Here is a 72,089-nt window from a genome sequence, read left to right as displayed (position 1 = left end):
GCTGAAGCTGGGTATCATCTGGTGTAATCGCACCTGCGGAGCCCCTATCGCATTAGCGAGCTCGCAGAAGCGAGCAATGAGGCGCAGGTGCGGTCTGGAAGGAAAAGTCCAGAGATCGCAGGTGCGGTTTTCACGACCCAAAATCCCACCGAGAAGTCGTGATGGCACCTAATCTCTAAGACTAGGTAAGCCGATTTCCATTGCATTATTGAAGCCATTTTTTTTGAATTGAATAAGTAACCAAAACTAACAGCGGAAATAATTACAATATACAACCTCCCAAGACTGGTAGTACTGAGTCACGAACTCTAACTGAATACATAGAATGATCACGATGACCGAATATACAATACTATTTGATTACAAGTTAACAGTACAATGAAATGAAAGGGCTCCACGGAACTGCGACAACCAAGTAGCTCTACCTTGAATCCTTACGATCCCGCTTTAACTCTGCTCAAGTCTGTTATCTTCAATACCTTGCTCTGCACAAAAATGTGCAGAAGTGTAGAGTGAGCACACCACAGCGGTGCCTAGTAAGTATCAAGACTAACCTCAATGGAGTAGAAACGAGGTACAGTCAAGACACTCACTAGTCAAATAACTTGTGCAATATAATATATAAAATAACATGGAACAAATAATAATAAGGGAAGGATAAAACAACTAGTGATATGCACAACAGACAACAAGAATACCATTAATATCACTCAACAATTAATAAACACAATTACACCCAATTAAATCAAGCCCTTCAAATAAATGTATTTCACATAGTTCTTCGAGATAACTCTCTTTCAAATATAATTTTCTCAAATAATTATTTTTCAAGTATAATTCTTTCAATAAATCTTTTCAAATACAATTTGCTCAAATAAATATCTTTCAATATACAATTCTTTTATATAATACTTTCTAAGTAAAAATCCTTCCAAATAATTATTTTAAATATAATTCTTTCAATTAAAAAGTCACCATGTGACACCTCGTTTCAAAATCATCAAAAATACGGGTCTCAGCCCATTTTTATATTTTTCGTAAATACGGGTCTCGGTCCATTTTTATATTTTTACGACATCTCGTGCCCATAATTAAATCATCATATTTGCCCGGCACCTCGTACCCTCATTTCATATCACAACTGCACGGACAATTCACGTGCCAAATATCATTATCATTTCATCACAGCACCTCATGCCCACATTTTTATATCACAACTGCACGGACAATTTACGTGTCAATATCCCCATCTCATATCATAATTGACGGCACTTCGTGCCCACATTTCATTTTATAAACCGCCTGACAATAGCCACAGGCTCCCAATTTCAACATAAATCAGATTATTATCAATTTACTAACAACTAGACAAGTTGCACAAGGTATAAAAATAAACACAAGAAAATCACATCACATGAAAATTGTCAACACCACAACCCTACATCATCACATATCGTTCCTGACAATAGCCACCCTTATCGCTCCTATTACCACCCTTATCACTTCAATAGCCACCCTTATCGCTCCGCCCAGACATTATCAATAGCCACCCTTATCACTCATTTAGCCACCCTTATCGCTCCGCCCAGACAATATCAATAGCCAACAAACACAACAGTGAAATGCCACCCTTATAACCATATAATATCAACGTTGAAATGCCACCCTTATCTCCCTAAAATAACAACTCACACAACACAATATTTTACATGGAAAATTATCACAACAACATAAAAAAATCAATTCATATCATAATTTTTCCAATGGCCGCAACCAAATTTTAAAGCTACAACCAAGTCAATTAATTTCACAGCAAATAGCCAAATGCTCCACACAATGTGTACAACACCCATAAACAATCAATAGAGATAGAAATTACTCAACATAAAGCAAAGTCTTCATAAAATATCAAATTTTCAATAATTATATAAACACCTCTTTTTAAGCTCATTTAATTAATTATTTACAGAGGGAAAAATCCAAAATGAAATTAAATTCCAATACTTATCAAACTAGCAAATTCACGAAATTTCATAAATAATCAAATAACAATCACATCACATTGTCATATAACAACAGAGTCAACAACAAGGGTTTAGGCACGACAAGTAGATGATTAAATACATGCCAACAATTATCCAATTACTACACAATATGCTCAAGACTTTTAACTCAATAAAATTTGCACATATAAACCAATTACATACTTGTCACCTCGCGTACATAGTTTCAATTACCCAAGTTGCACATAAGACTCAATGCCTAAGGGGAATTTCCCCCACTCGAGGTTAAGCAAGACACTTACCTCTTTGAAGTTATGCCGATATTCCAAAATCGCCTTCTTGCTTGAATTGACCTCCTGACAGCTCAAATCTATCCAAATTAATTGTATAACTTCATTAAAATTCATTGAAAACAATTCCGGATAATAATACGTCGACTTAAAAATTTATTCCAAAAGTCAAGAAAAGTCAACGTGAGACCCGCCTCTCAGAACCCGACATAATTTTCATGAAATTCGAACACTCATTCCGATACGAATTCAACCATACCAATTTATCGAATTCCAATAACAACTCGACTTCCAAATCTTAAATTTTCGTTTTTGGAAGATTTTAAAAAAATCTTGATTTTTCCTCCATTAAATCCGAATTAAACAATGGATTCAAAGACATAATCATGGAAATTAATCAAAACTGGATAAGAATCACTTACCCCAAACTCCCACGCAAGAATCTCTCCAAATATCGCCTTCTACCGAGCTCCAACTTTGATTTTGAGTTATGAACTCAAACCCCCATTTTTGGGACTTTTAATTCTGCTCAGATAGGCCTTCTTCGCATTCGCGACCATTGCCTCGCGTTCGCGACCATTGCCTCGTGTTCGCAAAGGCCAAAACCCAACTGCCTCAAATCCTTCATCGCGTTCGCAAAGGCCAATTGTTTCTGCCCCATCATTTCCTCTTCACGTTCGTGAACCCCTCGTCGCATTCGCGATGACCAGCTGACCAAATCCTTCGCGTTCACGAAGGCCAAATGACCCCAAGCCCCTATCTTCCTTTCTTCTTTGTATTCGTGTTGCCTGGGCCGCGTTCGAGAAGGCTTGCCATGCTCCTTCTTCGCGTTCGCGTTCACAGCTTCGCATTCGCGAAAGACAAATCATCAGCCCCTCAAATTCCTCTTCGGGAACGCGGGACTCCCTTCGCGTTCGCGAAGAAGGAAAGCAAACTTCAGCAACATCAGTCCAAACAGCTCCAATTTGGTCTGAAACTACCCCGAAACACACCCGAGCCCCTCGGGACCCCGTCAAATCATGTTAACCAGTCCCATAACATATCACGGACTTGCTCGAGGTTTCAAATCACATCAAATTATGCCAAAAATACAAATCGCACTACAAATCGAACTTATGAACTTCTAAAACTCGTGTCGAAACCAATCAAACCAACCCGGAATGATATCAGATTTTGCAGGCAAGTCCCAAATAACATAACGGAGTTGTTCCAACTCTCAGAATCGCATTCCGACCCCGATATCAAAAATTTAACTCCCCGGTCAAACTTTCCAAAATTTTGAGTTTCGCCATTTCAAGCTTAATTCCACTACGGATCTCCAAATAATTTTTCCGACACGCTCCTAAGTCCAAAATCATCATACGGAGCTAACGGAACCGACGGAACTCCATTCCGAAGTCGTCTTCATACAGTTCCGACTACGGTCAAAATCTTAAGACTTAAGCTCCCTCTTTAGGAACTAAGTGTCCCAGATCACTCCGAATCATCCGTAATTCAAACTCGACCACACACGCGGGGTCATAATACATATTGCGAGGCTGCTCGAAACCTTAAGTCACTGAACGGGGCGTAAATTCTTAAAGCGACAAGTCGGGTCGTTACATTCTCCACCTCTTAAACAAACGTTTGTCCTCGAACGTGCTAAGAATCTTTCTGAGGACTTTAAATTAGTGAGTATATTCTTGCACACATACTTGTGAGTGACTTTACAGTCCCGCAATTTAATACGGGTCCGACAACACCATCTCAATTGAGATTATTTCTTTTCTCCATTCTTATAAGCTTTAAAGCAAAATCCCTAACTCTCCAATCATTTCCAAAAATGCCTGAATTCTCACAACAACGCACAGCATTAGTCTCAACTGGCTATAGCAACTCGTGCCTATGCACATATAAATTTCTTCAATAGTGTTGAAGTAACTCAAAACTTTATCTGGGGTGCTATATTATTTCCCGCTTAGGATCATTTGCCCTCAAACACATAACATATTTATCTCTTCTTTTGCAAATTCTCAATCATCCAAATTTTACTAACTCCCAAATTTTTCAGAACTTTTCAGCAGTCTCCCCTGTAATTGGGCCTATCCACCTGCCAGAGTAACACCCAAACAACTCCTAACAATATATCCACAATCCAACAAAATACCACATGGTAAATATCAATAACATTAATCTCATCATTGCCTGATCATAATGATATCAGGACATGAAGCACATCATATGTATGCTCATCACCACATCTCTGGTCTTAAAAGTTGTTCATAATTAATTCCAACATCGTCAATTAATCTCATATTAATCATCACATCGTTTTGAATTTTCACAATATTGACAACAGAACGTGAGGCATGAAGACCTCATGATTACTTACTCGGATTAATGAGTCACATTTAACGTCACCTGGGCTCTCACCTCATAGGCTAAAACTCAATATTTACAGCACAAAAATAGATCAATATGAACAGAAAATATACAAGCATTATCAAATAAGCCTAACAGGCATGACTCCTTATTAATATTATTGCACAAATTAAATTTCACAAGGGAGAATTTTAAACTCATAAACATTTCACCACAAGGACCTCGTCCTTATATAACTTCCATCGCGGCTTGCAGCCCAATTTAAATATTTTACATCATGTAAAAATGCGAGGATCTCGTCCTCAAATCCGAGTCACAATTATGTTGCACATTGTGCCAACTGAAATTTTCAATTTCCTTTATTTCTTCTTTTCAATACATTTCATAAATAATTTTCACAACATATAATGAACTCTCATACCGGTAGGGCGTATAATTCATAAAAATTGGAATCAATTATTTTGAAACACATTAAACCCATTGTAATGAATAATAAAAAATACTTTTGGACTTATAGCCCTCAATGGTGTACAGAAATAAAATAACAGACACGGGCTCACATCTTTAAATCTCCCAACAGGGATACACATTTATAAGTGGGTCAAAAATTTACGAAGCTCACCCATGAGTTGAGCATAATAGGATGATTCACCTCAATATTCAGAACCGAATCAAATAAAGGAAAATACGCTTTTATAATAAAAATCAGGATCGTACCTGTAACGATACCATCTGGTGTATTGGCCTTAGCCAAATCATAGTGATTAAATCAACGGGTCGGGCCTCTACCTCTTAGGCGCCCACTACCCGCCTGTCCTTCACCTCTAACTGACTGTGCACGTGGAGTATTAACTGGAATAAAGCTTGTAGCTGGAGTGTTCTGATGATTTCCACCCCTCCCAATTCTGGGACAATCTCTCATGATATGCCTAGTATCACCACACTCATAACAACCCCTCTGAGGTCGCGGCTGCTCGTACTGAGTCTGTGCCGGATAACTGGAATAACCACTGTAAGAATCTCGTGTTGGTGGTGCACTGTAAACTGGAGCACTCCGAGTATTCTGATGTGCGGACTGAGATGACTGGCTGCTCGAGCCTCCGCTATAATGGGTTCTAGATGAAGAGTAAAATCTACTGAACCCTCCAAATCTTCGAGACCTTTTGGCCTCCTTAGACTCCCTTTCCTTGCCTAAAACGCCCTCAATCTTCCTTGCAATCTCCACTACTTGTTGAAATGGAGCATCAGTTTGCAATTCTTGAGCCATGCATATTTTAATATCATAATCGAGCCCCTCAATGAATCTACGGACCCGTTCTCTGATTGTAGGAACTAAGATAGGTGCATGACAGGCTAACTCACTGAACCTAATAGCATATTCTGACACTGTCGCCGGTTAACCCATTTTTTATCTGTATCAAATATGGGTCGAGTCGGATAATTTATCTATTTTTTTATTATCCATTTTCGGCTCGTCCCATATCCGACCCGCCCGTTTTTCACCCCTACTCACACTAAATTTGATTTTTCTTTTGCCTGTAATTGCCAGCTGGTTTAAATTGGTTCCCTATGTTGTTAGACACCTTGTTACTATAGAGAGCAGTGCTTTCAAAAACCTTAGTGACTTGCACTACTTGAGTGAAATTGGCTAGACTCTTTTGACTTTCGTGATCAACAGGCATTGAGTATGCTTTATTGATGCTAGGGATATGAGTCATCATCATGATCTAACTTCTAGCATGTGAGTATGACTCATTTAGGCCCATAAGAAACTGCAGAAGTCTATGATATTCAAAGTGTTGTGCATACTTCTTAGACTCTGGGCAGAGGCAACCAGGAAAGGGCAAAAGTGCATCAAATTAATCTCACAAATCCTTCAGCTTAGTGAAGTAACCAGTCATAGCATCTTGTGTGAGGGTGTAAATTTATCTATATAGGTATAATACTATGGATCCATTAACTTTGTGGAACCGTTACTTCAAATCTTTCCACACTTTGTGTGCATCAGATGCATACAACTTACTGCTCAGAAGACCAGGCCTAACAGAGTTCATAATCCATGATAATACCATATCATTCACCTTTTCCCAGAGGTCACGAAGAGCAGGTTCAAACCTAGACTTAGAAAAGCGACCATCAACAAAACCTAGTTTGCTTTTCCCTAGTAAACCAACTCTCATAGCACGACTCCAGAGTGCATAGTTATCTGATCTATTTAATTGAAGAGAAATCAAGAAGCTATGTGGAGTATCTGTTGGTTGAAGGTACAGTGCATGGTTGTGGTCAATGACAGAAAAGCTTGTGGTTCTAACAGCGAAGGTGCTTGTACCAGTAGCTTAAAATATTGCCGGAAAAGCAGCACGGGTGTGTTGAGCTTCAGATGGTGAAGAATCATCCTCAATCGCCATTACGGCAGCAAAGTAGCAGCAACTTTATCACTCAAAATTCACTCAAATCTCAAACCCTAGCTTCGATTTAGAGCACTTTCAGACACTTTAATACTGTGAGATGGAAGTGTAGTGACTAATCGAAGGCTGGTGAGCTCACGAGTGATCTAGATAGAGAGAATAGGCTTTGATACCATGTTAACAACCATGGCAATGGCTGTTACAACTCAGTTACAGTCGAGCAGCTATGATCATGAAGGAGGGAGAGGGGAAGAGAATGAAGCCACCGACTTTGTAAAACTGAGAGAATGAAAATCTCATATCATTTCAATGAGAATACAGAGTATATATGCACAGCTATAGTACTAACTACCTTCTTAACTAACATTTAACAACCCAACTAACTTCTTAACAACTAACTCTATTCCTTTAACTTAACTCTAGTATAATCAGCTTGCTTAACCATAGTCAGCACATTATCACAAAGTGAATATACTACGAAAGAATTAAGAAAGTTTGAATCAAATTAGAGGCGGATCAAGAATTTTTGAGTTAGTGTTTTCGTGGATCGTTACGTACACCCCTACTTTTGTAGTAATGCATGTGAATTTAGTAACTAGTAAATGCAATTATGTTTACGACAGACGATACATTTTAAAAAATTTAGAATTTCTATCACAGACTACTAGGAATGGAAGTTTATGATGATATTCGAGCTAAGTATTACACATTTCGACTATTTTATTGAATACACGTTATCTCCTATCAACATATGTATTATGTAACTATACCTATGAACTTACATACTAAAAGAAATTTATGCAACTTTTAGATACATACATAATCAATAATTTAATTCGAAATATTAAAGTTGAAAATAAGTAAATTCTAGTCTAGCCTACACTACTAGAAATTCAGCAAAAACCGATCGCGGATGATCGACCGACTTCAGTCGGTCAAAAAACCAGCCGAAGTTGGTTGGTTTTTTAAAATATTTTATGGTTGTTGTTTTTTTGTGCAAAAATGCAAGAAACTATTTTTACGTCCCGCAAAATTTATTTTTCAAGAAACCAACCAACTTTGACCAGTTTTTCATTTAAAATAACTTAATATTAATATTAAAGAAACCGTCCGATTTTTGGCTTGTTATTTTAAAAAACCAACCGATTTCGGTCGATAATTTTATTTTTTTAATAAAATCAACTAACATCGGTCGGTTATTTTTGCGCGAAAATATAATTAAAGAGTATAAATAAAATACAATAAAGTCTTGTACTAGTATGCGAATTAAAATACGTTTAACACAGAGCTCGAGCAAATACTATTAAATTGTACATAATTAAACATAAGTTAGGGAATAATGTAGGGGTAGAAGGAAAGCAAGAAAGAGGAAAGTCAAAAGTAAATGTCAGGAATTGTACCTGATGAATCAGACTTTGTACCATAAAGAAAAGACCCAATCAGCTTCTCTTCTTTTTGTAGTTGTTTCGTATATTTATCGATTTAATAAATAAAGCACTTTAGTCACTTTTAAGTTTCAACCCTTCCTGGTCAGTAGTCACAACTTTCCAAAAGCTAATTTAACCAAAGATTTAGACCAATCAAAAAGAAAAAAAAACAAGTAAAACAATGCTTTGCAAGAATAAGGACCACACTTCAAAACACAACAAAACTTACTAGTGGAGTAGTACTTCTCAAGTCTCATCTCTCAACAGACTCGGGGGCGGACTGAGTAATTAAGTGGGCGTTTGGACTTAAGAATTGTAAAAATCCAAAAAAAAATAATTTTTTTTCAATTAAAATATTATTTGAAAATTAGAGTTGTGTTTAGACGTGAATATAATTTTGGGTTGTTTTTAAATTTTTGGAAGTGATCTGAGAAAAAATTTTAAAAAATAATTTTTTTGAGTTTTTCAAATTTTTGAAAAATTCCAAAATTCATACTTATGTATTTGATAGCAAATACATAATTTAAAAAGTTCAAATTCCGATTCCTCCTTCCTCAAGTGTAGATTCATCCTATATCAAAAGTTTATTGTGTTGACTAATAATCACATTCAATAAGCTTATTAAAATAAATTGTTTTGGGTAATTTGTTATACAACAACTAGGAGTTTTCATAAAAATCCGAAAAATCGAACCAAATCGAAAACTAAACCAAATCGAATAAAAAAATCGATACTTTTTCGGTTTGGTTTGATTTTGGTTTTGAATTTAAAAAACCGACCAAATTTGGTTTGGTTTTGGTTTTGAATTTTAAAAACCGACCAAATATGGATTGGTTTTGGTTTTAATAAAAAAATAATCAAAAAAACCGAACCAAAGCGAATATAAAAATAGTTATTTAAAATTTATTATTATACATATATATATGTATATTTTTATACAAAGTTTCTAAAATTTTATGTTACATTTTAATAGTTTGCACTTTTAGTCTAGTTCTTTGCTATTATAATAATCTAGTTCTTTTGCCTTTACATTCTAATTTGATTGATAATTTTCTTTTGCTAAGTACAAGAATTTATTTCATGTTAAAAATAATCTATTTTTAATTGAGTTCTAAAATTATTCATTACTATTTGGTTCAATTATCATCAATATATCTTGGTAAATAATAAATTTCTCAAAGAGCAATTGGTTTGATAGTGTATGTTGAAATGTAATCAGAGGAATACGTGTTTGGTGGTACATATCGCATATTTAAGAAATAAACGATAAATAACCGAAACAATTGAATAACTAACAAAAACTGAATCATTAAAAACCCGACTTAATTGGTTTGGTTTCAAAATTTGAAAAACTAATTTACTTGGTTTGGTTCTATTTTAAAGAAAAATCGATTCAAAGCGAACCATGAACACCCCTAACAACAATAATAACATATCCAGTATAAGTAGGGTTTGGGAAAAGTAGTGTGTATGAAAACCTTATCCTTACCTGGCGAGATAGAGAGACTGTTTCCGATAGACGCTCGGTTTTTTTTGGTAACTTACTGTACTATGTATAATTGTTTAATGAAGACAGGGATTTAAAGTCTCTCTCTGCATTATAAGTTGTAAGAGAGTTGTTGGAGACTTGAAGTATAATAATGTTAAAAAACTTATTTTTATTTTTTAATTATTGAGTTGGAAACATAACCGTTGTCGAAGAGATGTATAGTGGAGTAGGAACTAGGAAGAATTATCACGAGAATTTTCGAAGAAAGGCAGGGGAATAATGGGACACCACCCCCCACATAACGATGCTTTCCAGTGAAGACATATTTTGGGGTAAAAAATAAATTATTGTTTTTAATCAATCATCACATTATGGTTTAAAATCTGTTAATTTTGGAGTAGTTGGGAAGTCTAAATATGACGCCAAAAGATATGATAGTCTAATAATCCCTATGCACCGGCGATTGTTGACCTCGTGGTTAGACAAACTCATTATGCCAAATTTTATTATTTTATTATTTAATGACTAAGGATGTCTTCTCTCGAATCCGGAACCAAATTATTATTTATTTATTGGATTCAAAATACAAAAATAAGTAAAAAAAAATAACGAATGATCAATTTATATATATCGCATGGATTGCATGCGTTGTACTTTAACGACACGTTTGTCCGTTAAGGTAAGACATGCGCTATATTTGAATTTTAAAATGACTGTCAAAATATAAACAACGCATATACCGAATACGCTATACCTGAAGTTGAAAAGACGGGTAGGTATAGTACATCCCATATATGCGTTATATCTATATAAAATATCGGTTCAGTCTTCTTCCTCGCCACAGAACCAAAAATTATCCCCTCTCCCCCTATTTTTTAACCAAAAAATCTCCATTGGAGCTCACACGTCCCCCAAAAATCGTGTCTCCTCCGTATTTTAGCGAGCTAACACCAGATCCAAGGCGTTGTCGTGTAGTGGATCTCGTCTATTGCTCGTTTCGGTTCTCAAACCATCAATTTTTTACAATTCAAAAAATTATAAATCGAGGTATTCCGATTTACTTTTTGGTAAAACTCATGTATATAAAGTGTTTATTAGTTGTTTTTACCATGTTGTATGTTTTTTGTGATCGTTTTGTGATTTTTTTTATTTTTTTTATCCGGATTAGTTTATTTACTTGCTAAAAAATTATTAAAAATATATATTATTATTTTATTAAATAATTAATGTTATATGTGATTTTAGTGTTGTACGTATATTAATATGTGACTTTATTGTTGTTTAGTGCCCTTTAGTATTATGTTGTGCCTTTAATTGTTATGTAGTACCCTTTAGCGTAGTAAAACTGATAATAAATTTTAGCTTATGGTAATTGAATTTGTTTATGAGTAGTGTGACTTTAGTGCTCTTTAAGATTCCGTAGTCTAGAATAAAAACTGCGTACTCTTCTTAACAAACTCGGTTAGAGTACTCAATTATGGATTTAATATATTAGTACATAATTATCAAATATTAGATATGGATCATAAAATAATCAGTTGACATTACAAAAGAGATGTTGTCAGAAATTTTGGGCAAAATATGACAGTAGACACAAATCGTTACGAATGAAATAGACTGAATATTATTTAATATTAAGTTTGTAGTCTTTTTTTATATGAATAATTATTGAATATATCTTGATTAATTATAAAAATTTAATATTTAATTCCGTTATAACCCATAAAAAAAACTGAAAAAGATGATAGTTCAAACAAAACCCTGCAGAATTTTAGTAAAATAATGTAGGAAACTAACATATGAAATATTAATATAGAAAATTTATCAGCCTAAGTATTTGTTATATGAATAATTACTAAAATATCTTATTGGTTAATAAAATTAAATATTTAATTCTCTGTTAACCCCAAAAATATCTAAAAAAAGATGATAGTTCAAACAAAAACCCTCCCGAATTTTAGTCAAACAATGTAAGAAAATAACACATAAAACCATAATATAGAAAATTTGTCAACCTAAGTATTTTTATATGAATACTTATTAAATTTATCATGATTAGTTATAAAAATTAATTATTTAATTCTCTTATAACCTAAAAATAGATGAAAAAGATGATAGTTCAAACAAAACTGTGCCGAATTTTAGTCAAAAATGTAAGAACTAACATATAAAATGATAATATATAAAATGTATCAACCTAAGTAATAATATAAAAAACTTATCGATTAAATATTAATATAAAAAATATTGCGACGTATTTAAACATGTTAAACGATTAAACAGAAAAATACTTTAATTAATATTGTTCAATTTACAGACATCGTCATGGACGGTGGTAGGCATACAGTTTCTGTCATGCACGCAAATTCTGTACAGAACTTAAAATACCCAATCAGATATTAGTCAAATACCTGAACGTTGTTTGACAACGTGCTCCTTCAAGTGGTTCAAAAATAATGTCCAAGTCTCATGGCTTTTATTGGCACAAATAGCAAATGCGAGGGAAAATATGCTTCTATTAGCATCTACTGCAACGACGATCAACAACTTAATATCATACTTTCCATAGATATGAGTGTCGTCTATGGATATTACCGGCCGAAAATGCACAAAACTATCAATGGCTGGTTTAAATGCCCAAAGTACATATCTGAATACGAATTCTTGTATTCCCGAACTCCGCTCAAGCTTCCATTCAACAACAGTCCCGGGGTTAAAGTGTTGCAATACAGCCATATACCTAGGTAGAGCGACAAAAGACTTATCCCAGTTACCATTGTTAGTGAGTATCTATTACTATAAATAATGAAACAGTAAACTTTTTGAAACATGAAAAACAGAAACAGAAAGTTAGCAATAACAGAATGTCAAATTAATTTGTGAAAAACTAATTTCGGAATAAATCGAGCCCACTGAATGCACAGTATGTCCTTAAGGAAATTATTCCCCTCAAGTACCCGAGGTGCTGGAATATTATCCTCCCAGGATAGAATGATTTAACTCACCGGAGTGTTGATACCAAAAATACCGATGTAACAGCGAACCACTCGAAGGCTGTAAAATATACTGAATATTTTTGTGCAGAAGAAGGAGAAGAAAAGCAGGAAATTTCGTAAGGAAATATTCTAGGATTCAAAGCATATTTATAGATTTTTTGGCACTGTTTCTGAAAAGGTTTGCAACCTTTCAGAAACAGCCATGGTTGTTGGAACAGGTGGGAATATTTTTGTTTGAAATATTGCAGGAAAATAAATTTAAAATAATTCGGGAAAGAAAACGGACCGGACCGGGTCGCGTCGCGGGTCATGGGTTATTCCGATTGAATTTTCGTTAATTAATTAAATAATTGAAAGAAATTTTGTTCAAAAAGATTAATCAATCAATCGATCTTTGACCAAATTTGAATCCGAAGCCGAAGCCGAGCCGAGCGAGCGACGACGTCGACGGCGCGGGGCTTACTTTCTTTCCAACCCATTTAACACCAAGCGAAGTGCTTTCTCAATATAAGCACATTGATTTTTTTTCCACCACCAATGAGGGACACTTTGCTCTTTCCAAAGCAAAAGAGAGCTCACTTTTCCTCCACTTTCTTCCCTCTATTTCTCATTCACCAATCTTTAATCCCAACAATCCCCCACATAAATGGGGAATGGCTATAAGATAAAGGAATGCACGGACGAGTGTGTTTTACAGGCAAGGATTAATTGCATCTAGATAAGTAGGTTTTCCTTTGAACTTTCCGTAGTGAACTTATATCGGATATATTCGGTCAATCGGTAGATTTGATATCTTTGAACCGTCGAACTTTGTTGTATACCTAGACAACATAAGTCACACAATCAACCCTTAACCATCTATGGTTCTCACGGTTGTGTTCGTTTCAGCCATGAACACCGCCTAGTTTCATGAGTGCTTAGAGAATGGGCATTTACTTTCATTCCCCTTGAAGCGGCTTACACTTCATACTCACATAGGTGATTTCTAAACGTGTAATCCTATAGACACTATCTGGTCATATCCTGCGAGACTTAGCAAATCATTAAAAAGCTTTAAACTTTATTGACTTATCAAAAAGTCTTAATGCTTTACCTCGATTTCTGAACATTGTCTTCATCACGAGAATGGATTGAGTTATTTGACAATGTTGAACCGTCATTCATAACTTTGTTTGATCTTTTTGAACCTAGCTCTTGGGATCTCCAGTCTGCTAGGTAGAGTTACCACCATGATGACTTGTCCTAGACCTTAACCTCATTCCCTTTGATGATCTTTTAACTGCCTCTCTAGATAGGCCTTTTGTAAGTGGATCCGATACATTATCTCTTGACTTTACGTAGTAAATCGTAATAACACCACTAGAGAGTAGTTGTCTAACTGTATTGTGTCTCCATCATATATGACGAGATTTTTCGTTAAACATAACACTCCCTGCCCTGCCTATTGCCGCTTGACTATCACAATGTATACATATTGGTGCCAAAGGTTTAGGCCAAAATGGAATATCTTCCAAAACATTTCGGATCTATTCAGCTTCTTCACCGGTTTTATATTCATATTCCATTGTAGAACGGGCGATGCACGTTTGTTTGGATGATTTCCAAGACACTGCTCCACCCCCAATTGTGAAAACATATCCACTCGTGGATTTAACTTCAGATGATCCAGTGATCCAATTTGCATCACTATATCCCTCGATCACGGAGGGATATTTGTTATAATACAAAGCGTAATTTTGGGTATGTTTCAGATACCCCAAAACTCATTTCATTGCCATCCAATATAGTTGATTGGGATTACTTGTAAACCGACTCAGTTTACTAATAGCACATGCTATATCTGGTCGCGTATAATTTATGATATACATCAAACTTCCCAATACTCTTGCATAGTCCAGTTATGAGTCACTTTCACCTTCATTCTTTTGAAGTGCAGAACTCACGTCAATTGGAGTCTTGGCAATTTTGAAATACAAATACTTAAACTTGTCAAGTACCTTTTCAATGTAGTGAGACTGTGATAATGCTAGACTTTGTGGAGTCTTGTGAATTCTGATTCCTAAGATCACATAAGAAACTCTTAAGTCTTTCATGTCGAATTTGCTAGCCAACATGCACTTAGTAGCATTTATATATGCCATATTTTTGCTCATTATCAACATTTCATCAACATATAAATAAACAATGACTTCATGTCCTTGAGTGTTTTTAATGTAAACATATTTGTCACACTCGTTGATTTTAAACCCACTTGCCAACATTGTTTCGTCAAATTTGGCATGCCATTATTTGGGTGCTTGTTTAAGTCCATAAAGCGACTTAACAAGTTTGCACACTTTCTTTTCTTTATCCGAAACCACAAAACCCTCAAGTTATTCCATGTAAATCTCTTCCTCCAATTCTCCATTTAAGAAAGTTATTTTAACATCCATTTGATGGATTTCAAAACCATATACGGCCGCCAGTGCCACTAATACCCTAATAGATGTTATCCTCATTTTTGGAGAGTAAGTGTCAAAGTAATCAAGGCCTTCCTTTTGTCTATAACCTTTGATAATAAGTTTTGCTTTATATTTGTCAATAGTGCCATCAACTTTTATTTTTCATTTAAAGATTCATTTCGAACCTAAAGGCTTATTTCCTGGAAAAAGATCAACCAATTCCCATGTATGGTTATCCAAAATTGATTGAATCTCGCTATTGACTGCCTCTTTCCAAAATACTGAATCAGAAGATGATATAACTGCTTTGAACGTTTGAGGCTCATTTTCAAGCAAGAATGTCACAAAATCAGGTCCAAAGGAAGTAAATGTTCTTAGACGTTTACTATGCCTTGGATCTTCATTACTTGGAGGATTTTTCTTTGGTTCTTTCCGTGATCGTTTAGGTCGTTCACCTAACGACTCGCATTGAGTTTTATACGGATATATTCTTTAAAAGAATTCAACATTATCTGATTCAATTACCATGTTAACATGAATTTCGGGATTATCAGATTTATGAACCAAAAACCGGCATGCTTTACTGTTTGTAGCATATCCAATGAAAACGCAATCCACGGTTTTTGGTCTGATTTTTACCCTTTTGGGTAAATGTACTTGTACCTTTGCTAAACACCCCCACACTTTGAAATATTTCAAGTTGGGTTTTCTTCCTTTCCATCTTTCATATGGAATAGATTGCGTTTTGCTGTGGAGTACTCTATTGAGTATTCGGTTAGCTGTAAGGATAGCATCCCCCCACAAATTTTACGGTAATCCGGAACTTATTAATAAAGAATTCATCATTTCCTTTAATGTACGATTTTTCCTTTGTGCAATTCCATTGGATTGAGGTGTGTAGGGGGCAATAGTTTGATGGATAATTCCATATTCTGAACATATTTCTGCAAACGGTGATTCATATTCTCCACCCCTATCACTTCTAATCATTTTGATCTTTTTATTTAATTGATTCTCCACTTCATTCTTGTATTGCTTAAATGCTTCAATTGCTTCATCCTTACTATTAAGCAAATAAACATAATAATATCGAGTGAAATCGTCAATAGAAGTAATAAAATACTTTTTCCCACCTCGAGATGGTGTTGACTTCATATCACAAATGTTAGTATGAATTAAGTCTAAAGGATTTGAATTCATTTCAACAGACTTATAAGGATGTTTTACAAACTTAGATTCAATACATATTTGACATTTTGATTTATTACACTCGAATTTAGGCAATACTTCTAAATTAATTAACTTCCGCAAGGTTTTATAATTGACATGTCCTGATCGAATATGCCATAAATCATTTGACTCCAATAAATAAGAAGAAGCTGAAATTTTATTCATACTGTCAACAACCATTACATTGAGTTTGAAAAGGCCCTCTGTGAGGTTGCCCTTTCCAACATACATTTCATTCTTGCTTACAACAACTTTGTTAGAAACAAATACACATTTGAATCCATTCTTAAAAAGTAAAGAAGTAGAAACTAAATTCTTTCTAATAGTAGGAACATGAAGAAAGTTGTTGAAAGCTAACACCTTGCCGGAAGTCATCTTCAGGAATATCTTCCTATAACCTTCAATCTTGGTTGTTGCAGTATTTCCCATAGAAAGCTCTTCTTCGGGACCAACAGTAGAGTAAGTCGCAAATACTTCTTTGACAGCACAAACATGTCGAGTGGCTCCAAAGTCAATCCACCATTCCTTCGAATTTTCAACTAAGTTGCATTCCGAAAGCATTGCACACAGATCATCAATGTCATCATTCTTCTCCACTATGTTGGTATGTCCCTTCTTCTTATCCTTTTTCGGGAGACGACAACCAGGAGCTTTGTGACCAGCTTTTCCACAATTGTAGCAGTTGCCCTTGAATTTTTTTTGTTTTGCTCCTTAGTTTGTCCAGAAGACCTCTTTCTCTTCTTACTTTTTGGAGCAGTCTCCTCAACGATATTAGCTCCCATGATCGTTGAATTTTCACAAGACTTCTTCTCGATTGTTTTGTTGTCTTCCTCAATCTTGAGATGAATCACAAGATCTTCCAACTTCATTTCTTTGCGTTTGTGCTTAAGATAGTTTTTGAAATCTCTCTACGAATGAGGCAATTTTTCAATCATTGTATCCACTTGAAATGCTTCATTCATGACCATACCTTCATCAATAAGGTCGTGAAAAATAAGTTGAAGTTCTTGAACTTGGGTTCCAACAGTTTTGTTGTCTATCATTTTATAGTCTAGAAACCTGGCAACCACAAACTTCTGCAAGCATGCATCTTCAGTCTTGTACTTCTTCTCAGGTGCGTCCCATAATTCTTTCGAAGTTTTCACAGTACTGTAGACATTGTACAAGTCATCCTCCAAAGCACTTAGTATGTAGCCTTTGCAAAGAAAGTCTGTTTGTTTCCACGCTTCAACAATCATAAACTTTTTATTGTCCGGCATGTCGATGGCAGGCACTGGTGGGCCTTCACTAGTGAACTTCTGCATACCAAGTGTGGTAAGCCAGAAAAATGCCCTTTGCTGCCATCCTTTGAAGTTGGCTCCAGAAACTTTTCCCGCTTTCTCGGCCGGTGGAACAACAGTTCGGCTTGATGAGACTATCGTCTTTTTCGCAACAGTCGCAGAAGAATTTCCATTATCAATTGCCATTTCTCACTGTCAACAACAAAAAAGTTGAATTAATGGCAAAAAATAGAATAATAAATAGTGCTGTAATGATCGATAAACAATACGTTTAATAAATAAAAACCGAAGTTTTTATATATTGTTTCATAGTAAACGATAAATTTTTTATGTTCTTCAAATCGTTTCTGAATTTTAATACGCCAATGAAGTTTTTATATCTTCAAATTAGAATAGAAAATTTTAGAAGGAGTGAAAACCACACAGGTTTTAATCTCCAAAAAATAAAGTACATAATACAATAAAATAATTTTCTTAAGATTGTTAGTCAATATGTATTACTGTAAATAATGAAATAGTAAACTTTCTGAAATAAGAAAAATAGAAACATAAAGTTAGCAATAACATAATGTCGAATTCATTTGTGGAAAAATAATTTTGGAATAAATTGAGTCCACTGAATGCACAGTATGTCCTTAAAAAAATTATTCTCCTCAAGTACCCGAGGTGCCGGAACATTATCCTCCCATAATAGAATGATTTAACTTAGCGGAGTATTGGTACTAAAAATGCCGATGTAACAGCGAACCACTCGAAGGCTGTAAAACACACTGAAGATTTTTGTGTAGAAGAAGAAGAGCAGAAAATTTCGTAAGGAAAGATTCTGGGATTCAAAGCATATTTATAAACTTTCTGGCACTATTCTGAAAAGGTTTGCAACCTTTCAGAAACAGCCATGGCTGTTAGAACAGGTGGGAATATTTCTGTTTGAAATGTTGCGGGAAAACAGATTTAAAATAATCCGGGAAAGAAAACAGATCAGACTGGGTCGCATCGCGGGTCATGGGTTATAATCAATCAATCGATCTTTGAACAAATCCGAAGCCGAAGTCAAAGCTGAGCCGAGCGAGCGACGACGACGACGGCACGGGTCTTACTTTCTTTTCAACCGATTTAACACCAAGAGAAGTGCTTTCTCAATATAAACACATTTATTTTTCTCTCCACCACCAATGAGGGACACTTTGCTCTTTCCAAAGTAAAAGGGAGCTCACTTTCCCTCCATTTTCTTCCCTCTATTTCCCATTCACAAATCTTTAATCCCAACAACTATAAACAACCTCAAGCGCACGTTTACACCCGAGAAATGCCTTTCGTTTGGTAATGGTACATCCATATACCTGGTGGACAGATGTTATACACTCTTTAATCTTGTACCTTATGAACGATTCAATGTGTGGAATCAAGACAATAGAAATCAAGTCAACATTCAAGTTAAAATGATTCCCACTAATTGTGTCCATATCACAAGTGTGGGTGCCAATGTATTTTCCCACAATCCACATATTTATTTTTAGCTTTCTCGCACGCAGAATCCATGTACAATCTTGAAACCATCTACGACAAATAACCTTGTATACTTCCGAAGATGACTCATGAACCACGATTTCACGATATTCTTTTATGTTGTACATTCGTACCGCCTTGCTTAGGAACGCTTTATCAGCAAAAAGCATATTCTTTGACATCACCGTTGGTCTAGATTCATCCCACATTGCTATTCGAATGTCATCAAGATCCCTTATGAGGGCATCCACATCCAGCATATTGGGCAACTGATCAAGGTACGGAATTCCCCTTGAATGAAAGGGCACATGTGACCCGTACACTCTGGGTCTAACGGGGGTGGAGACTACATATATGGAGCATGCTCATTGGTGGTATCATGCTCCCTCAGCAAATTAGGTTGATCATTCTCATCATTATCACCCTCATCAGTGAAGGGTGTGTCGTCTCCAAACTCATCATCATTATTGTCATAATCACTATTATCTTCCTGACTCTATGCATCTGCCATATCCTAATTAAATATTTCGTCTTTGGGCAATTGAGTAAGGACATGACTTTCAAGTTGATCGTTTTTACTGCACAACCAATAAAATAGTGAGTTTCTCAAATTTATCCAAATATTATATATAAACTTTATCACTTAACTTACAAATTATAATCTGTTGATATCCCATGATGCATATTATCATATTGCTGATGACTTCCTGATGGACCACCATGATCCAACACACCAAAATTGGGCATATTCCAACTGTCTGTTGGTTCATAACTTGTAAAATTTCTATCTGGACGGTACCTCCTTTGGAATATATGAGTGTTAATACAAATATAATACATAAAAAAAATATAGTAATACAAAGAAAAATTAAAATTTACCACTCGACTTATGGATTATGTAAATTTAGGGAGAAATTATGTCCTCGCTCCTCATTCGTCCGTAGAGATAAGTTTAGATCTAACCAAACTCTTTCAAACGGAATCTGTTCGGATAAATCTACTCCAAAAAAACCACCCGATGATTGAAGGTTATCCCTATTTTGCAGAACCTCAAAACTGCGAACGTCTTCAGACTTGACGTATATTTTCAACATTTTTATCACAAGAAGTTCCTGGTGTTCATCCGGAGTCCTCAAAAAATCTGGCAGAGTTCCATTGTCTTCGATGTTAAACTCAGCATAACAAGCAACCCCTTACGGAGTAACAAAATACGGATATCTTTCGGTTACTTTAATATTAACTGAACGTTTCCTCACGCTCATTTTTTTACGTAACAACGAAACCAATCTACCGTACTATATTGTAAGTGGCAACTTAACAATACACTGTGGAGAACAACTATAGCATACTGAGTTATTCTCCACGACAACCTCACCTCCAATATAATGCAATCCTAGTTTTTCGCTCTTCGGATATTATGATAAAATGCAAAAAAAAAAAAAATTAAGCAAACAAATATTTTGGAATGAGTAAAAGAAAATTAAAAAAAGTTGCACAAGACCTGGAGTGAATGGATTTTTAATGAAAACCTGAAACTCTTTAAATAAACAAAAACCCAATGCGGGGCTACAATAATTGAGGGTATAGCGCATTCATTATACGCGCTATATATGTTGCGCTATAAATGCATGCACTATTTCCACCAATTATTGGTGGGTCAGTCAAATTCAAATATAGCGCATGGGTTGCATGCGCTATATCTTAACGAGTAAACGTGTTGTTAAGGTATAACACATGCAACACATGCATTATATATAAAATGGTCACTAACTAGATTTTTTCACATATTTTTTTGCTTAGAGTCCAAAAAGACAGTACTTGGTTCGGGACTCGTCGTCTCCCCCCAAAAAAGAGAGCTAAGAGTAATATTTTTACTTTTTAAATCATATCTAGTACTTTGGTTGAGTATAGACTCACAGAATATGATGGTAGTGTTTTGTTAATATTTATAATATAAATCTTGATAATAAAGCAACATAAATGAGAAGAGTTAGATCTTATGAAATAGCAATATAATCTCTATGCCTTCAAGCAAAGCCTTTATTAGGTGCTATTCTCCATTTTACGCAATATAAATGTCTTTTAACCATTTGTTAAATGTCCAATTCACACTGAGACAAGTTCACTAATAAGAAAGGAAAAGAATAACAAGATAAATATGAATGAAAGTAGAAAAAAAGGATAAGGTTGTGTTTTTTCCTTCTTTTTTTTTTTGGCACAATTGATTGTATTTATTAATAGAATTTAATTTATATACTCTGATAATATAAAAAAATTATACTATTAATGTATCTAACTAGTTATAATAGTTTATTTACTGTAATTTGGATTAGCAAAATAAGATTATAGAAAAATTACTTATTATAGTAAGTCATCTTAATTTGTTGGTATAAAAAATTGTATAAGCTAATACATAGAGTTCTAAAGAAAACACGACAAGAAAAAAAGAAGTGAAACTCATACTATTGATAATAGGGAAAGACATCCTAATTCTGTTTTGTTGCTCTTTTATTTATTTATATCTTGTCGTTAGTAAATTATTTTTTATTTGTCTTTGTTATTAGTGAAGCTTTCGCTTAAAATGGATGAGTTCCAGGTGTAGAAATTCTTTGAAAAAGAAGGTTCAAATTTATCCCTTAATTTTTTATTATGATTTAAAATTATTTTCAGATTAAAACTTTGTTAGATTTAAAGGCAAATATAAATTTTTAAACGAAAAGAGTAATATTAGACAAAATTCCAGCGAAAGATGTAACTTTCTCTTCTCACTTTAGAAAACGATAAAGTAAAGCAAAAGGGAAATTTGCAAATTCCAAAGTTGACATCGAAACTTTTCATGGCAACTTCAGCGAATTAATCGCCCAAACAGCCAACCAGAAGACAAACCAATTGTCCCACCAAACCGTACCAAACCCCCAAAGTATAACACTACCATGCCACTTTTAATAACAACAACAATATACTCCGTATAATCTCACATAATAGAGTTTGGGTAGTGTATAAGCAGTCTAACTCCTACCTTGTAAAGATAAATGGGCTATTTCAATAGACCCTTGACTCAGAGAAGCATAAGCACCATATTAATAAAGAGAAAAACAAGCGCAACACCGAGAAGTCATGTAAAAGCAACATAAATAACAACAAGATAGTAAGATGACCGAAATGAAAGAAATGACAGGTAGTCATAGAATCTAATACCAACAGAATATGAAAGTGCGTACTAATACTACCGGTATGAACATGGAAAACACTAAACTAACTAACATACTACCCTAACCATCAACATCCACACCTTCCTATAAACGGTCATATCCTCGGTCAATTGAAGTCGCGCCATATCTTGCCTAATTACTTCTCCTCATTCTTCTTCGGCCTACCTCTACCTTTCTTCGGGCCTTCCAGTGACAACCTCTCACACCTCCTGACCGGGCCATTTGTGCTCCTCCTCCCCACATGTCCAAACCATCTAAGCCTCGTTTTCCGCATCTTGTTCTCAATAGGGGACACACCCACCTTGTCCCGAATAACTTTATTCCTAATCTTATCTAACCTTGTGTGCCCGCACATCCATCTCAACATCCTCATCTCTGCTACCTTCATCTTCTAGACATAGGATCTCTTGTGTCACGACCCCAAATCCACTAGTCGTGATGGCACCTAACCCAACCCGCTAGGTAAGACAACTAGTAACTATCCAATTTCAATGATATTAACAAGACAAATAAACGATAGTAATTTACTGAATTTTATACATTTTTCAAGGACTCATAGTACAAATCATGAGCTTCTAAGAATAGAATTTACAAAGTTGAAATAAAATAAATATATCGTCTATTTGAAAAGTACATAAACAGAGTTTTATAGATCTAAAGCTACCACGAACAAGGGGCAACTACAACCGGGACGCAGGTACATCTTCAATCCAGCTCCCATCGAACACAGCAACATCAACGACCAACATCTGCACGCAAGGTGCAAAAGTATAGTATGAGTACAACCGACCCCATGTACTCAGTAAGTAACAAACCTAACCTTAGGTTGAAAGTAGTGACGAGCTAACACAAGGTCGGGTCCAATACCAATGTTCCACAACAGTTCATAATAGCATAGTACAAGTACAAAATGAGTATCTCAGAAATAAAAGGCTCAGTTCGTTCACAGTTCCAGAAAAAATAGGCATTTCTTTTCAAGTATCTCACTGAAAACCCAAATCTTTTACCAAAAAAGCCAAAATACGAGTAAGTTTGAAAATTGTGATTTTTTCCAAAAATCCTTTCAACAATAAATAAGATGTTCCTTTTTTCTTTCAGATAGCAAGTGTAAGATGCCTCTCTATGCCCATATGTAAAAATGTATGAGAAGTCATAAATGACGTGATACTATACAGCATGAGAAAAAATACATCTCTATACCTGTATGTCAAGTATGCATGCCAAATGCGATGCAAATCAGTGATAAAGATCATATGCATACTCTTAGAGTATCAATTCACTCATTGATCCATGTCCAGAGAAGATCCATCCCTCAATATAATCGACCGCGCTCACTGGGGGTGTGCAGACTCCGGAGGGGCTCCTACAGTCCAAGCGCTATCATAAGCCAGATCCAAGCATAAATCAATATAGCATGTTGCGGTGTGCAGCTCGATCCCATAATTATAATCATTATAACTTGCTGCATTCTCACAACCAGGCCCTCGGCTTCACTCAGTCATCAATCTCTCCAGTCTCTCGGGCTCACAATGTCATGATACTAGCCCGAAAATAATGATATGATGCATTAATAAATAACAACAGAGACTGAGATATGATTTGCATGTGAATGCGTATGACTAAGTATGTAATGCAATGAAAGCAGATTACTCAACAACAGAAATGACCTCAGTGGGTCCCAACAGGATAAGCATGTAGCCTGGACATGGTTTCTAACATAATCACAACTCGATAACTCTAGTACGTAGAGATTTCATGATTTCAGACAAGTTCATATAACTACACAGTACTACAGAAATAACGAAAATTACAGTTCACGCGGTGCACGCCCACACGCCCGTCACCTAGCATGTGCGTCACCTCAAAATCAATCACATAACACGTATATTTAGGGTTCATACCATCAGCGCCAAGATTAGAAGAGTTACTTACCTCGAATAGACCAATACCAATGCCGAGCAAGCCACGCGATGCTCCAAAGATGCCATCCCGCACGTTCCGACCTCCGAATGGCTCGAAACTAACCAAAAACAACTCAAGTACATCAAACAATGCTAAAGGAACCAATCCCGATCAAAAAAGATCAAATCTTGAATCAAAAGCCCAAAATCGGCCAAAAGCCCAACCCGTGCCCGCACCTCGGAACCCGACAAAATTTACAAAATCCAACAACCCATTCAATTATGAGTCAAACCATACTAGTTTCACTCAAATCCGACTCCAATTCGATGTTCAAAACTCAAAAAATTACATTATGAAACTTTAGGCCAAAACCCCAAATTTCTTCTTTAAAATTCACAATCCAATTACTAAAAACGAAGGTAGATTCATGAATACAATCAAAACCAAGTAAAGAACACTTACCCCAATCCTTGTGATAAAAATTGCTCTAAGAATCGCCTCAATCCGAGCTCCATAGCTCCCAAAATGTAAAAATGTCTCAAACCTTCATTATAGAGTACTATATACACTGTCCAGACATCCTCTTTCGCGAACGCGGGAAAATCATCGCGTTCGCGATCAGTAAAACTCACACTGCCACAAAAGACTATACGCGTTCGCGATACACCCCACGCGAACGCGATAAACACTGTTGCCAAACCTTCGCGAACGCGACTAACCTTACGCGATCGCATAGAAGAACACTCAAATTCCCAGCTGCCAACCTCAACACTACGCGAACGTGATCCTCCATACACGAACGCGAAGAGGACTTTCCCTAACTCTACGCGAAAGCGCGACATACTTCGCGATTGTGAAGAACAATTTGTTGCTGCCATCAAAATACACTATGCGTTCGAGACACTTGCCACGCGAACGCGATGAAGGAATAAGACACTAGAAACCAACAGGACACAATAGTGTAAACATGAAGGAAAATGATCCGAAATCAATCCGAAACACGCCCGAGCCCCTCGGGACCACGTTCAAATATACCAACAAGTCCCCTAACATAACACGAACCTACTCGTGGCCTCAAAACACATATAACAACATCAAAACGACGAATCACACCTCAATTCGAAATCAATGAACTTTGAAACTTCAAGCTTCCACAACCGATGCCAAAACCAATCAAATCACGTCCGATTGACCTCAAATTTTTCACACAAGTCACATTTGACATTACGGACCTGTTCCAACTTCCGGAATCAGAATCTGACCACGATATCAAAAAACCACTCCATGTCAAACTTTTCAAAATTTCAACTTTCGCCATTTCGAGCCAAATTCAACCGCGAACCTCCAAATCACAATTCGGACGTGCTCCTAGTCCAAAATCACCCAGCGGAGCTAACAGAATCATCAAAATTTCAATCCGAGGTCAAATGCTAAAATGTCAAACTTGGTCAGCTCTTTCAAATTTAAAAGCTCCCTATTTGAGAATCATTCTTCCAAATCAGTTCCGAATAACCTGAAAACCAAAACCGACGATTCACACAAATCAAAATACATCATACGGAGCTACTCATACTCGTAAACTACCGAGCGAAGTGCAAATGCTCAAAATGACCGGTTGGGTCGTTACATTCTCCCCCACTTAAACATACGTTCGTCTTCGAACGTGTCCAGAGTTGTTCCAAAAGGCTATTAAATCGCCGTGTAACCTTACTATGCACATATCCCGGGGTGATATCACGTCACCCTATCCCATATAGGTCCGACAACACAACATAACTGTAGTTTCTTAATTCAACCTAGCCCATAAACCTTAGAATCTAATTTCCAACTTCCACAATTTCTATAAGATCATAGTCTCGTAACCTACACCCTGTATAAGTCTGAACAAGCTGTACCAAGCCGCAACCATAACCCAAGATACAATCGCATGATATATCACATAACACAGATACTTGAAGCAATGATTTCTAATCACAGTAGCTGCTCAAAATAACCCAATTCCGGTGATAAACCTCATATAAAATCAAACCTTATCCAAAAACCTTCGTACATTGCCGATGATGAAAGAAACACGCGGAAACTCATAACCATTCATCAGACCAACAAGTCATGGAGCTCCCTCTACTTCAACAAGAACTATAGCCAATTCCTAAGCCGACTTCCGATATTATCCTTCCAAATATACCGCAATCAAATTCGATAGCACCCATCCTAGATCTGACGACTTCATCTTATCAAATACCAACTACTCTACTGACACGCAACATCAATACTACCCAGAGCCACAAACCGTGCAATCCATGCACCAATAAGCAACAACCCAAATGTACTCAATCACGAAAATGACTCAAACAAGAGAACCGTACCGTAAGCTCAAGGGGTACCACCACAATGCAATGCTAAGAACCCATCACACACTGTAGAACCATAACACACAAATCTAACACGAAGGATCATGACTCAACATAAATCCGCCACAATGTGCGACCCCATCCAAACACTGGACCATATGAGACATCTCGAGCCACCATGCTCAAAATCAATAACCACGCACAATTCGACATCAAGTACCCAAAGTGCATTACCATAACCATGGGGAAGCAGATAACACAATGCCACACAAAACCCGAAAGAACATAACCAATACGCCATCAATCATGCAATACCCAACTACTCATCTCGCTCAAATTCCGCTATAAAGCCCCAAATAGAACCGCACCAGGAGTGCTTATAGCCAACGAATCACAACTCCTCGTAGCATAGAAGAGTAACTTTCAGATCCTTTCAGAACACGAATAAGCTCAACAACAACCGAATGGCACATCCCTCAACAATAGCAGTATGGAACCAACCAATCCGGCTCGGTGTAGAATACACATCCTAATTGGGCAATCCAATGGGCCCCCCAAATCGATCTGGTCACCCACAAATAGATAAATAACCTTCCAAAGGTCCATAATGACTGAATCATAACACTTACTATCGTCTGGCTAGCTCTGGCCACAACTTCACAGCTCACAACCATGAAACAATCTGCTCCGGAAAGCTCCCAGTTTCCAAATCCATAGAACACACGAATCACCATTTCAGATTCTATCTCCACCGCCCGAATATCTAACACATCTCTCATACACGATCATCCCACGAGGAAAACTTCTAAAATTCTTCTGTGACACAAAAATTTGAATATCAGCAGCCGATCAACCAGGAGAGTGCCGCAGTACCACTGGAGTATCCATATATCAAAACACATTGCCCCTTCTGAAATATATACTCTCATCAAGCCATACCGATTAGTAATATCATTTACCTAGTCATCTGAAACCGTCCATGCTGCTTACGAATATATGCCCTTCCCTTCCAAACTGACCTGTGACCTTGCACATGCAAATCTCAATCACACACAACACACCGCATCTACTATGCCATCATGTGAAGAATACAAGAATCTCATAATTAACTCTGAGTCGCAAGAAGAATACATACCCGTTCAGTCAGAAACCTTCTATTTGATCTCACCCAGGAGGAAATCACTATACACCACATGCTCCTTACGCCAGTAGGAAATATACTCCTCGAACCGTGGTAGAAACCATTGAGAACCCTTCAAAGTCCATTTTCACATAACCAAGCTATCAGAACCGAATCTCTCTAACTCAACCCAGCCACGCAGGTCGCCAAAACCCAAGAGCATTGCCACGAAACACCTGTAGAGACTGGCCACATCATAAGTACCCAAAGAACCGATTATATCCATTATTGTGCTGATCCAACCTACTACCACGCTATCCTATTTCTCCAAGTCCCTCCCAAATTGCCTTCAAATTGATATTTCTCCTTGCTGGAACACCACGATCCTTAACCAAGATTCACCATACAAGAGACCCTAATATAAAACCTCAGCGCCCTAAGGCCCATAAGCCGCTGACTTCCCTCTTAAGCACCCCAAAGCACCACAACCGCGACACCCACTCTAAGGAGACCTTATGTGAACCTAAAACTGTTTCTTCCACCTTCTTGATGCTGAAATGCATAATCCACAATGGTATAAAAATGCCACAAGTCTCGACACCATCCAATATAACTCTCAGTTTCTAGATATATACAAATCTTGAAAATTCCAAATAGTTACATATAAATCTTGAATCCATCAGAACCATTCTCGAGAGTCATCCACTCTACTCAAATATCAATTAAACTGGCCAAACGGACCGAACAACTTGTGCCCCATTAGCACACCAACACCCAAGGGAGTAACCCACACTCCTAAACAACCGAGCAATTTCCTACTCCATGTACACTACATCCTTCACGAATAACCACTTAATTATTCCATACTGCCCATATACCCATAGAGTGTAATACAACCCGTATCCAGAAATTCCCTCACTCGAGTCATCCTCTGCAAATCATAACTTATTCACAAGTATACCTCAAACTGAAACCAATACAATACATAGCCGTGCAATCAACTTATCAATAACAGACTCCCCCACTTGGCTCAAAGCCAAGGAATAAAGCATTTAATAACTTACAATAGCCACCCCCGTACTAGCATAATACCTCAATAGGATTCGACTAAATCCTTCATAAGCTCATGGAACTCAAACCATATACTACCTCAAATCATCCGCAAATCTCGCGTTCATCCTCGTGATGGTTAAGCCAACTTCCACGAGCGATCCAAACTCAAATTGTAACATATATCATTCACTAGTAAAAGAGAACTCTCTATAAAACATCATAGGGATTACACAACCTCAGGACACCTCGCAGGAGATAACCCACCTGCTGCGCCTCAAACTGACATCTCTTATACCCATTCACAGCCACAACTACTAAGCAATCATTTAACCTCCCTGAGTCTGAACTAATAACACGACATAAAAATCTATGTCACTCCACAACTAAAAAATATGAGAGGTCCTTCAACACACCCATAACTCGAGGCCATATGCCAAATCAAGACATAAATCAAACACCCAATAGTCCTTGCTACATCTTAATTAAACTCTTCCTGTCATATTCGAACAATCTGAACACATCTCACAATCACATCATACTCACCACGTAGCTATCCAATCACATTTTCCACTAATAGGGACACCAACGGACATATAATGTCCCAAAAGCACGCGCTCAAACAATCAAAATCTCCGTGCTCAAGCTACCGTCAAAACACGGCCTCAAGTCCTCCAGACTGGCCCATCATTAGCATGCCAAAATCACATCTCGCACCTCAACCATGGAATCACAAGCAATCAATGCACATCTGATACCGAGCGCGCATGTGCGCATACGCATGCGTGGAAGGAATTCAAAGGGTTATGCTTCAAGCTGAATCAATGCTGCAAGATAAGGAAAGAAAGATGGGAAGTATATCCAAAATGTCATGTAGCCTCTCGAAGATAGGTATGAACGTTATCATACCGATCCGCAAGACTCTACTAGACACTTGCTCATGACTTGTAGAACCTATGAACCTAGAGCTTTGATACCACCTTGTCACGATCCAAAATCCACTAGTCGTGATGGCACCTAACCCAACACGCTAGGTAAGACAACTAGTAACTATCCAATTTCAATGATATTAACAAGACAAATAAATGATAGTAATTTATTGAATTTTATACATTTCCCAAGGACTGGTAGTACAAATCATGAGCTTCTAAGAATAGAATTTACAAAGCTAAAATGAAATAAATACATTGTCTATTTGAAAAGTATAAAAATAGAGTTTTATAGATCTAAAGCTACCACGAACAAGGGGCAGCTACAACCAGGATGCAAGTACATCTTCAATCCAGCTCCCATTGAACACATCAACATCAGCGACCAACATCTGCACGCAAGGTATAGAAGTGTAGTATGAGTACAACCGACCCCATGTACTTAGTAAGTAACAAACCTAACCTTAAGTTGAAAGTAGTGACGAGCTAACACAAGGTCGAGTCCAATACCAATGTTCCACAACAGTTCATAACAGCATAGTACAAGTACAAAACGAGTATCTCAGAAATAAAAGGCTCAGTTCATTCACAGATCCAGAAAAAAAATAGGCATTTCTTTTCAAGTATCTCACTGAAAACCCAAATCTTTTACTGAAAAAGCCAAAATACGAGTAAGTTTGAAAACTGTGATTTTCCCAAAAATTCTTTCAACAATAAATAAGATGTTCCATTTTCCTTTCAGATAGCAAGTATAAGATGCCTCTCTATGCCCATATGTAAAAATGTATGAGAAGTCATAAATGACGTGATACTATACAGCATGAGGAAAAATACATCTCTACGTCTGTATGTCAAGTGTGCATTCCAAATGCGATGCAAATCACTGATAAAGATCATATGCATACTCTTAGAGTATTAATTCACTTCGTCCTCCCAGTCACTCGGCACTCAGCACTCGCACTCAGTAGGTACCTGCACCAACTAGGGGTGTACAGACTCCGGAGGGGCTCCTACAACCCAAGCGTTATAATTCGCACGGACAACTCACGTGCTGCACGGACAACTCACGTGCCATAATATCAATATCTGGAATCGCATGGACAACTCATGTGCTCCACAGAAAACTCACACATTGCGCGGATAACTCACGTGCTATAGTAAGCCAATCTGACCCGCTGCGGCGTGCAACCCGATCCCATAATCATCCTCACAATTAGTCCCTCGGCCTCACTCAGTCATCAATCTCTCCAGTCTCTCGGGCTCACAATGTCATGATACTAGCCCGAAAATAATGATATGATGCATCAATAAATAACAACAGAGTCTGAGATATGATTTGCATGTGAATGCGTATGACTGAGTATGTAATGTAATGAAAGTAGATTACTCAACAACAGAAATGACCTCAGTGGGTCATAACAGGATAAGCATGTAGCCTAGACATGGTTTCTAACATAATCACAACTCAATAACTCTAGTACGTAGATATTTCATGATTTCAGACAAGTTCAGGTAACTACACAGTACCACAGAAATAACGAAAATCATAGTTCACGCGGTGCACGCCCACATGCCCGTCACCTAGCATGTGCATCACCTCAAAATCAAACACATAACACGTATATTCAGGGTTCATACCCTCAGCTCCAAGATTAGAAGAGTTACTTACCTCGAACAAGCCAATACCAATACTGAGCAAGCCAAGCGATGCTCCAAAGATGCCACCCCGCGCGTTCCGACCTCTGAATGGCTCGAAACTAACCAAAAACAACTCAAGTACATCAAACAATGCTAAAGGAACCAATCCCGATCGAAAAAGATCAAATCTTGAATCAAATGCCCACTTACCTCAATCCTTGAACCAATCCCCAATTTCATCTTTAAAATTCACAATCCAATTACTAAAAACGAAAGTAGATTCATGAAATATAACCAAAACCGAGTAAAGAACACTTACCCCAATCCTTGTGATGAAAATTGCTTCAAGAATCGCCTCAATCCGAGCTCCATAGCTCCCAAAATGTAAGAATGTCTGAAACCTTCGAAATAGGGTACTAAACACACTGCCCAGATGTCCTCTTTCGCGAACGCTGGACAACCATCGCATTCGCGATGAATAAAACTCACACTGCCACAAAAGACTCTAAGCGTTTGCGATACACCTCACGCGAACGCGATGAACACTGCTGCCAAAGCTTCACGAACGCGATTAACCTTACGTGATCGCATAGAAGAACGCTCAAATTCCCAGCTGCCAACCTCAACACTACGCGAACGCGATCCTCCATACGCGAACGCGAAGAGGACTTGTTCCAACTCTACGCGAACGCGGGACATACTTCGCGATCGCAAAGAACAATTTGTTGCTGCCATCAAAATACACTACACGTTCGCGACACTTGCCACGCGAATACGATGAAAGACCGAGACACCAGAAAACCAGCAGGACACAACAGTGTAAACATGAAAGAAAATGATCCGAAATCAATCCGAAACACGCCCGAGCCCCTCGGGACCACGTCCAAATATACCAACAAGTCCCCTAACATAACACGGACCTACTCGTGGCCTCAAAACACACATAACAACATCGAAACAATGAATCACACCTCAATTCGAAATCAATAAACTTTGAAACTTCAAGCTTCCACAACTGATGCCGAAACCTATCAAATCACGTCCGATTGACCTCAAATTTTGCACACAAGTCACATTTGATATTACGGACCTGTTCCAACTTCCGGAATCAGAATCCGACCCCGATATCAAAAAGTCTACTCCCGGTCAAACTTTTCAAAAATTTAACTTTCGCCATTTTGAGCCAAATTCAACCACGGACCTCCAAATCACAATCCGGACGCGCTCCTAAGTCCAAAATCACCCAACGGAGCTAACAGAACCATCAAAATTCCAATCTGAGGTCAAATGCTAAAAAGTCAAACTTGGTCAACTCTTTCAAATTTAAAAGCTCACTAGTTGAGAATCATTCTTTCAAATCAGTCCCGAATAACCTGTAAACCAAAACCGACGATTCACACAAATCAAAATACATCATACAGAGCTACTCACGCCCGTAAACTACCGAGCAAAGTACAAATATTCAAAACGACCGATTGAGTCGTTACATCTTGACTATACAACACTCAGCCCCACATTACTTTCAATAAAAGAAGAAAAAAAAGAAAGAGAGGGTAAATGATTTTTATATCCTTTTATAATTTGAATAGAAAAAATAACTCTTTAAAGATTACTTGTTTATTATTTTTAAAACTTTTGTAAAAAAATAAAAGAGTAAATACCCTAGACCCTCTAAACTATTACGATTTTGCTGATTATTTACTTAAACAATCTAGTATCCCCAAAACCTCCTAAATTAAATTCCTCTATATATTAAAAAACTCCTGTTGTATTCTTAGAGGTATGGATATAGGTTCCTAATTAACTAAAAAAACGTGTCTTATGGTAGGCATGACTATTTAACTTAGCATAAAATTTTCCTAATTTTTTTTGTGTGCTGGTTACCTATTTAATCTACCCGTTTTTTTTTAAAGTTGGCCTGAATTATATTTCCCTATATATTAAAAACTAAGTATAAAATACATATGCAAAATAAAAAGAATGCAATCCACGGTGAACAAGTGGGGTATTTTTTTATTTTATTTTGGCGTTCTCTGGCAGAATCTGCTACTCCTATCTCACACGTTCTCTCTTGGTCTCAGGTCTCCACAATTCAATCCTTTCAGCTCTGTTTCGTCTTAGTATTCTTTTTCCTCAATTCTCTCTCTACAATCAATCACTATTTATTTACAGTAAATATAAAATCATATTCTTTCATCACTGTATCCCTGTTCTTGTTCGGCCATTTTCCTGCACAGTTCTTTCTAACCGCCATGCCTATAACAAACCAAACAAGAAACACAAATTCCAGAAACCAAAAGAAGCAAAAACCCATCTCAGAAACTGACCCTATGTATTCTATTAATCCATCAACTCGTTCAAAATCCACCATTTTTTCTCTCCTTCACACACCCTTTTCACCCACTAACCCAACAGCACAAATCTTCAGTAAAAAGAAGAAGAAGAAGTTTACATCATTTAGGGGATTGGGTTGTAAGGCAGCTACATCACAACAAGTCTCTCTGCCTTCTGCTATTATTAGGACTTCAGCTGACTGGGAATCCTCCAAAGTCAAAAAGAAGAAGAAAAATAAGACCCTGAATTTTGTTGGTGGAGATTCTTCCATTATTGATAATAACCTCTCCTCGTCATGTTTGGCTGCTCCTACTGATGTTTGGTGTGGTCCTGGAATTGGATTAACTACTGATGCTGCTTCTGTTGATTTTCTCGTTTCAACAAGGCGCCCCCTTTCTGCTAGAGGCAGAGGTGATATTGAGAAGATTACTCCCAGGGAGGTATTATTTATGGAAAATGATACCTTTGGCACTTTTGTTTTTCAATATTTATGGAAAATATTGTGTCTTCTGAATTGCTTCTCATGTTTTTATGCCACTGTTACTACTGACAGTTTCTTTTAACTATGATTCTTTTAATGTTACTTAAATATTGTGAACTATTAACTGGTGCGACTTATAATACTTTTTAGGTTTGTCGTTTGCAAATAATATGAACTTTATTTTAAAAAATTTAAATAATCTATGCTGGAATTGACACTGAAAATTGCTGATTTGACCATAAAATGGAATTGGAGGGACTAGCCAATCGTTTCCTATCATTCATGGAATGAAACGGGTCCAAATGGAACGAAATAGATATTGAGAATTCATATAGTGACCCAACTGGTTTGGCTTGAGCATAGTTGATGTTGTTATTGTTGTTTTCTCGCATCCATGGTGATGTCATTTGCTTTCTATGTCCCCATACTTGGTTTGTTTTTGTTGTTGGTCTGCACAACTAATAAAGTAACTGATTTTTTGGTTTTGGATGTGCCCTCGAACTGTCAAGTCAAGTGTCTTAAATCAAGTTGAATGTCAGGGATCAAGCCACTTTTTGGTTTGTGAGTTGGCTAATCAATACAGTGAAATTAGGTATAAACAGGATATTCTTGCAGGAAGACGGTTTCTTATAATGCTTGTCTGTCAAAGGAATGGCTTTGTTTCCCTTACAATGTCAATAGTCACTATCCATGTTGGTTATGTCATGTAGAAATCATCTTTCAGCAAATAATTCAAGTTTTGAATCGTCTAAGCTACAAGATCCATCAAACTTATGATATTTGCTGTTCAAATCTCTCATCGTATTGTGTTTGTCTATTCTACTCTTGTCGTTTTCTGCCTTGTGGGTTTGGAACTGTTGAAACTGTCCTTTATTTGTTTTCTCATCATTGTGAATTTTAGAGTAACTTTTATATTTATCTGCATTTAAATGTATAGATGGTGAATGTTGAGTACAAGGTTTACGTGTAAATAAATTGAAGAATATTCTACAATTTCATTTCCTTTTTCCACAGCGATCTTCATCTTCTGCGCGAAGAATGATGAACCCAGAAGACGATCCTTTTCTTGATACTGAAACTCTGGAAATGCAAAGCTCCCGAGCAAATTGGTTTGGATTTAGGCATCATCGCCATTCTCACTATGGTTTTCCTGAAGGGCTTGCAGAGGTTTGTTCATACATACCATACTGCCTAATTTACAGATAACATCTATCTGTCTGCTGCTGCTTTGCTTTTTCTCAAGAAGATTCATTACTCCTATCTTGATACCTGAGTGAAATTATGTTTCCTCCTGTACTTGAATATCTAGCCAATGACCTATATTATCCTATCTGGCGGTCTTGTGAGTGCTTTATTATATTTTAAGATCATCATTTTCTTTAGTAGGAAATGTTATTAGCCATTCGTCCACAGTTTTGTCCAGAAAATTCCTAGAAAACACCCGACCAAATCAGTTCAGTATAGAGGCTTTACATATTCAGTTCGGTGATTGGGACTTTTATCTTTTTGGATTCTTTAATTATTTTTTCTTTTCGGTGCTTGGTAGAACTGCCATTGTGTTGAGAATGCCCCTTAGTTTTTGGTGCCACACATAATCTAATTAGAACCATGAGGAAATGGTCAAGCACATTGCATCACAAGACTGAGTTCACACTCTTGAGCATGCTTGGCCAATGCTGTCAGAGTTCAATTGTCAACTTATGAAATTTAGCTGCAGTAGAATCAATTAGCTTTTGCACTTCCATGAAGCATCATCACTTAATCGGATTCCTTTTGTTGGAATAGCCTTAATTTGTTTAATCATCTTGAAAGTAGCTTGTTGCAACCCTTTTCTTCATAGTTTACCAATTAATGTAGAACAACTAATCATGGGAATATGGGATATTGTTTGCTTAGCTATTGAAAAAAATTAGTGGCATTGCCTTGTAATTGATGTTCCCGGTGATTTTGAACTCTTAAAATGTTTTGAAAAGCTGATAACAACAGGAAAGAAATAAAAATAAAGGTTTTTGCAGTGGTAAAATTTGTTAGTGATGTTTTCAAGTGTGTTGACATGAATGTCTTCTACTCCTTCCCCTCTACAACGTAAAGGCAATAATGTCTGTTGGAAACACATTACATTGGTAATCAGAGTGATTGATTCTGTTGAACCTGACTTCCTGAAGTCAAGTAACAAAGTAAATATAAGGTATATGCTTGTTGGTTTGATGGCTGCCAATCCCAAGATATGATTTTGAGATAATATAAGATGGAGCAAAATATTTTCCTGTTAATTTACCATGCCATCGTAATGTTCTTTTCTAAGAATTACATGAGTAGACTTGATAGAGATGCCATAGAACATGTACAAAGTTGAAGTACCCTAACTTGAGAGTGTCAATGTACTTGCAAATAAGTCTCTGATGAGAGTAATGATGCTGAAGCAATAGTGGCAACCTAGGTTAACAATGCCTTAAGCTTGTTCGTTATTGTCAGCACATAGCAAGCACCCATCCTATGTGAATTGCATCATATAGTTTGTGGGTTCTATCAGTATTTACTATATAATCATATGTAAACCTTTCAATTTAGTACTATTAGATGAGCTTTTGGTCACTGCTATCTATTGAATTCTGTGTGGTAGCAATATAGCATAGCACAACGGGAATGAATCTTTTTTTTTTTTGATAAGTTAACATTCAAAGTGGAAATGAATCTTTAAGTGTTTAATGTTAGAAACATAATTTTGAATATTCTAGAATTACTGAGTGCATGCATGCATTTTGAAGTAATTCATGTGACTTTTGGAATTTCTATGTGATCAGATGCATAGCTTTTATGTTATCTAGGTGGCCAAGTTCATAGTTACGGTGTGAAAGCATTTAGTAGGATTGAGTCTATAATTATCTTTTAGTTCCTATAAAAATCCCCTTTGTAATTTTGTTATGTTAGAGTGGAATTTCAATATATTATGAGGTGAACTTAATGTCTTTGTGCCTTATGTATTTATGAATAGCCCACCTTATATTCCAACATAATGTGCATGAATTGGTGGTGTGATTAACTGGAGTCTACTTGCAGATTGTGATGCTTCAGAATAGTCTTATGGGAGGAAGAACAAATGGTCTTGATCGATACCGGAGCTGGAGACTTGATGTGGATAACATGTCATATGAGGCAAGTCATTCAATTGCGCAGATCTCTCTGTCCTTGTAACTCCCATCTTTATACTAACGACAACTACCCTTTGCTAACAGGAATTGCTGGAACTCGGTGATAGAATTGGATATGTGAGCACAGGATTGAGACAAGATGAGATAACTCGATGTGTCAGAAGAACTAAGCCCTTCTTTTTGAATAACTTATCTCATCTGCGCACAGAAATGGAAAAAAAGTGTAGCATCTGTCAGGTTTGTGCTTAGTCAAAACTTTCTGGACATTTGCGTTTGTGCTCTGTCTCGAAACCTTATTTTAAAGAAAAGTTGATTGCTCTAATAATTAAAACTATACTTTTCTGCTTTTCGAAATACAGGAAGAATATGAGGCTGAAGATGAGATGGGGAAGCTGGGCTGTGGACACTTCTATCATATTCATTGCATAAAACAGTGGCTTATGCACAAAAATAGTTGTCCTGTTTGTAAATCTGCAGCCATACCTGATAGCTAGTTTTCGAAGAATTTTTTGCCCTCATGAACCTGTTGTTTTTGTTTTCCTTTTGTATAGCTTTTATGCATGCAAGAAATTCCATTTATGTAGTTCTTTCTCAATTACTTCCTGAAGATGATGGCTTTTTTGTTTGGACAGCAATCCAATATGGGACAGCTAGAAACAATGGGTCACAATTTTCTGGTTGTCTTTTAATTACAATGCATCATACAAAAACCAACCAGATATTGAATTCTTGCATGTGTTGCAGATATGTGATTGACAAGAGTGGGTTGCTCTAGTGTTGAGCACTCTCCACTTCTAACCAAGAGGTTGTGAGTTCGAGTCACCCCAAAAGTAAGGTGGGGAGTTCTTGGAGGGAGGGAGCCGAGGGTCTATCGGAAACCGCCTCTCTACCCCAGGGTAGAGATAAGGTCTGCGTACACACTAATGAGATTATACTGGGTTGTTGTTGTTGTCTGCAGATAAATCTATTGTCACGGTGACAAATTCGTATTGTGAATTATTTTATGAATTTTGTATGAAGATAGCTTTGATTTAAGGGGAAAAATGCGTAATGGCATATAAAGTTAGTGTATTGTTACAAATTGGTAACTAAAATACCTTCTACAAGAGTTAAAGATTAGTCTCTTGTGACACCTTAGGCGAATCCCACATCGATAAAACACGGGGAGGTGCTGAGTATATAAGTAGACAAGCCTTAGACCCTAGCGATGCGTTTTAAAGCCGTGCGGGCTTAGGCCCATAACGGACAATATCACTAGTGAGCTGATTTGTTACATATGGTATCAGAGCCACTCCGCGTGCGACTGGATATATAAGTAGACAAGCCTCAGACTCTAGCGACGCGTTGCTTAGGCCTAAAGCGTACAATATCACTAGTGGGCTGAGCTGTTACATATCTTGTGATCAACAATTACCTTTGATTTTATAGAAAGAGTAGCTTCTGTGTAGAAAAATGTCAAGTCTGTCATTGTCCTCTTATTTAATACAAAAATTCATCATTTGCTGCTTTTTGTGGACCTTTTAAACGTGCCCGGGAATGAGTCAATTGCCACTATACAGTAGCTTCTGCCAAAATACATGGGACCATTATCATTTATTTTCTGATCAAGTTGTTGGACTGGAGGTGCCACATAAATTGTCATTTGCAAGAAGCAAAATATCAGCACACACTTACCCACCCACTCCTCAACAAATTAAGAAAAAAAAAAAAAAAGAAAGAAAAAGAAAAAGAAAAAGAAAAAAAAGGAATCTTATGTTTGTTCCTTACCAACAAAATCAAAAATCTCAAAGAAAGCACTAGTTAAATAATAAGGTGATATTGTGCTTGACTAATGACCGTTAAGCTGTTTCATTTAGTTAACATTTCCCTAATTTGAGCAGTAAGTGTGTATTTGAAAGAAAATAAACTTACAAATGCTTCTTGTTTTTCTGCGTTGTCAAATATTTTGGAACAAATTCAGTTTAACAAATTAAATGACAAATAACATGGACGGTGGTAGTATTTCCGAAAACATGCAATTAGCCACTGACCTTAGCTAGGAGACCTAAATCTATAGCTTGTATGCAACATTAGCTAAGCTAGAATATCCACAGCTAAAATGTACCTAGGAGAATTCCTTAGCCAAATATATCTTTAGCGTCAATGTTAATTTGGCACTTTTATTAAAGAAATTTTGCGTTAGCTAGGGATTGCCTGATGATGATGAGGGACAAAGACACTTGGAAAATGTTCCACTCCCATCTTCCCCACCTAAGAAGCTTGATTTAAAATCCTTTGAAATAAAAAACCAAGTTCTGATTTGCATTGGTCATTTGGAAATGCTATCACAGTGGCACCATTGAATCGTGTGACCGTCTTGTTTGAAATTTTGAGTTGTTAGAGAGCACACTCTTTTATTTGCTTAATTATATCTTCGACATGAGAAAACACTTTTATTTACTTAACTATCTTCGGCATTTTTTTTTTTAAAGAAATAGCTATTCCTGCATTCACGAGTAAGTCAAACTGCTTGTAGTTGTATAAAGTTTCCTTGCCATAGACATTTATGACGATGATTTTGCTAAAAGCTCTTTTCCCACCTTATTAGCTGAGAAATGGAAAATGTATTTGCATATTCTGTTCATTAGTGTCAAGTAAAGTAAGATGTATGCTGTCTTACCCCTACCCTAGAAGGGCAGAGAGGTTGTTTCCAATAGACCCTCGGCACCTTATTAGTTAAGAAATGGAAAATGTATCTGCACATTCTGTTCATTAGTGCCAAGTAAAGTTTACTCACTTTTGCACTTTCAGTAAGTCAAAATTTCAGTCTTGCTCATCTTCAAGCCAAACAGGCGATTGCTTTCTTTGACAGTATGTGGAAATCATGTCCTTATGAAAGTAGTATGCAGCTTTATGTTGGAAGCTAGCAAATATATCATAACTCTAAATTCAATGACAAGAAGTATATATCATGTTGTATTCTCTGTTAATACGATTTTCCTTTGGAATCATTTGAGATAGGTCATGTTACAAAGAAATAGTTAATTATTTTGAGAGAAGCTAATTTATTGAAGCTAGCTGCATTAGCTCAAAGATAACATTTTTCTCCAAGCTATTCCCTATTACCTAAGTACTATTTAATTTTCTCAATCTAATCAGTAAATGCAGCACATCTTATATACTCAATTTATCAACCTGTTCCTTTTTATAATTGATAGATTTTGCACCGAAATCCTATTCAATGGTATTGAAGGAGAGCTCCATATTAAGCTTCTACTAATAAAAAACCTGTGCTATATACTTACCTAATAGTATCGATGCGTTGGTACGATTAGATGTGGTAACTAATTGAGATAATCATGATAGCCCATCTGATAAGCAGAGAAATTTTCCGGTCTTGGATTCATCTAACAAGTTCTTTATTATAGAATACCAATTATTAAGACACACATACATGTAGAAAAAGAGAGAACAATACATAGGATGCAGTTCCAACACTGATCTTAAATTGCTTCTTACAACACCATATACTAGTCTCCGCAGCTAGTTGTGCTGAGGCCTGTTTTTACTACCTGTTTTTACTCAAAGAGGCTACGAGGTTATCTTTTGTGAAGTAGTATTCTCCGCAGCTAGTTGTGGTGAGGCCTGTGAAAATAAAACTGCAGTAGGGGTCATTGTTTGATACTGCGAAGGAAATGGTGGAGCTGAATGTTGAGCGTAGTACACCTGATCATGCGTAGGGTGAGAATATTCATAGCTTAAATTAGCATTGGCAGTGGAAACAGCAGCCAGTGGCTGTGATGGAGGAGAAAACTGGGGAAAACCACAATATTGTTGCTGAAATTGACTAGTAGGAACTTGAAGAAATCTTGGAGTAGCTGGGGTGGCTGTTCTGTAGTCATTTGCAGCCATTTCAGGTTTGGAAGATGTAACTGTAGCATCAGCTATATTAGATTGCATTGTCATTTGCGGGACAGGAATCAAATACAATTGATATTGCCGATCCATTTGTTGATGAAGTGGTTGCTGGGATGGAGTTACATACATTGGACAGTAAGGTGGAATTGTTATTGAACCTGTTGCAGTATGTTGGATGTAATGGGCGCCGGGTGAAATGAAGTGTGGTTGCTGGTACAGATTTTGCTGGGAAGCCTGTATGACTACAGATTCTTGAACTTGTTGCATCTGACTTTGAGAGTTTGTGTCGCTACTTTTATTCCTGGAATCAGTTACTGCAAGAGGAAGGCTGTTTTCAACACCTGTTGCTGGAGATGCTTCTTGGTAAATCGTGTGTTTTGCGAGTGAAGTAGCTGAGGCAATGCTGCTATCACTGAAAGGCAAAATGTTGGCAAATTATACAAAAGATATCTTAGTTGACAAAGTTAAAAAACTTTTTCAGTATTCTACACTAAAACATGCTTAGGGCTGTTCATTTGGATCGGATATCCGAACCGATCCGTTCAATTTCGGATTTCGGATTGGATCGGATTTCGGATTGTGTTTATTAAAATTTCGGATTCGGATTGGTATAATTTTAATCCGATCCGATCCGATCCGAAATCCGAAATTATTAGGGCATGCATAAATTCTAAACTTTAATTCGGATAATTAGTACTTCCTTTATATTTTCCTCCAAGTTATTACCTTTACAATTGATGGATTTAGCTCTATTGGCACCATAGTACTCTCATAATTGTATAAACATGAATTTTTCTTACTGTATTGCCTCTTTTACAAAGAAAATATACATATGAGTTTGGAACTTTGAGGCATAATAATCCGATCCGAAATCCGAAAATCCGATCCGATCCGATCCAAACTTTAAAATCCGATCCGATCCGATATTAATTCGGATCGGATTGTATTTTCTAGAATCCGAAATCCGAAAATCCGATCCGATCCATACACAGCCAAATAGGTGGAGCAACAAAGACCTTTTCTTCTTTTCTGGGATTATGACTACTCTTTATGGGTTACTTCGACTTTTGATATGATTCTTATAATCTCCCTACATAACTTGTCAGCAAATCTATCTTCATAAGGTAGGGGTAAGGTCTGCGTACACACTATACTCCCCAGACCCACTATGTAGGATTATACTGGGTATGGTATGTTGTTATTGTATAACTTGCATTGTTAGCAAAATGAACAAAGATGTAACGGCCCAATGTGACACCCTAGGCGAATCCCACATCGACAAAACACGAGAGAGATGTTAGATATATAAGTAAGCAAACCTTAGACACTACCGACGCGTTTTAAGCCGTGCGGGCTTGGGCCCAAAGCGCACAATATCACTAGTGAGCGGGGCTTGTGACACCCTAGGCAAATCCCACGTCGACAAAACACGGGAGGGATGTTGGGTATATAAGTAAACAAACCTTAGACGCGTTTTAAAGCCGTGCGGGCCTAGGCCCAAAACGGACAATATCACTAGTGGGCTAGGCTCTTACAAAAGAGGACATTCATACCTTGCTACAGAATCAGGTGATGGCAAGTTGTAACCAGCACATTTTGAATCAGGTGATGGTAAGCTATAACCATCTCCATTTTTCTTCTGAATTGATAGTGACCTCAATAGGAGTTTCCGGAGCCTAGTAGGTGCACCGTGATCTGTTTTCTCATCATCATTAGCAGCTGCAGATTTCACAAAACCGGCTGATAACATAGCATCTGCACCACCAATTACAGTAGGAAGAGCTGGTGCTACAGCTGCATGCAAATGATTATAACCATCATCCAGTTTTTGTTCATTTGAAGCGACATTAATATGTGAGAACCGTTCATATAACCCAAGAATCTGATCCTGGAATGTCGCCTTCATGTGATTATCTTCAACTTTAACCGCAACAGGAAGTAGATTTCCGATAGATTGAGAGGAAACAGTGGACTCAAATGATGAGGTTGTATTAACCAAAGGTGAATCAGGCATTGTAGAATGCACTTCTTGGATAGCATTCGTGGCCAGATCTGCAAAAGAATCATTCTCTGGAATGTTGTGACGTTCCAGCAAATTATCTACTACAGCTGAATCAGAGAGACCTCTGGAAATAAAGCCAGCATTGTTAAAAGCATCAACGAACCACGTTTCGGACTTGGCATCATCAAGAAGGCAACCCATAGAGGCTACAGTTTCTATCTTTTCAAGAAACAGGAATAAGCGAAGACGAGAAGGTTTCAAATTAGGTGAAACCAACATTGCGCGATCATATGCTTCAATCATATGTTGCAAGTCCTCATCTGTGGTAACTGATACAAGTGAGTCAAGGTCTTCATTAGGAAGCTGATACTTGAAAGTGAACTTGTTGCCGTTGAGGAGGGTGTGTGAAAGGCGAGCATGGACGTCAGAGAGGGAGGAGAGGCGATCCACCACCACAATACGAGTGTCACCTCCAATATAACATAGTGATTTATCGTGGGGACGGGGGATAATGTGACCCCCGTAGCTGCACATGAGGCGTAGCTTGGCACCAGGGACGGGTGGCAGAGGCCCACCCCTTGTATTGTTAAGGCGGGAGCATGAGGAGGAGCGGTTAGAATCCAGATAGTTTTGCTGGAAAACAGTAACTGGAAAGGCAGTTGGATGAGAGGCCAGTGGATCCATTGATTTTAGGTAGAAAGTTTACTTAAAGATGAGCTGAAATTCTGTGGACTTAATTGAGGAGAAGCAATGTAAAACAGTAGTACCAAGCCCTGTAAAATTCTTTTGTACTGACTATAGAAGCTTAGGTTAAATAATGCAAGTGATAGTTGTGGTTTTACCTTTCATCAAAGGCCAACAGCAAGCATATGATGAGGGAAAATGAAGTTAAAAACACTTCCTAGCAACGGCTAAATAATAAAGCATGGAACTTGATTTTATACAGCTTTATTTTACTCTAGTTCTTGCCAAAGTACTAATAGGACTTATGTAATCTTGAGTGGTTATGTAAACATTAACTAGTTGTAACTTGTTGTAACATGTTATTTATTCACAGTTACTAGTACCAGTTTCGTGATTGAGTTTTAAATGAATTGATAGTATTAAAAATATCTATACATATCCATTCTCCCGAGAAGGAAACAACAAGTAGTAGTGGCATAAATAAGAAGTTAATTAACTTCACAATGGCATACAAATCTTTGCATTGTTTATATACATAAATATACTTTTAACTACTTTATTCAGGATCATTGCATAATTGCAAAATAAAAATTTATTGTGTTAAATATTTACATCAAATCAACAAATGCATGGTACTGATTTTTTATATACATTTTTATTATTTATCCATGATCTTATATACGTTGTCATCAATTTATGACTTAACGATAATATATTTAATGTGATTTAATGTAAAGATCAATGTGTAAATAAATTTAATTATTTGCAAATTAATGTGCAATGTATGAGTAGTTGCGAGGTATATATAGTGGAGGGTATTAGAAGCAATCCTAACTTCCACGAAACATTTGCTTTCGTGCGGCGGCCTTAAGATTTGAGAAGTTGTAGTGACTGCGTGAAAACCCAAGAAGCATTCACAGTGAAGAATGTTTTTTCCCAAATAATTTTAATAAGAGGCTCTCATTGTTCTTGGATTCATGAAAAGCGGCTAAAATCATGGTCTGAGATGGCTTTTCCTTTATTTTTATTATCCATTTGTATTATATTGTTACTTTAAATGCAATATTCGTTTTGATTGTTACTTAAATTTTATTGTATTGTATCATTAAATTGGTTATCGTACGTAATGACGAAAAATGTCGCTTTATATAACGACTGATTTGGTATGATCACGTCGTTACCTTGCCTTTTCTCTCATCTTGCCCTTCGTTGTTATTAAATTAACTTATTTTTTCTTTTACCAAACCTACATAATAGTTCTATCCCGAAGAAAATAGTACTCCCAACTTTTATAGGATCTATTCATAATTGAGTTAAGACTTAAGAGCGGCATTAAGTTTGGGAAAACACACAAAAAGGAGAAGATAGAAAAAAAAAAATTAACAGAAAAGCAAAACGATCACGGGATAATATAACAGTGGCACGGAATATTTTTGAATCTATGCACATCTAAATTATGTTTCTTATACATTATACCAAACAATCCCCAGTGATTGTCAAGCCGTGAAAATAGCCTCTTACCGAAATGCAGGGTAAGACTGCGTACAATAGACCCTTGTGTTCCGGCCCTTCCTCAGACCCCGCGTATAGCGGGAGCTTAGTGCACCGGGCTGCCCTTTAATCCCTAGTGATTGTCAACAGTTATGTGGCAAGTGCTTTTGTGTGACTGACAAAAAGAAGCAACAATTGTCCCTCATGTACATACTTGGGGGCAACATTCCTTCTTCAAGTACAAGGGAAGCTATAGATATTATATGAAAGTGGAACCACTTGAATATAAATTTTACATAGAAAACCAAATAGGTGAAACTTATTAGTTACAAAACCAGAGTAACCTTCCAAATAAGACACTCATATCTTATAGGCTAGACTCTGAATATACCCTCCGTGAACTTGTTATGCCATTAACAACTTCTAGAGTGGATGATTTGCATATTCCAAATCAGTTGCCTTCCTTTCATTTCTTATAGATTGACAGTGGAGATCCCTGGTAAAACTTGTCGTGGTATCCAAGAAGTATAGAACAATCGACATTACACAGCAACCTACAAACATGGGTATCGGCCCAAATATCCAAAGGAAGAGAGGAAACGACAAATAAAATGCTCGTAGTCCCAGTGACCAAAACATGCTCCCTCGGTTCAAATTCATCGCGACATACTCTATAGATTCAGATCTGTCTTTGAATGTAGGCAAAGTAGCTAAGAAGCTAACATGGGCATAGTACCTGATGGATTGAACATTGCAGAGAAATGCAACAAGAAAGCAAAGCAAGATGGTAAAAAACTTTATAGAAGACATCATAGGAGTTTTATTCCCAAACAGTAGCTCCGAGTATGTAAAGCTTGATTTGTTGCTCACAAATACGCTAATGATTGAGCTGAGAGTAATTGCAGTCGTCGCCAAAAGGGTAGATGCCATAATGTTGTTGCGTATAGTTTGAACTGCCAGAACTCCGTTCTTTATTGGATCCTGGATACAGTTCCCTCAAAGTCAATTGACAATCCATACCAAACTGATGGTCAATTAATACTGATTGTTCTTCTACTAGAAGAGAGCATAATAATATGCTTATTAATCTATAGCACATCAGCGGAGGAAAAAAAAATAGAAATGCAAAACTTCGTCATTGATAATTTTTTTAGATAATCGACATAATACATCCATGTTGGATAATTTCTGCAAATCAGAAGCTGGTTTATTTTTTCTTTTCACATTTTAGACTCTCTTCCTCCTTCCTTTTGGCAGAGAGTAAACCATGCAATGTTCCAACTAGTAGTATCTGGCTGACTGCCAAATATATTGAAAAAAAAGTTATATAAACCAACTCGACAAAAGTTGCTTCCAGTTAGTATTCCACGAGAACCAGAATACTCGTTTCTCATAATCAATTATATTTAAAACTTATACGATGTATACAAACTTATTCCACAATCATGTTAGTTTGATAACTTTCTGCAATCACATACTCTTCTAGTATATTGCAATTACAATGCAATATTTCCAACTGAAATGAGGCAGCATTGAAGGCATTACACATACTCAAAATGCCAGTCAAACTTTCTTATTAAGGAAAAGGTTTCTCACAGGAGCCAAAAATAATTCCACCACAGAAAGTTCATTTATTGAAAACTAAAATATGCAGCAATACTCTATATCACTATATGAGTTGATCAAAGACCAACTAGCTGAAAAGATTCCTCTTATGTTTATTGAATGCATAATTTTCTCTTCCACTAAAGATTCACGTTCATGCTCTTTGATTGTTTAAATAAATTCATATTATTAATTGATTCATCTCTTCAGTTACCAGGAAAAGAAGCATGACCAGATATTCCTTTTTTAAAAATATATCTATCTCAATGGTGATGGAAGATTCTTAATCAGCATCATAGAAAGTATAAGTACATTAAACACTAAATAAAAATAAAATGGAACATATGAAAGATTAAGGAAAGAAGAGCAATTGCATGAGACTTATTAGGATAGATCTTTGAGAAGAAAAGGAACTCTTGAAGGAAACTAAATGCTATTACAGAAGGCCTGCAGTTCAATTCTAGTAGAAAAACTTCACGGTTAATCAAAACAAGTCTTGCATAGCAAAAAACGAGACTAGAGGGGGGATCTTCAGGAAATGGTAAGATAACACTTGCAGCGACAAGCACTTTCTATTCAGTGAACTACATAAAACAAGGATAGATATTACACTATATGTGGTTATTCACTTTGTGTATTACTTAGAGGAAGTAAATAGCAAAATAGTGGAAAGCGGAGATGTTGTAGTCAAGTTTAACATGAGGCCTTAAGTTCTCTTGCTCAATAGCACACTGCAAAAATCACCAAACTAGGCATTAAAAAACATATTCAAAAATTAGGCCTTTGTTAATACTAGCTCCCTAAGATGAGAATCATTCAAGCACTTGTTTTTCCACTTTCTCAGAACTACCCTTTGCAGCTTTATATTCCGCAGCTGCTCAATCTTTCACTTTGAAAAACCAAAACTTGGATATCATGGACTTCCTCACTTTCTAAATTGCACTTTCCCCATTTTTAGCATTTCCATATCAATCATCGAGACAATCGATCAATCCAGCTGGTTAGCTTGGACTATAATATTTCTTTTACAATGCGAAATTCCGAGGGTCAGGGGCGCACGAAATAAAAGCTTAACAAGGATTCGAACCATGAAAGCAGCCACTGCATTAGGGCAAACTGCATACATCACTTGTGCACCGGGCTAACCCTATATTAGCTGGGTTGGTAATGTTATTCTTCTTTCATTCGATTTACCTAGACTAGCTAATTACAACATTCTTTTCTACAGTTTGAATCTTTAAGCAGCTCAAATCATAATGCTAAACTGTACTTAGAGAGTAATTATTACACTGCAAAAATAACCCCAAAATTTGAAACCATAATTTCATCAATATCTCGGACATAAAAAAGAAAACTAAAAGAGGAGAGAAAGGAGACTAACAGTCATAACGGAGAGGACCCAATTATGGCGAGACTCAGAATTAATTCCAATGACTGTTCTTCTTGGATACCGAATTATAGTGAACATAAGCCAAGCATGGTATGATAGAAAAATAGCCAGCCCAAGAGGCACAAGCGCATAATCAAGTTGATGTTCCTCCATTTTCCTCCCCTGTAATCACTAATTAGTGTGCAGATCAAGATATATATCACCAGAATCAAAGAGCTGTACTTAGGAATTTAAATCACTAGTTGCGTACTACTTCCTACTTGTCCGGAAACAGTGGCGTGGGTGCAAGATCAGTCGAATCCACTGCTCTTTGCTTCAAACCATCTATTTGTCAAAAAGAAATTCATAAAATATTCCTAATTTTTTCTGTTGTTATATTCTTATCATTAATTATTTATTTTTAAATTATTTTTCAAGATTTTTAAAAATTTATCAGTATTATTATAAAATATATACTTTATTTATTTTTACTTAAAAAGAAACATAAAGTAAAAAGTGAATAACTATAAGTGAAGGGAGGGAGTAATCTATACCTGTACACTCTTTAGTGAGAACAATTATAAAAGATTGTAAATTGCGACTAAATATTTTTATTTAACAGAGGAGCAAGAATCTTTAAAGTCAAATGATATAATTGGGAGCAAGTATTTATTTAAAAAATTTCAGCTGAAACTAACAATTGACAAACTACAAAGTGTCACGTTCACAAGTGACACAACCGACAATAGACAAAGTTTTATAGTGTTCACATAGTATAAGGAGAAGTTGTGCCTTGTAAAAGTGAAAGTCATTACAAAAGGCAATAACCTGCCAAAAGAGAAACGTGCAAGTGAAAGTCATCGGACAGATAGGGTAAGGCTATTTTGTTTTTTTTACTATACTGTTTTCACATGTTATGATTGAGGGAAATTGAAGTTCAATTTAGGATTTATTTAGGAGAAGGAATGAGAGTCACCTGGCTCAGTTAAAACTCATGCGAGCAAATAATGGTTAGGATTTAAAGTTTTGAATTGATAATTATTATAACTTATAATATTTTTTTACATGATTTTCAAATATATAAATTAATTTTAATAAATTTAAATATTTTTGTTCGAATTTATAGTCAAAGTTAAAAAAAAGTTGACTCAAGATCTGAACGGTATATCATAATTAAGACGGAGGGAATGCTATCTTTGATTTTCTTTTCTCTTTTCCCTATTTTGTTATTTAAAAAAAAAATCAAGAAAGGGATTAATCATCACATAGGGTGAAAGAGGGTAAAGAAGAATAAAAACTGTTACTAAATTTTTATAGTCCATTTAGGAGTGTCAAATAAATGAATTGAACTACATTTAAATTGGTCGAATTAATAAAATGGTTAGGTCATAAATCGCCTAATATTTGTTTGAATTAAGATGTGTGGACTAAAGAATATTATCATAATTCAATTCGTTCTACTCAAAATCGTTTTGCTCATGGAGTATAACTTTTGTAGGCATAATATGTTGGGACTCTCCTGAACTTGACATTTTTTATTGAATACATACCAAAAATTATTTATGATCCTAATTACCCCTGGACATGGCAAGGAAAGTGGATACACTCTCTTTTAGACATGAAAAACAAAATTACTTTTTAGTGGTATATTTTTTAATCGTTACCATATAGTCATATATAATGATTTAATTATTCTAATTGTGTATTTTTCCTTACGTTTTCTTAATATACCGCAAATATTTACCATAATTTTTAACTTTTAATTTATTTTTCGGTGTAACGACTATTTATTTTACTGTGTATTTCTTTTACCATAAATTTTAATTTTTGATTTCTTTTTCGGTGTAATGGCTATTTATTTTACCGATATTTTCTTATCAAAAAATATGAACTGAATTTACCCTTTTTATACTCTTTTTTTTTCACTTTGTTCATCTCTTCGTCCCAACTTTTTAAAGAAGTAAATCTTTTCTTAACGCTTTCTTCTCTAACCTCATCTGGCCACGGTTAAACATATATACCCATTTCAACACCTTTCTGGTAATCTGTTTGGCTTGACTTAACTGATTTCTCCTAGAAATTTACAGGTTAATCCATCAAAGTTGTTAAGAAGTTGAAAAGATAACCATATACTAAGAGTGATTTCTAGTTATTTACAAACTAATAACTGAGGAATTTCATATATAAAAACATAGAGCTATACATAAAAACATAAAGCGGTAAAAACAGGGGTAATATCCAGAAACATAATTTAGATAAAAGTAGTAATTTACATGTTTATAGGAGAGAGATTTCCCTTTCGAAAAATCCAAAAAAGTTTAATGGACTTGGAAATTAAAAACTTGCACACTGAAGCATAATGATTTATTTATTTTACAGGCTTTGAGATAGGAATTACTATGGTATACATAAGAAAATATCTTACAAAGGGTATAATACAAGTTTTTGGAGAATGATGGGTGATGAAGGGAGAGGGAATATTGGATGTTTTTCTTTAGAGAGTTCTTCTTGATATTTTTATGTGTGTTTCTTCTTCATTCTTGCTCGTCTTATATAGCTAAGTCTTTGGAGCGGATTTTAAAACGGAATTCAAACATCTTCGAAAACCTTTATTTTTTAGCTTTGTCGGGTACTTCACTGGGCCCCATCGTCACATAACTTGAGTAGATTCCCTTTTATTTGTCACTTTATATAATTATTTTTTCCACTCAAAGACCCTAAAGTCTTTTCAGCACTACTTTATGTCTTTTTTTTTTTTTACATGTCTATTGTATTATTGTACTGATACTACTTTTCTTTTGTCTTTTCCTTCGTCTTTTTCCTCCCAATATTTCTGATTGGGGTTTTCCTGTTTGCTTCACTTTGGTATCAGAGTTAGAAGGTTTTGGTATCAGAGCTAAAAATAATTAATTTTAGTCAAGTTATATATATATATATATATATATATATATATATATATATATATATAATGGTGTCATCAAGTATGTATTTCATTTTATTTCTTCTTTAGATGTAATATATTTATTCTAACTGTTTAACTTTAATCTTCATTTAAACAAATTAGCTAAAGCTCTATTATTTTTAATCATATAATTTTTTTTAGCTAAATTAATGGAGCTCAAATTAAGATTTTATTTTATTTCTTATTTAGATGTAACGACCTTTTATCCCAACTTTATAAAGACATTCCGAAATGTATATAAAATTTTACTAGACTCTTTTTACTATTAGTTAAATATAAAATTATAGCTAAGATAATGGGTTTCAACCGTGTATTTTTATATTTTATCTTTAGATGCAATGTCGATTTGTTTTCAACTGTATATTTCTTTTCTTCGGGACCAAATATATTTTTTTTAAAAGCTTGGGTGAAACTCTATTATATTTAGCTAAATAAAAAAAAAAGTCGAAACTTTATTATTTGGGGTTGCTTCCTATAGCTTTATTTGATACCATTGAGTTATTTTGGTTAGATTCGAGTCATTTTGAGGTCGATTTGCGCGGGAAGACTTTTTTGGAGTATTGACTTGACTCGTTTAAGGTAAATATCTTGTCTAAACTTGGTTGATGCACTAGTTACTTGAGTTACTGATATTGGCTGCGTGCTAAGAGTGGCATACAAGCGAGGGGTTGAGCTCATCTGCGTGCACCGGGGTTTATCTATATTCAGGGTAGTTCTTGGGCTATGTTATGCCTTGTTTGGATATTGTGATCCTTGATATCATGCTTTATATGACTATATGACTACATAACTTCGTGAATAATGCTATAGATCATGTGTAGGATTATTTTTCTCAGTTTAAACATGATACTCAATATTGTGGGGCGTAACCGCCTAATTTGAGCTATATTTGTACACATCGCACACAACTACATATTAGTATGCTACTTTTATTAGTCTGAAAGTACATGATTTGATATCTATTGACTGTATACATGTATTCTTGTATATGCTTTTTATGTAATGGTCTGTTCGACAACACGTGAGTTATCCGTGCGAGTTGATTTTGACTATGACACATGAGTTGTCTGTGTGGATGCTTGATTATGGTACGTGAGTTATCCGTGCATCATGTGGATAAAGATCCACCCCCTAGGGTTGTCTTCTCATGTTTCTCCTTGATGACATATGCGTAGTTATGTAAAACTGATCAGTGTTGGGGTTTTGTGTATCTTCTCTATATGAAAAATTCTTTGAAGGTATAAATGATTTTACTACATATCTCCTCTATATGCTAGCTCCGTACTTATATATATGCCTTTAATGCATATCTTCTCTATATGCCATTTTTGTAGGTGAAATGTTATACAATACATATCTTCTCTATATGTCTCTCTCTATGTAATTTGACTTGTATATTTTCGCATATCTTCTCTATGTGTTGTACTATTATTCGGTTTGATGTACATGTATATCTTCTCTATGTGCATCTTGGGATTTATCTGCAGTCATGCTTAGACTCTGGTATTGTTATTGTGTATTTTGTATATATTCATGAGTTGTACAGATTTATCACGTGAGTATCATTGATAATTTTTGCCACTACCACTCCAGGTTAGTCATGATACTTATAGAGTATATGAGTCGATTGTAATTATACTACACTATGCATTTAATTGTACAGATCTAAGTGTAAGACCTAGCTGAGAGTTGTGTTGGTTCGTTGTTGAGTTGCCAAGAGATAAGGTAGAGTTGTATTCCGATCGTAGTCATTGACGTGTCTTTCCATTTATGTATTATCAGACTTGTACTCCTGTTGTAAAGCTCATGACTCTGTATTACCGATTCTGGGGAATTTTTGTATTGACACAGTCTTATTTATGATATTTGGCTTTTAGACTTGTACTTTTTTGTAATTTGTTATCTTGTTTCGTTATTGTTATGCTTGGATTGCCTAGCAAGTGAGTTAGGCACCATCATAATCGGATGGTGATTTTGGGTCGTGAGTCGTGACACATAGTTAGCATGGGGTATCCTGTGCAACTCCAAATCCGGCCAATCTATCTCTTGTCAATAATCTTTTGTATAGTACAATCAAGATGCATTCCATCCCTGCAAATTGTGATATATACCTCATAGCAGTACATGCAAAATGCACTGCTACTGAAAGGAGAGATCTTTGGAGCAGTTTGGAAAATATTCACACGTATATCAAGGGTCCTTGGTGAATTGTGGGTGACTTCAATGTCATATTGGATCCAGATGAGAAGAAATGGGGCAATACTCACAGAATGCATAAAAGTTTTGAGTTTAGTAGTTGTATGGATAATTGTGAGATTGCAGATTTGGGGTTTGTTAGACCTATATTCACTTGGTGCAACAACTGAAAAGCTAGGAAAATGATTTAGAAGAGACTCGATAGAGTTTTTGTTAATGATCTATGGTCCCAGCTATTCCAAAGTGACATGGTCAGACACCTTGCTAGGCTCAGACTGTAGGCCACTTCTTATTAAGTATCAGAAGGACCTTCAAGCTGGTATCAAATATTTTAAATTTCTTAACTTCTGGTCGAGCAACCATCCTTCATGAAACTGGTGGAAGAGGTTTGGAACACACACATTCTTGGAAATTCCTTGTGGAGGCTACATCAGAAATTGAAGCTCTTTAGTAAGGAGCTCACTCAATGGTCGAAAGAAGTTGTTGGAAATGTTTTTGATCAAGTCAACACCTGGAAAGCTGAAATGCTAAATCTAGAAGAGCTAGACACTCTTAATAACATTGATCAATCCAAAGAAGAGCTCGATAAGGGGTAGGCTGAATATATCAAGTGGTTGGGTATGCAAGATGCTCTTCTAAGACAGAAAGCTCAACAAAAATTGTTTGACGAGGGGGAGAATAACACCAAGTACTTCAATAGCTTAATTTGAAACAAAAGAAGTAGACTTCAACTTCACAGAATCAAAGATCACTGAGGCACATGGGTCCAACACCTCTTTAATCTCCAGCATCAATTCAGGGATCAAGATATTCTTAACTGTATCCCAAGTTGTATCACTGAGGAAGATAATGATCTTCTCAATGCTATTATAGATGATGAGGAAATAAGAAACCCTGTCTTTAGTATGAATGCTTCAAGTGCAGCTGGCCCGAATGGATTTAAGGGTACTTTTTATCAAAAGTGCTGGAACATTATCAAGTATGACATAATAGACTTTGTGTATGACTTCTTCAACGGCAAGGGCATGACCACATTTTATACTCACACATGCTTGATTCTCATTCCCAAAGTCGATTTCCCAACAAGCTTCTCAGAATTCAGGCCCTTTAGTTTGAGCAACTTCACCAGCAAACTTATTTCTAAGATTCTATCTAGAAGGATGAATCCTATGCTAGAGAAACTAATCTCTGATAATCAGAGTGGTTTTGTCAAAGGCAGGATGATTACAGAAAATGTGCAATTAGCATAAGAAATTGTTCACAATATAAAGCAGAACAAAAATGGAGGTAATGTGATTATTGATGTTTGGCTATAATTCCATATTTTTAATGCATTACTTACCTTACATTTTGGGGCTTTAATGCTAAACTATACTATATTTGTACTTAATTGAATTTATTTTATATGTAGGTTCGTTGAAGACGAAATCAGGATCAAAGTAGAGATTTTATGTGTATTTTATACACTACTAGAATGGTTCATGAGTATTTAATTATTGGACAATGATTTAAGGTTAGTATTATAAAAAAAAAGACAAAAGAATGAATTGGAAAGCTAAGAAACGAAAGTCATTGGAATTGAGCAATGATTGGCTAAGAAATAATGCAAAGGATTTTTGAAAAAGAAGAGAAAATGTGACTTTGAAAAGTTAGGCAGCAGAATTGAATTGATGAAGCAACAGGCGTAGCGAAGGAATTTTCTCGCGAAACAGCTCGCGCCACAAGGCCTGAGGCGAGATGGAGCAGTCGTTTTGCCTCGCGAGGCGAGGTCCATAGCGAGCGTGTTCCGGATTTTTAAAGCCTATTTTGTCTCCTATTTGGTTTTGGACTTAGTTATTTCATTTGGGTCTTTTCCCTACACATATAAATAGTCATTAAACATCATTTTTAGGGGAATTTTGCGACCGGAGGCAAGAACATCACGTGGAACAACTTTCGGAGGAGAAAATCATCGAGTTCTTCATTCCTTTATCTTTTCTTTATAATGTTTTATGCAAAATACTTGAAAAATTGTTACTACGAACATAAGTGGATAAGCACTCTAGTTCTAGGGTTGTGGTTGACATGATTATTAACGTTTATTAATTACATCTTCGTTAATTCGGATTATGATCTTGTGGTTATTTCTCTAATTCTGTGCATAATTGCTTAATTGTTTGGCCAGCAGTTGAGTTCTATTTACTATCTATGCTATGCTTGGGAAAGCCGTGTATAGATTAGAGTAGAATTAGAGAGAGCTTGTTTCTAAACCTGTGGCTCGAGGAACGATTTCGCGGTTAAGATAGGAATATACCTAACCGTCTTGCTTAATTGAATACCGTATTATATTCGTTCATGATAGACTCAATACCATAGGAATATACGGTTGATATATTATGGACTGGCGAATAGTATTGTGGGAACATGTTATTCATATAAACGATCCGATTAATTAGCAACCATAGATAATCTGGATTAACGAGTGTGATTATTGAACATAATAGGATTGATAAACCAACCATAACCCTGAAATTTTCACCTCCCCTGAAGTAAAATCTCGTCATACAAAATTGCATTCTTGATAGTTTAGTTGTTATTTGTTTAATTTTCGCAATAGTAGATTAATAGAAAAATATCACTCTTAAATATCTTGGACAATTAATTAATTTTAGTTTGCTTAGTTAACAATCAATCTAAGTCTCTTATTACTTGACGACCACGTATACTTGCGTGTACTTGGGGAACCAACAAGTTTTTGGCGCCGTTGCCGGGGACTTTGTTATTGATTGTTTATCTAAGTTAAGCTTTTAATTGATTTTTGTTCATGTTTTTAAGTTTCTTATTAAGTTAGTATTCTTTTTTCTTTTACTTAATTTCACATTGCATCTTGGAATGTAAATTGTTCGAATGATGGTTATTCTTATTTTGATGATCCTTGTCCATATTGTGTAGGACCCCACTGTTGGAAAGATTGTTAGAATATCCCCAGGAACGAGTTGTGCGCACAATTTCAATTCTTTGAGTGGAATATTTATAATATGTGTGGTGGTCAAGGTAGCCATTGGAATCGCTGTCCTAATTCTTTTTATCCTTCTTCGAGCGATAATTATTATGTTTCTAATAGTTTTTGTGAGTTTGATAGGAACAAACTGGAGAATGTGGAATATGATGCTCATATAATGGATATGATGAGGCAAATAATGGAGCAAACTCAATTTTTAAGGGAGCAAACTCATAAACGTCGAAAAGAGATGAAAAATCTCAAGGCAATAAATAAGAGAATGAAGGCCAAAATAGAAAAATGGGTTGAAATATTCGATGATCAACAAGCTGCAACCTTAGTTGATAGTCAGGAAGAGCTTCAAATTCGAGAAGAGTGTGAGTTCCAACAAGAGAAAAATTTCAAAGAAGAGGAGATTTTGAGCCAAACTTGGCTAATGGAACAAGCTGAACGATTAGAAATATATGAAGCTCAATGTGAGAAAATTACAGATGGGATCAAGGATTTAATAGAAGGAAGAGCTGAATTGGGATAAGAGATCGAAAAATTTGGCACTGCTATTCACGACTTGGAAGCTCAATTGAATGCAAAGGTTGTTGCGTCTAACGCCCAACAAAATAGTAATGAGTTGTGTGAAGTTGAAAAGGAGCTTATACGCCAAATTGAGGAGCTAGAAGTGGAGAGTCAATCATTCGAGCATATGTTTGTTGATGATATCCATTTTGAGAAAAGTACACTAGAGTCATGAGAGGAAGTAGATAATATTATATTTGAAGACTCTAATGTATGTACATATGAGGATGTAAATAGTGACGCAATTCTAGAGTTAGGACGCATTGGTCCTCATTCCATCAATTTTTCAACATTGTATTTGGATGTTGATATGAGAATTTAGTCATTCGAGCCTTTGGAGGAGCTAATGGACGAGGAACAAGGTATTTACATTCTGGAATTTATCGTGCCACAGAGACATAATTACATACCTCATCTAAAGGCCAAGAGGTGTAGAGCAAAAATTGTATTGCTTGGCCTGATTTTCTTTGTAGCTCCACCACTGGAGCATAGCCATAGACTGAATGCCATATTAGGGGCTCAATTCATAAGTTCGAGGTGGAGGCAAAAAGTGGTTCAAATCGTACCACGACGATAAATCAGGCGCTTGTTGGGAGGCAACCCAGCTTTACTGCTTTCTTTTATTTTTATTTTTATCTTATTATTGTTGTAGTGCCTGTTTTTGTTTTGTAGGATTATAATCATAGGAGACAAAGCCATTAGAAGAGTGCAAAAACGATCTAGATGGTGAGAACTAAGTATGGTGTGACCACACAAAGGACCATGCCTGGGTGAAGTCTGAGTACCCGTGAGCCGCTATTGCTTCGGCCTTTGGCCTTTCAGGGAGTTTCTTGTCCACCCTTGTTATTGTTTTGCTTTATTTGTGTATTGGGAATACTGCACTCTTTTAAGTGTGGGGTGGGAGAATTCTCTAAATAATTAGTAGTAGGATATAGAAAAATATTAACTTCTTATTTTTGTTTTTATAGTTGTGTAGTATTTTGGTAGCTATGAAAAATCGAAAAAAAAAGTAGAAAAATTGAACTTTTCCCGACGATGGATCTCCTAGACAGTTTTCTTGAGGGATTTAAGTCTAAAGAAAAAGGACAAAAAGATTTTCTTTTTAGGTAGTGTAGTAACTCCCCCTTATTTTTTCTTTGTACCGCAGTTCTTTTCCAAAGGTTTTGTTTGAATCGGGTATAGGTAGTTTTATTATTTTTAGGAGTATGATCCACTGTGAGATGAATTGAATTAAAGCAATATCTCTTGACTTTGTTATGCCTTGAGAATAGTGAGTACTTTGGTTGTGACGCTTAGGCTCAGTTTTTTGACTCTTGTATAAGTACCTTAAATTGTATGATCTTACACTTTGCTTAACTGCTTTTACTAGAGTGTCTTGATGAGCCCAGTTCTGAGTGAGTTATGTGCCATATATGTTATTTTGTGCATTGCATTTGATGTCTAGAACTTGCCCCATGTGTTTGCAAAGCGAAATAGTAGTATTGTTCAGTCTTGAAAGTGATATAGGCGTTTCTTTGTTGAGCCAGATATGTGTAGTTTACCCACCTAATTGTTATATAACGTAGTTAACCCCTTTGAGCCTGTAATCCTGTTTTCTTGGTAACCACATTACAAGCCTTACCCATTTGTTTGAATTAACTATTTTTTGAACCTTTTAACATAAGCACTTGAATTGTTATGAACTTTGTAAAAGTTAAAGTGTGGGGTGGTTGGTTTGGCTTTTGAGTGGAACTAATGAAATAAGGAGAAATGTGCATTGTTTTGAAAAAATAAGAGCCACTTGAATTGAAAAAAAAAAGAAAGAAAAATATAGTTGTGTTGCTGTGAAAAATACTCCGTAGTGACTCTTGATGTAATTGTACTTAAAGAAGTATGGAGTTAATATATATTGATGTGAAGGCGGAGTAATGGTTTGACATAAGTATGTGGTTAAATGCTAAAGTGTATGTATTAAAGTGCTTCGGGAGGTGTAGTCACTCTTATATCCAAATGTATCCTACCCGACCCGCAGCCTACATTACAATCAATTAAAGTCCTACTTGATCCTAAACTGAATGAGCTCGATTAGTAGAGTAGTACACTACGGGAATGTCAATGGTGCATCTTTTGTGGCATATGAATGTTATTTCTGAGAGTTAGTGAATTCTTTCTATCTTGAGTTCCTAATTATTCTTAAATTTTATTATGTGTGGAACTACTCTCTTTTGTTGTGTGAGGGCACTTGATTCATGAGGAAAATGTAATGTCATTGACCTCTATGTTAGAGTAAGTGAGTGAGTTGTGAATAATGCATGGTACTTGTGATCCAAATCTTGAGGTGAAGATGTTACACTCTTGTGCTTAGTCTATTTTAAAGATTCTTGGTATGATGAGTTAGGAGAATTGTTTAAAAAGGTCGTGTCTATATAAAGTGTAGTCTGATTACTCAAGGACGAGCAAGTTTAAGTGTGGGGTAGTGATGTTTAGCATAATTTCATATTTTTAGTACATTACTTACCTTACATTTTGGGGTTTTAATGCTAAACTATACTATATTTGTGCTTAATTGAGTTTATTTTATGTGTAGGTTCATTGAAGACGAAATTTGGATCAAAGTAAAGATTTTATGTGTATTTTATATACTACTAGAATGGTTCATGAGTATTTAATTATTGGACAATGATTTAAGGTTAGTATTATAAAAAAAAAAAAAAAAGACAAAAGAATGAATTGGAAAGCTAAGAAACGAAAGTCAATGGAATTGAGCAATGATTGGCTAAGAAATAATGCAAAGGATTTTTGAAAAAGAAGAGAAAATGTGACTTTGAAGAGTTAGGCAGCAGAATTGAATTGAAGAAGAACAGGCGTAGCGAAGGAATTTTCTCGCGAAACAGCTCGTGCCGCAAAGCCTGAGGCGAGATGGAGCAGGCGTTTTGCCTCGCGAGGCGAGGTCCATAACCAGTGTGTTCCGGATTTTTAAAGCCTATTTTATCTCCTCTTTGGTTTTAGACTTGATTATTTCGTTTGGGTCTTTTTCCTACACATATAAATAGTTATTAAACATCATTTTTAGGGGAGTTTTGTGACCGGAGGCAAGAACATCACGTGGAACAACTTTCGAAGGAGAAAATCATCGAGTTCTTCATTCCTTTATCTTTTCTTTGTAATTTGTTTATGCAAAATATTTAAAACTTGTTACTACGAACATGAATGGCTACACACTCTAGTTTTAGGGTTATGGTTGACATGATTATTAACGTTTATTAATTACATCTGTGTTAATTCGGATTATCATCTTGTGGTTGTTTCTCTAATTCTGTGCATAATTGCTTAATTGTTTAGCCAGCAGTTGAGTTCTATTTACTATCTATGCTATGCTTGGAAAAGCCGTGTATAGATTAGAGTAGAATTAGAGAGAGCTTGTTTCTGAATCCATGGCTCCGGGAACGATTTCGTGGTTAGGATAGGAATATACCTAACAGTCTTGCTTAATTGAATACCGTATTATATTCGTTCATGATAGACTCAATACCATAGGAATATAGGGTTGATATATTGTGGACTGACGAATAGTATTGTGGGAACATGCTATTCATATAAACGATCCGGTTAATTAGCAACCATAGATAATATGGATTAACGAGTGTGATTATTGAAATTAATAAGATTGATAAACCAACCACAACCCTAAAATTTTTACCTCCTCTGAAGTAAAATCTCGTCATACAAAATTGCATTCTTGATAGTTTAGTTGTTATTTGTTTAATTTCTGCAATAGTAGATTAATAGAAAAATATTACTCTTAAATATCTTGGATAATTAGTTGATTTTAGTTTACTTAGTTAACGATCAACAATTATCAAGCTAGATATGGCTAAAGCCTATGATAGAATATCTTGCAATTTTTTAATGGCCATCATGAGGATATTTGGTTTTTTGGAAGCTTGGATTGATATCATCTGGAGATGGTAAATGATGTGTGGTATTCCATCATGATTAATGGTACTAGAAAATGCTTCTTTACATCATCGCAAGGTCTCAAACAAGATGACCCACTATCTCCTTCCTTGTTTATCATTGACGCTGAGGTACTTTCCATATCCTTAAACAAACTTGCCACACCATGACAACTTCACTCCATTTAGTATGCATCAAAGATTTCCTATCATTACACACCTTGCTTATGCTGACGACATAATGATATTCACCGGAGGAGACAAGAAATTTATCAAACGTATTAAGAGTCAGATAAGAAGGTATAAAAAGCATCAGGCCAAAAAGTGAACAACGACAAGAGCTTCTTTGTTACTGCACCAAACACCTCTGCCAGTAGAATTAACAGAATCAAAAGAGCTTCTGGATTCATGGACAAGTGCTTTTCTTTCAATTATCTCGGATGTCCAATATATCATAGCAGGAAGAAAATCAGCGTATTTGATGGCATGTTAGCCAAGATTGTGGAAAGACTTAATGGTTGGTAGGGGAAGATGATATCCTTTGAAGGGGAAATGGTCTTAATCAAACATCTTCTGCAATCCCTCCCTACTCATATACTATCTGCTATGAATCCACCTATAGGCATCATCAAGCTCATAGAAAAATATTTCAACAATTATTTCTGGGGGTCCTCTAAAGGGAAGAACAACTATCACTGGACTTCCTGGAATAGACTCTATCTATCTAAGGATGAGAGTGGAGTGGGGGCAAGGATATTGGAAGATATCACAGACTCTCACTCTGAAAAAATGGTGGAGATTTAGGATACAACCATCTCTTTGGGCCACTTTCCTTAAAGCTAAATTTTAACGACCCGGACGGTCGTTTTGAGAGTAATAGCCCTGATCCTCTACTTATTGCTTCTCCCATATCTATTTCTGCTATTGTGACTTGCCAGGAGGTTTCGTTTTGCCTTTTGGAGTATTTTGGGACACTTAATCCCTAAATGGAGGTTTAAGCCATAGGATTTGGACCGTAGTCAGAACTGTGTGAAGACGACTCCGGAATAGAGTTTCGCCGGTTTTGTTAGTTCCGTTAGGTGATTTTGGGCTTAGAAGCGTATCCGGATTGTGTTTTGGAGGTCCGTAGCTTATTTAGGCTTGAAATGGCGAAAGTCGAATTTTTGGAGATATGGACCAGTAGTGAAAATTTTGATATCGGGGTCGGATTCTAATTTCGGAAGTTGGAGTAGGTCTGTAATGTGCAATATGACTTGTGCGCAAAATTTGGGGTCAATCGGATGTGGTTTGATAGGTTTCAGCATCGGTTGTAGAAATATGAAGTTTCAAGTTCTTCAAGTTTGAATTGGAGGGCGATTCGTGATTTTAGCGTTGTTTGATGTGGTTTGAGGGATTGACTAAGTTTGTATGGTGTTTTAGGATTGATTGGTATATTTGGTTGAGGTCCCGGGGGCCTCGGGTGAGTTTCGGATGCCCAACGGATCTATTTTTGGACTTAGGAGGTTGCTGAAGTTTTCTGGTGTCTGAGTTCTTGTTTCCTTATACGCGATCGCGTGGGGTGATCCGCGATCACATAGGCTTAGATGGGCAGAAGATGGAATTGTTCTTCGCATTCGGGCAGGGGCATGAGAATACGTAGTGAAGTGAGGTGGTACTTCGCGAACGCAGAGTTAAGATCGCGTTCGCATAGTGTTAAGTGGACCAAAGCTAGGCCAGGCGCTTTGCTCATCACAAACGCGTTGGGGTGTTCGTGATCACGTAAGTATGAAAGCCAGAGCATCGTATTCGTGTGGTGTTTTACGCGTTCGCGTAGAGTTAATTTCTGGGGCAGCAAAGTTGTTCTTCGTGATCGCGAGGCTATTTCCGCGATCGCGATTAAAGAATCACTGGGCATTATTAAAGTTTCCAAAAAACAGGGGTTTTGCCATTTTAACAAAACAACTTGTGTTGGGAGCTCGGATTTGGATGAGATTTTGAGGGATTTTCAGAGATATCGATTGGGTAACGATTCTTAACTCCTTTATGGTTATATTCCACTAATCCATCATTAATTTCCTCTTTAATTTTGAATTTTGGGGTTGAAATTAAAAAAAATTGGAAGAACTTCTTCAACAAAGATTCCGAGATTTGGAAGGGGATTTGTGGTTGGATTTGAGTAATTTTTATATGGTTAGACTCTTGAGTGATTGGTTGTTCGTATTTTATGACTTTTACCCGATTTCGAGACGTGGGTCCGGGTCGACCTTTTAGGAAGGATTTCAGAATTTTTATTAAAATCTTGTTTTCATTAATTAGATTAGCCTATTATAATTGTATTTATGATATGTAATTGTTTTGGCTAGATTTGGGCCATTCAGAGTCGGATATTCGCGGAAAAGGCATTCTTACTGATTGATTGAGTTTGGTTCGAGATAAGTGGCTTGCCTAACCTTTTATGGGGGAACTCCCCATAGAATTTGTATTGTTTTTGATACATGAACGTTGTGTACGTGAGGTGACGAGTACATACACGGGCAAATGGTGTAAAAACCTGATTTTTCTAATAAGTAATAACCTATTTTCCTTCTGATTTGAGTCCCATCAGCATGTGTAGTATCCAGCTAGACTAGAATAGCATGCCTACTTGCTTTAACTATTTACTTAAACTACGTGCAGCATGTTTAGTGAATTTACCTGTCTTTCCTTAACTGGTACTTAGGTTGAACTGTAAAATTTCGTGCCGTAACTATTGAATTCTATTGTTTGGCTGCATATTTACTTTGGGACTATGGAACGGTATTCCGGGAGATCCCCCTGTACTGCATATTTACTTTGGGACTACGTAACGGTATTTCGGGAGATCCCCCTGTACTGCATATTTACTTTGGGACTACAGAACGGTATTCCAGGGGATCTTTAAACTCTCCAGAGAAACGGGCCCTCTTGTCCTGCTGCATCTGCTCTCTCCCCTTCTGACGGTAGCCCTCAATCCTCTGAGCAATCCTACTACCAGCTGATAAGAAGTCCCCATCTCAACCTCTCGGGCCATATTGGCCCTAATACCGGAGTGCAGCCCCGTAACAAACCTCCGCACTCTCTCTGCGTCCGTAGAAAGTATCATAAGTGCATGGCGAGACAACTCAGAAAAACCTCGCCTCATAGTCGGTCACTGACATCTGACCCTACTCAAGTTGATCAAACTGATACCGCAACTATTCCCTCTCGGAGGGTGGAATATACGTATCCAGGAAAAGCTGTGTGAACTGGCTCCAATTCATGGGAGGAGAACCTGCTGGTCTGCCAAGAAGATAAGACTGCTACCATCTACGGGCCCGACCCTCCAGCTGGAAAGTAGTGAAGTCAACCCCATGAGACTCCAGTATCTTCATGTTGTGCAGTCTATCCCTGCACCTATCAATGAAATCCTGGGCATCCTCATGACGCTTGTTTCCGAAGACAGGAGGGTGTAACCTAGACCATCTGTTCAATAACTTCTGCAGATCGCCATCCGTAGTCAGTCTAGGCTCAGGTGCAGCTACCGTAACTGGCTGGGCTCTGCCCACGGGTAGTGCACCCGGAGTCTGATATACTGCAGCTGCGTGCCCAGGAGCCTGAGCAGTAGGTGTCTATGCTCCCCCTCCTGCCTGAGATGTGGCTGGGTCCGCTGGAAATAAACCAGCCTGAGTCATGGTGTCCATGAACCGCATCATACGACCCATGACCTCCTGAAAGCCCGGTGTTGTCATGAAATCTACCGGAGCTGGCTCTGCGGCAGGCACCTCGCCCTGCTCCTCAACAATGGGATCCTCCACTGGATCCACTGGTGGTGCTACTGGGCCAGCTCTGGGTCGCCCTCGTCCCCTACCTCAGGCCGGTGCCCTTCCCCGGCCTCTGCCTCGGCCTCTAGCAATGGGGGGAGTAGCTCCTCCCGGGTCTGGAACGTCCGCCGTGCGTGTCTTACCATCTGTGAGAGAATAGAAGAAGGAAATTTAGTATACCATCAATTGCACGATAGGAGATGAATAATGAGTAGTTTCCTAACACCCCATAGCCTTTCAAAGATAAGTACAGATGTCTCCGCAAGACTCTACTAGGCTTGCCCATAACTTGTGAGACCTATGTGAACCTAGTGCTTTGATACCATGTTGTCACGACCTAACTCCATGTCAGGCCGTGATGGTGTCCAGCACCATTGCTGAACAAGCCAACAATGAACAACTTAGTGATTTCCCATTTGTTTTTGTTTATTAAGAAAATACAACATTTAGTTTTACTTACATTTAAAGCATTTGATAAACAAAGGATTTTTAAGGCAAACAAACGGAAACATCTAAAAGTAGTTATAACTATTGAATTACAACCCAAAAAATAAAGTCTACTAATATGTGCCAAGATCTGGTGTCACAAGTGCGTGGGCAACTTTTAGAATATACAAAAGATGACTATCCTACTGTCTGAAACAGAATAGACAGATAAAAACAAAAGAGAAACTCCGGCATGCTGCTGAATGGCTCGGAAGGGGCTGCTCACCGTGAAGTGTCGGTCCAAGATCAGGTATGCGCGCCGGGCGGGTAACTAGATACACCAGCCTCAGATCCTGTACAATTAAGTACAGAAGCGTAGTATGAATACGTAAAAAATATGTACCCAGTAAGTATCCAACCTAACCTCGAAGAAGTAGCGACGAGGGGTCGACTTGACACCTACTAGGCCAATAATAATGTAATAAAAGTATTATGCTAACCATGGATATCATGAATGATACTGTCAGTTCAACAATAGGAAGAGATAAGTCCTTCTTTCATAGTTATAACTAAAATTTCAGTAATACCATTTAGCAACTTACATTTCAAGGCATTTAAGCAGAATAAATCAAGGAGAATTTCCAAATAATTAGCATGTGCAATTATGCCGAGGTCGTACGGCCCGGTTCAACATAATATTAAATTGTGCTCTGCCGGAGGGTCGAACGGCGCTGACCATAGATGTATCTATTTACTACCGAGGCGCTCGACCCGATCCACAAATAAAATTTTTTTTTCTCAAGAAAACACAAGTTTCTCATTTACAGTCAATTATCTCATACAACCTTCAAGTAAGTGAATTTAACCTTATACAATTCTTTTATCAATTTCTATCATGACTAAGTGATTATATTAGCAAGTAAGGGCACAAACATTCCAAGTATAGCATGATACGGATCCTAGACTACCCGGACAATAACATAATAGTAGCTACGTACGGACTCTAGTCACCTCGTACGTACGTAGCCCCCACAATTAGGTACAAAAATTTATTTAATTCACCTATGGGGTTAGTTCCCTCTTACAAGGTTAGAAAGGAGACTTACCTCGTCTCAAAGCCTACTTCCCAATTCAAGAACGCGCTCAAACCTTCAAATTTGATGCCAAATGACTCGAAGCTAGTCAAACATTACATAAACTAATCAATCTATGCTCAAAAGTTTATAATTCCACCATTTAAGTGATTACCCAACCTAAATTGCAAGAGTCCTAAAATTCACCCCCGGGCCCATGTGTCCGGATTCCGAAAATTTTTAAAGAAAGTTGTTACCCATAACCTTAAGAACATAAATATATGATTTTTACAAAATTCCATAACAAATTTCGTGGTTAAATCTCATTTTTATCAAAAACCTAGGTTTTCACCTAAACCCATAATTTTCACTAATTTACATGTTATTATCTACCCATAAACTATGTATTTAACTCACATTGTATAGAAATTACTTACCTCAAAGTGCTAAGTGAAATCCCCTCTCTAAGAGCTCCAAGAATCGCCCAACAATGGAAGAAGTGAGCTAAAATAGCCTAAGTCCCATTTTTTAAAAGGTTTTTGCCCATGTCTACCTTCTTCGCGATCGCGGAAGAGGCCTCGCGATCGTGAAGGCAAACGGCCCAGGCCCAAGCAAATTTACCCATCGTGAATGCGATAGGAGCAACGCGAACATGGGGGCTCGCTTGGCCTACCCCACGCGAATGCGAGGGCTTCTTCGCGAACGCGAAGAACGAATCAGCGGCCACCCAGTTCAGCCTCTTCTACGCGAATGCGGGCCAGGTCACGCGAACCCGAGGCTAGAGGACCCAGACCTCCGCGAACACGAAGGGAAAAAGCTCCCCAGCCTACAGTACCCAAATTCTTCATCGCGACCGCGAGGGTCTGATCGCCTTCGCGAAGAAGGAAACCAGAAGCAAAAATCTGGTGTGTTTCAACTCAACTCCGGGAGGTCCAAAATGCACCCGAGCCCCTCGGGACCCAGTCCAACTACTCCAACAAGTCTATAAACATATTACGGACTTTCTTGAACTCTCGAAACGCGTAAAACAATAGCAAAACCAAGAATCACACCCCAAAACCAAATTGAATCAAACTTTGAACTTCAAGTTTCTAAATCGCTCTGAACGCGTCGAATCAGAATTAGACTACTCGGATTGATAATGAATTTTGCGTGCAAGTCTTAAATGACATTACGGAACTATTTCCGGTCTTGAAATTGCATTCGGACCTCGGTTTCACCAAAACCTACTCCAAACCAAATTTAAAGAACTTAAAAAAACCTTCAAGAACCAACTTTTACTATTAGGCGTCGAAACGCTTCGGGTCACCCAAAACTCGATCCGAACATACGCCCAAGTCCGAAATCATCATACGAACCTATTGAAATCGTCAAATCCCGATTTCGAGGTCGTTTACTAAAAATATTGACCAAAGTCAAACTTGGCCTTTCAAGCCAACCTTAAGGAACTAAGTGTTCCGATTTCAACCTAAACTCTTCTAAATCCCGAACCAACCATCCCCGCAAGTCATAAATCAGTAAAAGCAAGTACGGGAAGTCGTATTTAGGGAAATTGGGTTCTAAAAAGCAAAACGACTGCCGGGTCATTACACTTACCTTGCTTCGTAATTCAAGTGATCACTTGGCCACATCCTTTCCTTTCAAATTAGTCTCCAAACCAACCAACCTAGTAATTTATTTATCAACAATTTAATTTGAGCTTTAGAAATTTTTCACAATTCGAAAGAAACTTAATTTAAGTCATTTTCGGACATGTTAACCGAAAGCTAATGTGGGGCCCACTTTTTGGAACCCGACAAAAATGAAAGAATCCGAACACTCATTCCGATACGAGTTCGACCATACAAAAATTATCGAATTCCGACATCAGATTGCCTTTCAAATCTTCATTTTACATTTTTTGGTAGATTTTATAAAAACCTCATTTTCTTCAATTAAATTCATGGATTCATGAAGTAAATAAGTATGGAATCATGAAATATAATCAATATAGGATAAAGAACACTTACCCAGTTCAATCTCGTGAAACATCTCTTTGAAAATGCCCAAATCCGAGACTTAAAACTCAAAAATGAGCAAAAATGTTGAACTCCCGAATTTATGCATTCTGTCCAGTATTTTCGCATATGCAAACTCATGTTTCGCATCTGCGAGCTCGCATTTGCGAGACAAAGCTCGCATTTGCTATGCCAGGAAACCATGCAAAGGACCTCACCTGCGGAACTTCACATCACATTTGCGACTGCGCAAAAGCACAAATGAAGCCGCAGAAGCGAGGCCCATCGCATTTGCGATCCGTTAGCCGCAGAAGCGGCAAGACAAGGCCATTGCCATCATCGCAGAAGCGACTAGAATACTGTAAAAGCGGCCACGTACTTGTGGTCACAATTTTGCAGGTGCGATTGCACCAGGTTCTTCCTAGAACCAGCTTCATTCAACATTTTCTAAACGATCTGAATCTCGTCCGAAACTCACCCAAGCCACTTGGTACCCCGTCCAAATATTCCAACCAATCCCGTAACATAACACAGACCTACTCGAGGCCTCGAATCGCATCAAATAATGTCAAAACTACAAATCGCACGTCGATTCGGACTTATGAGTTTATGAAATTTTCAATAAGAATCTAATATCGACAAAGTCAAATTTACAGTCAAACTTTGGAAATCTTTAACCTTTAGGTTTCTAGTTTTCGTCAAATGGCGATAATTCTAGCTAGGGACTTCTGAATTTGATTTCGGGCATTCACCCAAGTCCCAAATCACGATATGAAACTACCGGGACCATCAAAACACTGATCCAGGTGCATTTACTCAAAATGCTGACCGAAGTCAACTCAAAACGTTGACTGAAGTCAACTCAAATGAGTTTTGAAAAATATATGGACTGCGCAAGCAAGTCGAGAAATGCTGAATGGTGTTATTCGAGGTCTCGGAGCACATAATTGAATGTTAAATTTAAAGGTGACCTATCAGGTCATCACAAATAGTAGTACTAGTATGGACTATTTTTGTTAAAGAAAGTGAAGAGTGAAACCCCCAAAATAAATTTAGATAAAAAATCAAAAATTAAAATCTCAGCGGTTCCAAACTGATACATGCACCCAAATAAGTCTTAGTAGCAGTCCATAATTTATTTAATCAATTTCTTCCATGAAATAAAAGAGAACAAACACTTCCTGTAAGCTCTACGAAAGGGGGAGAAAGAGATAGAGAGAGAACGCGAGAGAGAGAAGGAGTCGGTCTTACTGTCGTCCGGTAGCCGTCCATAGTCGGAACACAGAGAAGAGAGGCGGAGCGGAACAGATAGAGCAGGCGAGCAACAGGTTCTCTGAACTCTGAAGAGAGCTTAGAGATAGAGACGATATAAACTAGGCGTGAAGACTGAAAATGAAATAAGACCTAAACCCCAAAATTAAATTTTAGTATTTATACATGTTCTAATAATTTGGATTAGATCAGGTTAAAATTATAACAATCCGAATCCGATTCGGCTATCTGATATTTTATAAAAACATAATCCGAAAACCAAAAATCTGAATTGAGCGGATTGGTTCGGATTTTGGATATCCGATCCAAATGCACAACCCTAGTGTCACGACCCAAAATCCAACTAGTCGTGATGGCACCTAACCCAACCCGTTAGGTAAGCCAACTAACAAAAAACCAGTCTAAATGATATTTATTAAGAGAAGAAATGATAATACAACTGAACTATTATACAAAGAATTTCCCAAGGACTGGTAGTACAATCATGAGCTTCTAAGATTTAGAATTTACAAAGCTGGTATGAAATAAAGTACATCACCTGTTTGAAATATACATGAACAAATTAAAATTCTAAAGCTACGAAGATCAAGAGGCAGCTATCACCGAAATGCAGGTACGTCTTCAAATCCCGCTCCCGCCGTGCATAACAACATCAACATCCAATATCTGCACACAAGGTAGAGAAGTATAGTATGAGTACAACCGACCTCATGTACTCAATAAATAACAAACCTAACCTCAGATTGAAAGTAGTGACGAGCTGGGACAAGGGTCAAGGTCCAACTCCAATAACTAGCCACAACTCATAACAATATAATAGAAGTGGTGCAAGAAAATAACTTGGAGATAAGATGCTCAACGCGCTCACAATTACAAAAAATAGGCATGCTTCTCAAGTATAACAGTAAATTCCAAATCTTTCGCCGGAACACCAAAAACATATGAGTAAGTTTGAAAACTGTGATTTTTCCAAAACCCTTTTAATAATAAATAAGATGTTTCAATTTCAGATAACATGAGGAAAATACATCTCTATTCCTACATGTCAATATACATGTGAAATCATGAATGTCACCAAAACTGGGTAGCAGAAGGAAATGCATCTCTATGCATGTATCTAAAGTACGCATGTCAAATGAAATGCATCTCAATGATGAACTCATGTACTCACACTCTTAGAGTACTCAATCTCATTGTCTCACACTTTCCACTCATCACGCTCCATCACTCGACACACTCAGTCACTCAATACTGTACAGGGCAGATCCAGCCCAAACATAATAACTGCTAGCAACTGCTCCCACGGTAGATATGCAAACTCCGGAGGGGTCGATCCAACCCAAGCGCTATAATAAGCCAAATTCTGGCATGAATCAATAAAGCCTGATCCGCACAGACAACTCACGTACTGCACAAATAACTCACATGCCATAGTATCAAAATCTGGATCCGTACGGACAACTCACGTGCTATAGTATCAATATCTAGTTATGCACAGACAACTCACGTGCTGCACGGATAACTCACGTGCTATAGTATCAATATTCTCACAATCAGGCCCTCAACCTCACTCAGTCATCAATCTGTCCAATCTCTCGGGCTCATAATGTCATTAAAGTTAGCCCAAAATAATGATGTGATGTATCAATAAATGATAACAAAGACCGAGATATGATATGCAAAGAAATGCATATGACTGAGTACGTAATTGCAATGTAAACAAATAACTCAACAACAAAAATGACCTCAGTTGGCCCCAATAGGATAAGCATATAGCCTAGAAATGATTTCTAGCATAAATTATAGCTCGAATGCTCAAACACATAGAGTTAGGTAAGATAGCTACACAGTCCCATGGAATTGACTAAATCACAATTCACACGGTGCATGCCCACACGCCCGTCACCTAGCATGCGCATCTCCTCGACATCAATCACATAACACGTAATTCAGGATTTCATACCCTCAGCACCAAGTTTAGAAATGTTACTTGCCTCGAACAATCCAAATCCAATACTGAGCAAGCCAAACAAAACTCCAAAAAAGGCCACCCCGCACGTACCGACCTCCGAACGGCTCGAAACCAGCCAAAAGCAACTCAAATACATCAAATAATACCTAAGAAAACAATTCCAAATGATAAAGGTCAAATCTTTAATCAAAATCCCAAAGTCAACCAAAAAGTCAAATTCAGGCTCGCACCTCGGAACCCAACAAAACTTACAGAATC

General features: G+C 36.9%; 3 protein-coding genes across 7 annotated transcripts; 1 reads left to right on the top strand and 2 right to left on the bottom strand.

Moving 5' to 3' along the window:
• The first annotated feature begins 33,622 nt into the window (after positions 1–33,622).
• Positions 33,623–38,183, top strand: LOC107826725 (uncharacterized). Its single transcript, XM_016653742.2, has 5 exons — positions 33,623–34,407; positions 35,463–35,615; positions 37,509–37,604; positions 37,685–37,837; positions 37,960–38,183. The coding sequence occupies exons 1-5, from the start codon at positions 33,886–33,888 to the stop codon at positions 38,092–38,094; spliced, it is 1,059 nt and encodes a 352-aa protein (XP_016509228.1). The 5' UTR covers positions 33,623–33,885; the 3' UTR covers positions 38,095–38,183.
• A 2,798-nt stretch (positions 38,184–40,981) lies between these two features.
• LOC107826724 (uncharacterized) lies at positions 40,982–44,472 on the bottom strand. Its single transcript, XM_016653740.2, has 2 exons — positions 43,051–44,472; positions 40,982–41,909 (listed from the first exon to the last, which is right to left on the bottom strand). The coding sequence occupies exons 1-2, from the start codon at positions 44,181–44,183 to the stop codon at positions 41,171–41,173; spliced, it is 1,872 nt and encodes a 623-aa protein (XP_016509226.2). The 5' UTR covers positions 44,184–44,472; the 3' UTR covers positions 40,982–41,170.
• Positions 44,473–45,953: 1,481 nt separating this feature from the next.
• On the bottom strand, positions 45,954–49,362 carry LOC107826726 (uncharacterized). Of its 5 annotated transcripts, none has more exons than XM_016653746.2 (3): positions 49,203–49,362; positions 48,661–48,831; positions 45,954–46,655 (listed from the first exon to the last, which is right to left on the bottom strand). In XM_016653746.2, exons 2-3 carry the CDS (start codon positions 48,820–48,822, stop codon positions 46,098–46,100), a joined length of 720 nt encoding a protein of 239 aa, XP_016509232.1. In that variant the 5' UTR covers positions 48,823–48,831; positions 49,203–49,362; the 3' UTR covers positions 45,954–46,097. The 5 variants fall into 5 exon arrangements, with proteins under 5 accessions (XP_016509232.1, XP_016509229.1, XP_016509231.1 ...); XM_016653743.2 differs by lacking the exon at positions 49,203–49,362 and adding an exon at positions 48,920–49,041; XM_016653745.2 differs by lacking the exon at positions 49,203–49,362 and adding an exon at positions 48,930–49,020.
• Positions 49,363–72,089: the final 22,727 nt, after the last annotated feature.

This window comes from Nicotiana tabacum, chromosome 15, assembly GCF_000715075.1.
Source record: "Nicotiana tabacum cultivar K326 chromosome 15, ASM71507v2, whole genome shotgun sequence".
NCBI lineage: Eukaryota > Viridiplantae > Streptophyta > Magnoliopsida > Solanales > Solanaceae > Nicotiana > Nicotiana tabacum.
This window is presented reverse-complemented; position numbering and strand designations above follow the sequence as displayed.

Excerpts from the sequence above, each read along its gene's own strand:
- LOC107826725 (XM_016653742.2), top strand. The coding sequence starts at position 33,886 with ATGCCTATAACAAACCAAACAAGAAACACAAATTCCAGAAACCAAAAG. Across the intron at positions 34,408-35,462 it reads AGAAGATTACTCCCAGGGAG|CGATCTTCATCTTCTGCGCG; the intron begins GTATTATTTATG and ends CTTTTTCCACAG. Across the intron at positions 37,605-37,684 it reads TGGATAACATGTCATATGAG|GAATTGCTGGAACTCGGTGA; the intron begins GCAAGTCATTCA and ends CTTTGCTAACAG.
- LOC107826724 (XM_016653740.2), bottom strand. The coding sequence starts at position 44,183 with ATGGATCCACTGGCCTCTCATCCAACTGCCTTTCCAGTTACTGTTTTC. Across the intron at positions 41,910-43,050 it reads TCACCTGATTCTGTAGCAAG|TGATAGCAGCATTGCCTCAG; the intron begins GTATGAATGTCC and ends TTTGCCTTTCAG.
- LOC107826726 (XM_016653746.2), bottom strand. The coding sequence starts at position 48,822 with ATGGAGGAACATCAACTTGATTATGCGCTTGTGCCTCTTGGGCTGGCT. Across the intron at positions 46,656-48,660 it reads GGGTCCTCTCCGTTATGACT|GATCCAATAAAGAACGGAGT; the intron begins GTTAGTCTCCTT and ends AACTGTATCCAG.